This window comes from Podarcis liolepis, assembly GCF_965112155.1.
Source record: "Podarcis liolepis genome assembly, chromosome: 14".
Taxonomy (NCBI): Eukaryota; Metazoa; Chordata; class Lepidosauria; order Squamata; family Lacertidae; genus Podarcis; species Podarcis liolepis.
This window is the reverse complement of record NC_139569.1, coordinates 12,011,827-12,083,915: the sequence shown is the minus strand read 5'-3', so window position 1 is coordinate 12,083,915 and position 72,089 is coordinate 12,011,827. Positions and strand designations below refer to the sequence as shown.

The window sequence follows — 72,089 nt, the reverse complement described above, 5'->3', positions numbered from 1 at the left end:
GGGAGAGATGTGAATGTCTGATTATAGCATACTATGTGTATAAATTCCTGCCAACCTAGCAGTTCGAAAGCACGTCAAAGTGCAAGTAGATAAATAGGTACTACTCCAGCGGGAAGTTAAACGGCGTTTCCGTGCACTGCTCTGGTTCGCCAGAAGCAGCTCAGTCATGCTGGCCACATGACCTGGAAGCTGTACGCCGGCACCCTCGGCCAATAAAGCGAGATGAGCGCCGCAACCCCAGAGTCGGCCACAACTGGACCTAATGGTCAGGGGTCCCTTTACCTTTATGTGTATAAATAGTTAGTACTCTTTTTCTAGAAAAAGAGGTGCCAAAACTCACAATGAACACTGCCCTCGTTCTCTTAGAATGGCAACGGCCCATGCGAGAGGTGTCTGAACTGACTTCCAGCAAGTTCCAGCTGGGGGGAAACGCCCTGCAAATAATGCTGGGGAATTGGAGTTATAAGTGTGCAGAAAAATAAGTCGATGGCTGCAATCCAAACTCTGGCCAGGGAACAGTGGGGCTTAACAGAGCAGGGACACCATTTCCCCATCCACAGCTCTGCCACTCACTTCCTCAGCAGTTCTGCCCAAATAAGACGACTCAAAGAAACCGGTGGGTTTACCAGGGAGCAAGGATGAGAGTGTAGGGCCTTAAACCCCCCCCCCAAGGCCTTTCTGAGAAAGGAGAGGTCCATCAGGAGAACAAGGCTGGCATTGATGGAACAGGCTCAAATGTTTAGTATTCAAGGTTGTAAAGAGATAAGCAAACTCAGGAATGCACGTGGCCGTGGTGTTGGGGGGGCCATGGCAGGAAGGAGGGAGATTGCAGGAAGGAGGGAGGCCAAGGCCTTACATGGTAATAGGAACTTACTATAAGTTTCGATTTCCCAGAAATCAGGTGGTTTACAAGAAACCAGGTGGTACTGTATTCTGTAAATGTATAAAAAGCTGGCTCACTCAGAATTCGGGGGGCAGACATCGGGCAAATGCTTGTCTGTACCATTTTTGTCATGACAAAAGAAACGATTCTGTTACTGCTGTCATTTTGAATCTTTGAAGCAACTCCCTGATTGCTCCGAGGATCCCAGGAAAAACAAAACAAAACAAAACAAAACAAAACAAAACAAAGGAAGGGTCCTTCAAGAGAAACAGGCCTGGTCAATTTTTTAAATTTTATTTTAAACCTTCTCAAAAGAGTCCATTGCACAAAAATATTGCCCAGGAAAGTTTTCACCAGTTGCTGAAAAACAGTAAGAGGCCTGGAGGCTAAGGGATCTTAGAGGATAAAACAGAGGTGAAGAAGCTCAAGCCAGGATCAGTATGTGCCCCCCCCCGGCTCTCTATCTGGCCCACAGAATTTACCCTAGACCATGCCCAGCACCAGCCCTGCTCTCCACTGAACTCAAAGATTACCTCTTGCTAATCTGAATGGAGGCTGGAGAAAGGTGTGCATGTATGTGCAGAAATTAGCCTACTGCGCAAAAGTAAAATTTACAGGAACTGTTGCTCTCTCTTTTGCCTCTGGCCCCACCCACTATTGAGGTGTGGCCCTCGGAACCTTGCCTAGAAGGCAATATGGCCCTCAGGTTCCTTGCACAGAGGATAAACTATTATACAGACTGTCCAGCTCCACATAAAAAGTCTGTCTGTCTGTCTCTCTCTCTCTCTCTCCTCAGCCACAGACAGCACAGTGAGAAAGTGCCAGATCATAGGGAACTGACCTGCTTGGACAGGAGATGTATTCTCCACTGAGCTCACATTAAACCACAACACATAGGTGCCCACAAAACTATGCAGAATGCAGCACGCAAAGCGCCAGAGAATGAATGGATCATGAGAGCGCCAGGAGGAAAACCCTGGTGCTTCTGCCTTAATTGAAAGCCGGCTTGCGATCTGTGTTCTCCACTGACAGCTCTGCCATCTTGAATAAAACATGAATGGTAATTTATTTAGCGGGGAAGTCTCGGGGGGAGGGGGGAAACACTTTTTCACAGCTTTCATTAACGTATGTTACACACAATTAACCTTGCTTTCTGTTTGGCATGTCATGTGCTGGTGTTTTGAAGTGAAATGCCAAGTGAGGAGCCGTGTGTGTGTGTGTGTGTGTGTGTGTGTGTGTATACAGTATACATACACATACACATACACATACACATAAAAAGTCTCTTTTAATTAGATATATTAGATTATTAGATATTAGACACATATATATTAGAGATAGTTATAGATAGATATAGATGATAGATAGATAGATAGATAGATAGATAGATAGATAGATACAGATACACACATACATACACACACACACACACACACACACACACTGCAGTACATTTTTGCTCCTGTGTTCCCAGCTTCTGGTAAGCTCTAAAGAGGTTCTCGGATGTATGTTCTAATCAATGATTTATTCTGCAATCCATTTATATCTTGTCTCTCATCTTCCATCCTCTTTGCGCTTGTCGTTTCATAGGTAGCAAAGTGCTTGATACTATGTTAGCCAATGGAGGGGGCAGTCAAAATATAAAGGAGCTTATCCTTCCTTGACATCAGGGGTAGGGAACAGCAGCCAGCCCAGGGTCCCTTTCTGCTTGGCCCTGTGGACTCTCTCCAGGCCACACAACTCGCTGGACCTGCTCCGCACTATCTTGGGAGCACTCCATTGTCTCTTGAGACAGGTGGATGCCAACAACAGCAAGAAGTGTGGGGTGTGTTGCAACACAATACAAATACCTTTATTGGCATTACAAGTTAAGACATTTCGAACCACTGGGATAAATTTAAAAGGGACAGGAGTGAGGCTGTCGAGGGTCACAAGGCACTTGAATGTTCTGCTTCATCCTGTCTATTCCCTAGAGGGATGATTCATTAAGGACCCTTTCGGGTAAGATGGAGATTAAAAAGGAAGCCACTGAGGCAGCAACGTCCTTGTCCCTATCTGTTATGTACTGAAGTTCTCACCCTGGGCCAGCAGGGGGATACTGTCGATAGTTATGCAAATAAGGGATTGAAAGTGATGTTCAGTGATTGGATAGTTTTAGAAAATTGTTACAGTTACATAGTACTGGAGCTCTATATAAGCAGGCTGACTGAACCCTTCAGTTCAGTTCTGTCCTGGCCTGTGAATAAACAAGAGCTGTTTGAAGAATCGCTGTGTCGTCTGATATGTTCACCCACAACTTAACAATATCCACTAGGAAGAACCTCATTCGGCTTTCTCTCGGAGCCATGGGTCGCAGGTCCAACGTCGTGCTCTGCATCTGTTTGCAGAGTCTGCTGGGCAAAGGGCAGTCCAAAAGAATATGGTCCAGTGAGTCTGGTACTCCCTGATTGCAGCTGCCATAAAACTAAGGGAACAAGCTGTACTACCAAAACCATTAAGGTTTTAAATGATAATTTTAGGTTATATTTTAGTGATCAAGATTTAATATATTTTTTTAACTGCCACTATACCTGAATTGTCTCTGTTATACCCAGTTGCAATTCAATGTATTCCTGTTGTGTTTTATGATTTTCCTGATATTGTAAGTGAGGCAGAACTGGTCAGTGACCGTAATAATAAAATTCTATTCCCTGATTGCAGGCACACTGGCGGGCTTGATAAGGAATTCGCAAGTATCTACCTGTGGTCACTGCGGAGGGGAAAGCATTTAGTCTTGCGAGCATAAAAGCTCTCTGTTGGGAAAGAAGTAGTGGGTCTTTTAAGTAATTGGCACAAAATGTTACATGTGTCTGGGATGCCCCCCACCAAGGCATGGAGCCCATGAGAAAATGCAGTCTTTGGGTTACCGTAATTTCCTCCTCCCCCCTCCCCCAACACTGGGGTACTCTCTTTCTCTTCCCGCCCCCATTACTGTAACAACTTTGAGGACTTTCAAATGATCTAACAGCACTCTGCCTGCAGCCCTAATCCTGCAATATTTGTGCCCGCATGTAAACTTGATAAATCAATTGTGAGGAGGGGGGATACAACTCTCTTCCTGCCAAGTTAGCCAGATCACAGCTGATTGTCTGTCAACCCCTGGAGTGCAATCACACTTCCAAATCGGTCGTTCATCTCCCCTGACGCAAAGCATGCATGAACAGAGCTTATCCTCTCACAGTTCAATTGGGGTTACAGCATCGTTTTGCCACAGTTTCTACTGCACTGTATTTACAAGTCACGCAGCCAAATCTCCTCTCACCCGCGCAGTAAAAGCATGACCTCGTTCCAAATAACTGTGATCCACTCTTCTCCAAATAAGAACCTCTGCATTTCTAGCTTTGTCCAAATGTTACAACTCAAACGCGAACAACACCTGACATTGTATTCTTCCCTGTGTTGACTATTCTTTCCTCCTTTTATATACAGTGGTACCTCGGGTTAAGTACTTAATTTGTTCCAGAGATCCGTTCTTAACCTGAAACTGTTCTCAACCTGAAGCACCACTTTAGCTAATGGGGCCTCCTGCTGCCGCCACGCCGCCGGAGCACGATTTCTGTTCTCATCCTGAAGCAAAGTTCTTAACCTGAGGTACTATTTCTGGGTTAGTGGAGTCTGTAACCTGAAGCATATGTAACCTGAAGCGTATGTAACCTGAGGTACCACTGTACCTTTAAACAAACAAGTCCCCATTTTAAACCCTGAGGGCTAAGAGTGGGTTGCAACACTCATATAGGAATTGGTTGTAAAGGGAGGGGTGATTCAGACACAGGGATTATTACATTCGCTTTCCTGGTTATAATGATAGCATTTCTATCCTGGATTCTAACACTAACCATGACATTGCCGTGTTATGGAACTGAAACTTTTGAATCGATATACCATCTAATCGAGTTAAAGAAAATATTTAAAAATGCTTTTGTTAAAAAACCAGATGCCTTTTTATTGGGTATTGTGGGTGAAGAGGTACCAAGGGAAGATAAAAGACTGTTTATGTATACAACAACTGTGGCAAGAATGCTTTTAGCCCCAAAATGGAAACAACAAGAAGTGCCAACGAAAGAAGAGTGGCAGATGAAGATGATGGACTTTGCAGAACTGGCGAAGCTGACAGGAAAAATCTGAAACCAGCATGATCAAGTATTCCAAAAGGACTGGAGTAAATTTATACGACATCTGAAAGATTATTGTAAGCAATTAACATCAATAGCAGGGTTATCTGAAGACTTGTAATGAGAAGTTTTCTACCTTTCTATATCTAATTTTTGAGTTATTTTGTAATGAGCATAATTGGAATTGGAAAATGTACAAAATGCAATGATATAAAGGTTAATTTTGAAAGCCATGAGGTGGGAGTGAAGGAAGTTGATAGGCTCTAAAGAGCCAGGGAGGTAAAGTGGATAATAATGATGTGAATGTATATTATTAAATGGAAAATAAAGTGTGTGTGTGTGTGTGTGTGTGTGTGTAACCTGGGGTTTCTCTGAGCATGTTGATACCCCACTCCTGTTTCTAAGTTTTGGCTTTGTTTGGATAGACACTCAACACTGACATTCACTATTAGAGAGAATTATGTTGTCTGCTTTTTATGAAAGGAAAATGATGGGCATCCCAAATGAGTATGGGGTGACTCTGCAGCCATCAAATAGCAATTAAAAGTTTCCTTCTACTCATAAACCAAGTGGGTGTACATTTAAAAATACACACGCAAAACACTCATCCTCAGACGTTTTAAGGTGTGCAAGCAGACACAAGGCTTTTATACAGAGCTGGCTAACTTCTGCATCAAATAATTTCAAATCAGATAGCAAGGTGACCTAAATATTTTGGCTAGAATCCATGCATCATAACAAAACACTAGGCAAGTTAATGAGCATATGCAAATAGGCCCCTATTTGCATTAATCTACCTGCAGAAATTGTGTTATAGTGTCATGAAATATCTAACTTCTGGCAGAGATTGTGACAGAGAGAGAGAGGGTGGAAGACAAATTGCAAATTTAAGAGAAGCTACTACTACCGGAATTCTGCATAACGCTTAAAGGTGCTGGAACCCCCATTACATCGCTGCCCCTACAGGCCATTGGTCCACCTAGATCAGCGTTCTCTTCACCATGGGTAGTCAACATGGCACCCTCCAGATGTTGATGGAATTCAATTCCCATCATCCTTGACCACAGGCCACATGGTCTGGGGCTGATGGGACTTGTAGTCCAACATCTGGAGGGCATCACATTGGTCCCCTGGGGAGCAACAGCATGTGATCAAGACTAATCACTCCCAGAGTGGAAACTAACTTTGTTTCCAACATGTGCGAATGAAGGAACCTTTCATGCTAGCTAGCCACTGGAAGATGGTTGTGGAATTAATTTATAAAAATAAGCAAGAGAAGGACAATAATAACAATGACAAAAGGTAGTCCTGGCATGAGTGAGATCCGTGAGCTAAGTGGAGGATCCACTAGTGTATGGATTCCAGAGTGGCTGCCCAAGCCAAGCCTCACATAGGTTGGGGTGGTGCAGATCAGGCAATTCCACACCAGGTACAGTGGTACCTCGGGTTAAGTACTTAATTTGTTCTGGAGGTCTGTTCTTAGCCTGAAACTGTTCTTAACCTGAAGCACCACTTTAGCTAATGGGGCCGCCTGCTGCCACCGTGCCGCTGGAGCCCAATTTCTGTTCTCATCCTGAAGCAAAGTTCTTAACCTGAAGCACTATTTCTGGGTTAGTGGAGTCTGTAACCTGAAGCGTATGTAACCTGAAGCGTATGTAACCTGAGGTACCACTGTACTGCTTTCATCGAAACCTTTCCTCACCCCATGTGACCTCTCCTAAGCCCAACATGACCCCCCTGTCATTAGAACATAGGAAGATGCCTTATACAAAGTCAGCCTATTGGTCCATCTAGTTCAGTATTGTCTCAACCTGGTGTGCACAACCTTTGGCTCTCTGGGTGTTGCTAAACTACAGCTCCCATCATCCCTGCCCATTGACTATGCTTGCTAAGGCTGATAGCCGTTGCGGTTCAACAACATCTGGAGGGCAAAATGTTCCCCACATCTAGTCTGTATTTACTGCCAGTGGTTCTCCATGGGTTTCAGACAGTGGTTTCTCCCAGCCAGACTTGGAGGTGCTGCAAAGCAGATGCTCCAAGAGCTCCAGCACTTCCCCTCACATGTCCCTGTGTCCTGCCAGATGTGCCCAGCCACATCCTATTTCTGTAGCCCCAACCAAGTGTGAGCATCACAAGTTTTACAAAGAGACTAGCAGGCTGCTCTTTGGTAAAATGTAAAGAGGCAGAAAATCCGGATCCCAGCTCTGCATCATCTCATCTAGTTAGGCCTTGAGAATTAAGCCACCTGACAGACAGAAGGCAGCAAAGCAAAGGAAACTTGAAAAAGAAATATTGAATAGGTATTCAACAGAGGGGCCTAAGCTGCCTGCCAAAGTCTCCTTGGAACATCAATATGGAAAACTGCCACAGCAGAGAGAAAGGAGAATTGCTTTGAAAATGGGTTCCCGAAACTGGCATTCAACGTATTGTGGGGTAAAACAATAAAATGAGGCAAAATAATTTATAAAACTGTCATGTGTGTTCTTTGCACTGCTTTAAAACTGACGGTTGTTTGCAAAATTCATTTATTTGCCACTGCACATATCTCCTGAGAAAGGGGGAGTTGTGACAGAGTATAAAAACTAAACCTAGCCACTCAGCAGCAACTGGTGCCTAGTGGGAATGGTGGAGCAGAATGAAAGGTCTTCCAGAGTCTTCTGCAGCGGAGTCAGAGGGCAGAAGTACCACATCCTTGGGCTAAAGGCAGGGGGCGGCCTCATGGGTTCATCTGGCAGCAGCATCTCTGCACATCCTTTGTTGAGGTCTGGTCCTATGCCAGAACTCACAGGAGAAGGACCACGGACAGCTCCAAGTGAGCACCTTGCTCCAACAAAGGTAGGGAGCAGACAGACCTCCAGACAGCCTCCTCCAGGCTCCACCCCCTTGACAGAAATTCAGGGGCTTAAAGATGTGCACTCACCCTTCATTCCATAATCTTCCTCGTAGGTGTTTGCAGTGCTGCTAAACAGGCTCTGGTGAACTGGGAGGTTCCTCTGGGAGTTCTTGCCCAGCCACCTCAGCAGCAATGGTCTCCCTATCTTCTGTAGCCAGCTCCAAGCCCTGACTGCCAGGGACTGGCTGAATGATGAGGAACGGTGGAAAGGCACCAGCCGGGGAAACCCCAGAGCCAGGAGATTGGTGGTAGGACACTGAGGAGAGGTGAGATGAAGAAGAGTAGGGGAGTTAGTGGATGCTGAAGAAGCAACGGGATTTAGTGAGCAAGGAGAGCCTGTGACAGGGAGCAGTTAAGACTCAGAGACTGAAGCTGAGTGTCACGGTCCGGTTCACGGGGGTTGGGACGCTGGGACGTCGGGACCAGGGGCAAGATGGCGGGGTGGGAGCAGGAACGGGAGTCCAGAAGCCAGGAGTCAGGAAGCCAAGAGTCCGAGGGTCAGGAAGCAAGGAGTCACAAAGTCAAGGGACCGAGGGTCAAGAAGCAAGGAGTCAAGAAGTCAAGGTCCAAGGATCAGGGAGCAAGAAGCCAAACACAGGAAGGCAGAAAACATGCTGCTGTGGCAAAGAGCTGAAGGGAAATGCTAACATATCCCTTCCTGGTTCCTGCCACCAGGTGCTGTGAGTTGCCAATCGGCCTCACCTGTGCACCTTGCCTCTTCAGAACAAACTTAGGAAGGCCCCAGTCCTGCAAAGTCCTACTGGTCACAGGGCCTGGCTCCATCACGCACTCCTGACGCAGAGGGAGGGGTGGGCAAGAAGCTGCAGAACAATCCCAGGAGTTTGCCTCTCCTACTGTGACAAGCTCCCCTCCCCGCTTGGCTCCAAGGACACCCAAAGTGATGCGTAGAGCGGAACAGAGAGCACAGGTGCCCAGACACAGTTCAAAGCTGCTTGGGAGACACCTGGCCGAGGAGGACCCTTAGTGGAGGTGGAAGGTAGGGGGCCGTCAGTCCTGCAAACTGCTCTATAGGGGCAAGACCTGCCAGGAAGTGTTGCTGAATTGTATGCCATTTTATTGAATGGAGAATTAGCTGCACTGAGAGACTCTGTGTCTGAACCCAGCCTTGACACTGACCCAGACCCAGCTCTCCACCTGGTGCCCCTGCAGCCTTTGACTCTGAATCCACATCACTGCTAGAGACAGGGGTTATGGCACCCTTCCCTTTTGGGTTGGGAGTCTTCACCTCTGTCACCTGATAAAGAAGAATTCAACTCCTGGTCCCTGATTTCAGCAGTGAATTTGTCTCAGTTGCTGCACTGGAATTTCTTGGAATGATAATCTGCTCACAATGCAAGTAAAGAATTCATATTTTGCAACAGACACGGTATTCAGAGAACAGGAGGCAACCTGGTCTTCTTGGGAAAGCCACATGCTATTCCGAGTTCATTTGGCAGAAGCCAAAAGAAAACACTGACTAAAATACTTTCCCCTCCTCCCTTTCCCACTCATAACAGGGGGGTGAGATATGATGAATTTCTCCTGGTGGAAGCAGGCAATCGGGTTCCTGTCTCATAATCAGCTTAAAAGAGCTGCCATGGGTCCAGAGGGTCACACCAAAATAACTTGACCTACCTTGGTCCTGTAATCTTTAAATACTACTCAACATCTGCCGTTCCGCATTCGGTCATAATTAATGTGTCTTTTGAAAGTTTGAGAGCGGCAGCCTTCCAGGTTCAAATTAATTAGCACAACTTCATAGACGAGGAAAACCTGGGCAAAAGAAAAAAGGCTCATTCAGCTGGGGCAGATATGGAGAAACCAATCCACTTGTGACTGCAAATCCACTGGAGCCAATTCAGATCTTAGAATGCCACGCAGCAAGATGAAAGTCAAGTTCTGATTGCTAAAGCTTTGTCTATGCTGATTGATGGGCAGAGATGCAATTTTAGAAATAATGGCTGTAATTTAAACAGAGGAGGGGACCTCAGGACTGAGGTGCCAATTGCATCCCCCAGATGTCTCTGTCTGGCCCTCAGGAATCTCCTACACCAGTCTTTCTGGCCCTCACTCACCCTGCATCATGCCCCAAGTGCTTTGCCTACCTGGAATGTGATTTTGAACTATTCCTTGCCTGGATGCAAAAACTGACATACTGTACAAAGGTAATGTGTGCTGGTCCTGTGGGTTACCCGAGAGGCGAGGTCCAAGTCCAGTCCGTGGTCAAAGGTACAATGTGGAGGCAGTTCGTAATAGCTGAAGCTGGGTGCAGGGCAGGGAGTCGGGTGAAGTCAGGGACAGGCATGCAAGCAGGGAGCCTGGGCGGGTCAGGAGCTCAGGCAGGATAGCAGGACAGGGTTCAGGTAGGAACTAGCAACCAACAATGTTGCTCCCGCAACTTGGGACTGGGACTGGCCAGTTTTTATCTGGCCCGAGGCATAGGGCGGCCCAGATCCTCAGGTGACTCGCCTTTCCTGGCCTGGAGGCGAGCACTCCTCCTGCGGGAACTTAGTTCCCTCCACCTCTCTGCCCTGAGCCTCTGCAGCTCAGGAGAGGCTGGAGGGTTACTGGACCCAGAGGCAACCTCCTCTTCCCCTGACGGGGCTGAGAGTGGAGCACCTGCAGGCAATGGGTCCTCCATCACCTCAGAAGCCAGAGCAGACTCAGCTGGTGCCTACACCTGTGGATCCAGCACAGGTGAGGACCCTTCAGGCTCAAGCCACAGCCCCGGCTCAGCTGGTTCTGGAGGCGGGGAATCCTGTGCAGGCTGGGATTCCTCAGGTTCAGCATTCAAGTACAAATCCCAGGCCATCACATAATGTTTACATTAATTTGCTCTGCCCACTTTTGCCTCTGGCTCCGCCCACCACCAGCATGTGGCCCTCAGAAGGTAGCCCAGAAGGGAATATGGCCCTTAGGATGCAAAAGGTCCCCCACCCCTGCTTTTATATATTTCAAAATCCACTGGTGCTCCAAACTGCACCAGGTGGCTGGGTCAACCCTTCTTTTGAATTTCCCACAATGACCTGGGGCAGTATTACACCAGGAGAATTGAGGGAAATTTTAAATAGTCGCTAGAGCTGGCCACACAGCCCAGTCTGGAAAACCACTGCTGCTTTCTACCAGGTAAGCCTGCTAGGGCCTGCGGCTGACCGAGTGTGGGGTGAAATCAGTGGGCACTGTCGTGGGGGGAGGGGAGAGGGCATGGACTCCTGGTGAGATTGAACGTGGCAGCCTCATCCAACCCAGCAGAGTCCCCATAGAGCATTCTGCTCAGACTTATTTTAGCTTCTTCCCTCCTGGGACATCTTCCCTAGTCAAAAATTCACTCAGGCGCTCCAAGCATTTAAGGGAAAGGCTTTCCACCCCCCACCTCCCTCCTCTGTGTAGAAATAGCTGCAGAGATGAACAGAGTGGGAACAGAATTTGCGTCTTGATGTAAACCAACCCTCCTGTCCCCCCCAAAAGATGTCCAAGCAGTTTCTTCCCCCTCCCTCCCATAAAACCCCCAAAGCAGACATCCATGTGTTTTGACTTTGTTTTCCACTTCATGGTTTTTGTGAGACTACGGGGGTCATTCTGACATCTGGGAAAGTAGGTGGATTATGTTCTCAGTAATTATGAAGTTCTTCTGTTCCTCAATCTCGCCAGTGGGGGGGGGAGTTTATAATGAAAACGAATGTGTCTAGTGCAGGCAACACCTGCAATGCTCCTTTGCAAAATGCAGACTTGACCTTCAGGCAAAGAGGGTGGAAGACGGTTCTGTCTGCAGTCCCCAAGGTTCAGATGATGCAGATCTGTCCTGAAAGGCCACTCAGACTGACATTGTTTCTGACATCTGGTGTCGATGGAAAGAAACAAGGTTTCCCCCCACCCCCCAGACTGCCCTCATCACAGTTTTAATATTTTGTCACAGTGGACAATTCCCTCAACAAACAGTTCATTCTTCCTGCTCTGACAGACGATGTTGTTTTATTCAACCTTAACAATCCTTTTTCCCCTCAGCAGAAACTAATACTGCAGTAGCAATTACGGTGTCGTTTCATTCCTTGTTTTCAGCATCCAGGCATTAGGCATTCCTTTTTTGCTCCCCCATTGCTTTATTCGGTATATATATATTTTTCCTTCTGATGCATCACTGCAATAATTATCGCGTTCAAATAAACGTCCACCTTCCCTCCTGCGAAATAATGTAGCCCTGTTCTTTAGAGAAAGATAGCAGCTGCAGCATCTCCCCTGCCTTCCAAGTGACAAAAAGTTTGGGATCTAGTGAGTCAGACCCAAATAAAGATGCTGTGATTCAGGGTCTCATTCCAGCCTCTTTTCTTGCTATCCCCTAGTTGCAAAGAGGCATCATTTCCTACATTACAGACTCTTATTAGATTATCTAATTAAAGCCATGGTTTTCCCAGTAGTGATGTATGGAAGTGAGAGCTGGACCATAAAGAAGGCTGATTGCCGAATTGATGCTTTTGAATTATGGTGCTGGAGGAGACTCTTGAGAGTCCCATGCAGTGGTCTTGCTGCATCCTTTGTAGGTGCAGCTCTTGCAGCTGCCTCCTCCTCCTCCTCCCCCCAACTGGGTGCTGCCCTCCTCCTCCTCGTCCAGATCCTCCAGGCCTCCGCCAGGGCTGCCGGCGCTGTCGCCTCCGCCCCCGTCGCCACCCGCCACCGGGCCCAGGTCGTAGAAGACCATGAGGCCCGAGGGCGCCTCCGAGGTCCCCCGCGACGGTGGCTGCGGCTGCCGCACCACCTGGGGCTGCAGCAAGGCGTCCACTGCCTCCCTGTCCCCGCCGCAGGGCTGCATCGCCAGCCGCATGGCCCTCCAGATGTTTTTGGCCTACAACTCCCATGATCCCTAGTTAGCAGGACCAGTGGTCAGGAATGATGGGAATTGTAGACTCAAAACATCTGGAGGGCCAAGTTTGAGGAAGCCTGTTGTAGATTCTGAACCCCAGGAGATGTCTGATTCGAGGGAAGGTCCCAGCAGATGACAACCCACCCTCCCATGGTGGCCAATGGTCACGGATGACGGGATTTGTAGTCTTAGCAACATCAGAGTACCATAGGCTTCCCATCCTTGACTTTCACACAGTTTATTCAGTTTCTCTAACGTTAATTTCCACATTATATTTGAGCTTTCAGGTGATGTAAAAGCCACTTGCGGAAACCTTGCAGAACGTACTAGAAGAATAGCACTCATTTCTGTGTTAATTGCTTCCAGAAAAGAATCCATTCGCAGCCACCTTAACCCGCAAAATTATTGGAGTAGAGTGATTAAATTTGGAGCTGTATCCTGGCATACAGCCTGTTCCTGCCGTTCATGGATGAATCATGGGGTGAAAGAAGCACACATGTGGGAAAGGTTGGGGAGTAGTGGCATTGTCCCTTGACATTGATTTTTGAGTCACACCACTGCTAAGGGTGTGAATGAAATTGAGCATGACATGCTGGTATATTGGCCAAAAAGCCATAGTTCCATAATGCAACAGGGACTGCAGTGTGAAAGAAATTAGAAGCACTAGAATTGCAATCAGGAAAACAAATGCAATATCCCCCATGTCCGAATGCAGCTTAAGAGAAGTCTTAAATGACTCTGCCTTCTTGTAAGTGCAGGCTTTGTGTATGTTTTAACAGCACTTCCAAAACTGATTTCCATTTTCTCACCTGATAATTATCCCTGTAAGAGACATACCACTCCATCTTAATAAATATTCCACTTCTCATACTTTTTGAACAGTTGCCTATTAATATTTGCAAACACCTTAAGAGTAGCCAGAGGGATGAACTTGTGTGGACTGAACTCCAGGTAAGCAAATGTTTTCCTCCTGAAAAATATAAGTTCAGGTTCAGCAATGCCAGCCATGCCTCTTCATACTTCACGGCAAGTATTAATATTTTATTCTTTTTATCAGGCAGATGATTTTCTAATGACAGAAGAGCTTGGAAGTGATCCCCTGCTGTGATTGACTGACAACATCATCTGTGTGTACTTATCTATCATCAAGCAGCCATTCTCCGTTTCTGCAGAAATTGGCTGCCAGCTGTCCTGCACCCCAGAGGCAGTCGCAATTCAGTAAATAACTCTTAGCTAAGGAATTTATCATAAAGCCTCTTCAGTTTAAAGGCATTGTATTAACACAGCGGAGTACACAGGTTGTTGTCTTCCAAGCAAACTAGTCTCTTGCATTTTTGCCATCAAACTGGCTGTCATCTTCCACCTCAGAGATGTCTGCATTTCAAGAAACAAAGCTCAGCTATGGCTTGGCACTATGCAAGTTAAGTTGTTGTTGCTGCTGCTGTTTTCAAAACAACAAATTTAAAAGTACTCTATAAACCGAAGCAGATGCCTAAATTTTGGGGAAAGGCATGGCAATACAGAGAACTGATCAAAGGGGCTCTTCTCAGCCGCTGCCACCATCTAGAATCTCAGATCTGTAGAGCTGGAAAGTACCATGGGGTCATCTAGTCCAACCCCCTGCAATGCAGGAATCTTTCACCCAACATTGGACTCAAACCCATGACTATGAGTTTAAGAGTCTCATGCAATACCAACTGAGCTATTCTTCAGGGATATGCTGCAATTCATCTGACTGTACTCAGACCCAACCCTCTCAAAGGAGCACCCATTTGCTTGTCCACATGCAAAAGATGACTCTTGCTTGCTGTGCTAAAGCTATGCCCATCCTGCGCCTTAAAAGCTGTTGTTCCTTGGATCAGCATCTTAGCTAGCTCAGCCCTGCAGTCCACCTGCTGTGCCTTGTAACCCTTGCCTTGTCTATGTATCGTACTGATCTGAGTTCGAATTCTTCAACCAGCAAGAGCCAGGTCAGAATCCAAGGTCTGTACTTAACAGTAGATTGTGATATTCTAATTGCTGCTCTCAGCAATTGGCAGGAATGGGCGGCCAGGAAATTGGAGCAGGAGGTACTACCAGGGATGTAAGAAGATAGTGATTTCCGTTGCAGCCTGTACATGCAGTGATCAGCACTGTTTCTATTCCTCTGCAGTTCAGTTTCCACCAAATGCTATGTTATGTGCCCCACTGTCCACTGGTTAACGTAAGTTACATGACCTATGTAACTAATTTCAAGGACAGATGTAAGGTACATAACTTACATTCATTTCAATGTAAAGGAAATGTCACAACTGTTACTGGTCTGTTTGCCTGTGCTTGAGTCTGGACTAAGGATTCTGAGCTCCTGTGTTCTGATTTGATACATGGTGTCCAATCACAGAACGTTTCATGATTTGGGCCTCTGCCATTGGCCCTTGAACTCTGAGTCGTGATTCGCAGCCTGGAAGTTTAGACAGCCAATCACGTTGGGAGTAGGAGTGGCACAGGCTTTCAGGAATGTATATAAGCAGTTGCTTTGCCCCTGTTTCCCAGTTGTGCAGTTCAATAAAGGTTCTTGCTGTTATCACTGTGTCTTGCCTTGTGGGAAGCCACCTACACTTCCACAACAGGTTTTTGAAAAGCCATTAACCGTGTGTCATTCGTGGACTTAAAATGCCAACAACACTGTCACAGAATGAATGCCGCTTGCTTGATTCATTTCCCCTCCTGACCACAACTTCTGCTTCCTTTTCAGTTTCATCGGAATTCTCCATCGCCTTTCAGTGCCACTACTATGAACTGCCTCAAAGTTCTTAAATAAACGGGCAGAGTCTCCAGCCATACACATGGCCCTCTAAAATTTTGAATTTGTGCACATTCTTAAAAGGATGCATCACACATTGGACCAAAACCCACGTTCTTTTCAGCTGAGGAGCACTGGGGAGGTTTTGAGCAGGTCATTGTTATTAGCACTATCATTTTGCACAGGCAATAAAGGATGGAAAAAAGCTTCACAATACAGAAAGGTCTTTGTGTTGCCATTGCAAGGTCAACCTAATATCTTAAAGGACGGGCAGCCAGCTTAGAACCCTCCAGATTTTATGGACTCCAACTCCCACCAGCATGGTCAGTTGTCAAGGATCATGGGATTTGTACTCCAAAACACCTAGGAATGCATCGGGTTGGCTACCTTGCTTAAGGCACAATCCTGTTGCTGTCGTGCACCTTCCAGCTGCATTTATTTGGGGGAGATTTAGAAACCCATGCATAAAACAGAGTTTAAGGAGTTTTGAAAGAAGGAAGGCTTAGGTGCATTTATGTGACTAGCTCATGTTCTCAATCTTCCCCATTTGCAAAGATAAGATTGGAGACGAGTGAAAAACCAACATGCAAACCTCGTGGCAGTGGAATCAGCATTTCACAAAAGCACCAAGACATTTTAAATTTACAGTGCAAGTTTTTAATTTCCTCTTTTTTTAAAAAAAAGAAAAGAACATTGTACTACGTATTAATGGAAATATGTAACTTTCTCCTACAAATGATACAGTCACTACACGAGAGCTCCGTACAATCCAAACATTTGAAAAATAATATATGATTTTTGAAATATATAAATTTCCTTCCTTCCCCTCCCTTTAAAATCCCCCTAAAATCAGAAAAGGTTATCAGCTTTCTGTCCACCCCCTCCCCCCGCCCCTGCCCCAATATGTCATGTAAGTACTCTTAGTGATGCAAGCCAAACAGTCACCAAATGCAAAAAAAGGGGGGGAGCCACATCTACAAGGTATTGGGAAAAGAACACATTTGCTTTTTTTATAATAAAAAAAACACATTTAAAGACAGTTCAGTGCTTACAGATATCATGATGGCGAACAAGAACTAAAAAGCAACACAGCTGATTTTTGTTTTTTGTAAAGCACAAAGGACCATCACAGGAGATATTTCTTTTTAAAATAATAATAACAGAGAGTTGTTTTTTAATTGGGAGAGATAAAGAAAATAAGAAACATTGTCTAAGAGGGATATGGAACCTGTGGCCGTTCGGTTTTTTGTTGAACTACAGCTCCCATAATCCCTTGGCCACGTTGGCTGGGGCTGATGGGAACTGGGAGTCCAACAGCATATAGAGCACAGCAGGCTCCCCATCCCTGCAGTCAGGAAGTCCTCCTGCACAACTGCCATTGGAATGAATGGGCGGCATCTACTGAAGCACTACTGTGCCCATTCATTTCAATGGGACTTGCAGGTGAAACGCCCAGTGGAGAGCCAATGTTTCTTAGCAAGTGGGGGGGGGGGAGAGAGACTAAAACAACATCCTTAACTTTGGCACATGCTTATGAAAGGCAAAGCAAAAGTACAATCCCCTTTGGAAAGTCTCTTGGGTAGATATTTTAAAAGGAAATAAACAAATAAAAAATACCCAGAAGGTTAAGTATGGCTAAGAGTCAGTACCTAATAAAGATCAAGGGTCCTTACTCAGGTGTAGGGTATCGCCAAAAAAAAGAGGACAAGGAGGACACATATTTGCATAAGTTAATTCCAGTGTTCAGACAGAATTTAGAAATAATTAACTATAATCTGAATAAAAATATAACACATCTCAACATGGTGGGGTTAAGACATCTGCTCCCTCTGTGCTAACTGAGGATGGCCAACTTCAAAATCCCTCCTGTTCTTCTCTCTTAGGCTTTTTAATCTTTGGACCAGGCAGCCCTTCAAATAGAAGATGCCTTCAAACAGAGGACCACCCTCTGTAAAAGTAGGACACATGGTTTCCCAATAGCCAGAGGCCTCCCCTATCAATTGAATCATAGTGCCTTGGGGCTAATAAATGGGCAAGCAGCATCTCTGGGAACTTAGGCTTGGGAATAAGGTTTGGCTCAAACTGCCAACCTTCTGATTAACAGCCAGACGCACTGACCCATGCTGCAAAAAGCTTCCCCTTATGCAGTGCAAGAGCAGCCCAGAAACCATTTCTTCCAGTCAGTTGGCAACCCTGTTTAGAATCTCTGTGCATGGTACTCTGTGATGCGAGCGTGACGGATCAGGAACGAATGAAGGCCTGGGTTCACTTCCATGTAAATACCCAGCAAATGCCTTCCAGTACATTCATCAGCCAATGGAGGATGTGAATACAATCAGAAAACCTTAGCCCCAGCAACAACTGAACTGCCCTGGAGGAAAGGAAGACAGGGTTACACCCATTAAAATTAATGAGCCTGGGTTTGTCACATCCATTGTTTTCAACAGGTCTATACCATGTAGGGCTGCATACACACATTTATCCCCTCAAAGAATTCTGGGCAGTGTAGTTTATCCTTCAGAGTGTTACGATTCCCAGCAAACCTTAACAAACTACAGTGCCCAGAATTCTTTGCGGTGGTGGGAAATGTGCTTTGAATGAGCTTTAAAGGTACTGTATAGTGTGTACACAGCCTAGGACTAGTAGTGGATACGAGAGAGAGAGAGAGAGAGAGAGAGAGAGAGAGAGAATGAATGAGAGAGAGAGAGAGAGACCTTGGTCAGATCCCTTGCTGGCTAAACTGAACGCCATCAAAATTGCTAAAGTGACAACTTTTATGTTTTGTTTTTCGTAAAGTCCTATTTACAACCAAGCAGTATATAAATTTGGTCAGATAAAATGCACAAATAAAAACACATGGCACAATCCATTTGAACAGCTGTCCTGCACAAGCCCCCACTGAAATGAATGGGCGGAAGGGCACCACCAAGTTCTTGGCACAACTCCCAAATTCGGGGAGGGGGGAGGGACCCTCAAAAGTAATCTTATCCAACCCCCTGCCCGATGCACAAAATCCTCTGCTGCAGCATCCTTGAAGATGGCCATCCAGCCTCTGCTTAAAAACCCCCAAGGAAGGAGAGTCCACCACCTTCCAAGGTTCATTTCAGAGGGGCTTACTCAGGAGAAGACCCAGGGTAGATGGTGCTGCTAACACTTTCCTGCGAGGCGGGAGTGAAATGGCATGCCGCAAAACTGACTCCTATACATTGTACCACATCACAAACACACACAAGAACAAAACCAAGAAAGGTGTTGCTGTACAGCAACACTTTTTGCAATGTAAATAGTGCATATCTTTTGCTTTTTAAGGGCCTGAATGATGCAATATTAAGACAAAGTTACCATAGCGTTTAAAAAGTGCTTTTTTATTTAAAGGAAGGGCTACCAAAACACAGGGGCTGGGGTCTGAGGAAAGGGGAGGTCAGGATCCTATTAGCAAAGCTTTGGGCTCTCTCTGTGATGGGTTTACTTAGAGATCCTAACTATTGCCTAAGGACTTTAGAACAACTGCAAATGATATACTCTGAAGGGGAAGCGTGAAAGGAGGACTGCAATGTGCCTCAAGATTCACAACCTGTCATAGCCATATTTGGATTTACTTCTAACCAGGGAAGGTGGAGAAAGCCAATCCAGTTTTCATCTGAAGCCAAATCTATTAAATTCGCACTTCCCAAACAATATAACTGAAACCCATCCGTCCTTTGAAATTTGCAGCTATTCGAATGTTGCAATAGGGTTCTCCAACCAACGTTTACAAAAATGCATATATTAGGGGAAAGTGTGCACAGAAACAAATACATTCAAAATGCATTTTATTAGGAGGAATAGCTTGCAAAAAATGTGCACATTAATCAAAACTGCATACAAAAATGTGATTATTGGGAGAAATTTGCACTAAAATGCTGATGAATTTTCATGAGCATTTAAAAACACACACACACAATTTCACGAACTGCTGCAGAATTCTGGTTCTCTCACAGCCTCTCACTTCCGATCTTAAAGTAAGTTATCCACATTTTCAACAGCACTTCGCATTTTTTTTTAAAGTCCTCATGAAAATCCACCATATTCCTCTTAATATACATGTTTACATGCAACTATGTGCAACAGACATGTTTTTGCAAAACAATCCCCCCTAATATAATGCATTTAAATATTGTTTTCAGTGATATGAATATTTTTATGCATACTTTACCCTAGCAAATGCATTTTTGTACTTGGCTGGAGAATTTCACTGCAAAATTCAGAGAAGAGTAGATTTCAAAGGACGGCTGTGTTTCAATTTGTAGATCGTTTCTGAAAGTGTGAATTAGCTTGGTTCCCCTTTAAGTGCAAATGGAATCAAATCTCTTCCCCCATCCCTAGTCACAAAGGAGGACACCTGGCGTAAAGGTAGGATGAGCTCACAGGTCTGCTTCTTCCATTGGAAAAAAACAGGGAAACCTGTTGACAGAGCAGCTTATGCATCAAAGTCCCAGTCCCATTAAATCAGGGCAATAGACACATTTAATTTTACCCCTTCCTTGAGATGATTCAGAAGTGCAGAAAGAGAATAGCATATTGCCCTTTGTGCTACAGACCACTTCAGACTGCAGGCTGCATATGCCACCTGTTTGAATACTGCTAGTGTTTAAAAAAAACCAACAATTTGCATGTGGAAATCTAAAGTGAAAGGGAGATCAACAAAAACCCATAATCCTGATAAACTGGATTTCTATTAGCATAAGCAGAGCCACTGGCCCATCTAGTCCAGCCTCCTCTTCCCAAGGTGACAAACCAGATTACAAGAAGCCTCAAAATGGGACCTGAGTGCAACCTCTCTCCCCCCATTTAGGGTCCCCCAACGACCGACATTCGGAGTCATCCTGCATCTATGACAGTGGTGGACAATACAACCATTGTGGCTAGTAGCCATCGATAGCCTTTTTCTCCATGACACAGTTTCATTCTCACACGACGAGATCCTCTAGAAATATGGGACTCTGCCTACAGCCCGAAGTGGGCACGAAAAAGGAAAGATAGGGCCTTGTGCTATTTCCATAGGGCCATCTAGAGGGCCACAGGAAGTAATTCACCCCTGCTTTAAGGAACCTCCCCTTTCCCATTCCTCACTTCAGCCCCACAAGTGCTCCCAATTCCTCCATTTGGCTGTAAACACAGGGCTGGGCATTACAGGTTCAGTGGGAAACAGCATGAATCTATTGCGACGACCAAATTGCATGTAAGTCCTTACACTTAACCCCTACGACGTTTGTGCTTTATTTGACACCATGTGCTGTTAGGAGGGGACGCATTCTGTCATTAAGCAGGGACAAAGTATTTGCACGGGACATGGGGTTTCTGCCAGAGGGGTAGAAGTAAGCTTTGGACGTGGATCCATGGCACTATCTACTGCTTAAGTCTGAGAGCTTGATGGTTTTGGAAATTCGTGCCAGGAACCCATGCAGGTAACAGACAGAATTGGCCACGAACCTCTTCTGCGGGAGCTCCACTGAGCAGAATCAAAGATGGACAGGTTGAGGGCATAACAGTGTACAGGTGCTTCCCAAACTTCTCCCTCCCCCAATGGACCATCTGAAAATTGCTGAGGGTCCTGGTGAACCACTTAAGGATTTTTCTCCCTGCTCTAGCAATTGTAGTGCACTGAGCTAGATGCTGTGTGATTTTTAATGGTGTTATTGCAGACATGTCATGGACCACCTGAATGAAGCTCATGGACCACTGGTGGCCTGCAGACCAGTTTGGGAACCCTTGTCTTATACGCCACCTCCCGTTTAATTAAGGGAGGCTGATGCAAGCACTTGTGGAGAACTGTGCCTCTCATTGGTACCCTGGCAGTGAGTTTACTAAGGGGTAATTAAAATGAACGCTAATGAAAGGAAGCGGATAGGGGCATCAGAGCGTCAGACCTCACGAGAGATTGTCTTAAGAAAAACGGGGCACTTCAATGGGTTATGGTCATGGCTATAAATCGAGCAAACGCTCTTCGCACGTCTCTACGGGCCATTTCGCTGCACCTCCAAACACATCCACATTGTTGTCAACCCAGGGGATGATGTTGCCCGGCATGTTGGTGGAGCAGTTAGCAATATTCATGATGTCTTCAGGCTTCAAGACTCTGTCCCATATATTGAACTGGCTCATCTCCCCAACGAAAGCTTGAGTTGCATCAAACCTTCCTCCAACAGTGTCCTTAAAGTGAATGAAAACCAAAGCTTGGATTAGTTCAAGACCATCCTTTAAAAAGATGGCCAAATCAGTATCTTTACGTTTGCAAAAATGAGGGGGGAAAGAAACCAGTGCAGCTTACTTCTGCGTAGGCAGAAAGCTGCGGGCCTGGTTTTCTCGATTAGGAAGCTGTTCCGTGTCACGTCAAGCCACTGGTGCATCTAGAACAGTATGGACTATTTGACTGGTGGTGGAAGAACTGCAGGAGCCTTTCTCAGATTTACGTGGAGATGCTAGGAATTGAATCTAGGGCCATCTGCATGCAAATCCTGTGGCCTCCCATGACAAGGGACCTGTGGCCTTCCATGTATTGTTGGACTCCAACTCCCATCAGCCCCAGCTAGTATGGTCAAGGATGATGGGAGTTGTAGTCCAGCAACATCTTGAGGGACTCTGGTTTCTTACTTCTAATATCTCCTCCAGTTGATCCTTAGGTCACACGTAGAATCATAGAATTGTAGAGTTGGAAGGGACCCTCCTAAGGGACCCTAAGAATGCAACACAGCCTTTTGGAGGGGGACTGCACCCCAATAAACATAAATTGTTTTTGCAGATTTTCCTATGTAGAAGTGCCCCTCTATTGAGTTGAATAGTGATGCAATGAGCTTCATTACTACAATGGAATCAGCACCCTTGCAAGGGGTGGTGAGCTCAGGAATGTGCAGGATGGTTTATTCACTGTGTTCAGCTACAACCATGAATCTTTTATTTGTGCGCCGCATGCCATTTGCAACATACTGAGACTGATGTACTCATGTGTGAGGCCCTCAATAGCTCAGTCAGTAGAGCATGAGACTCTTAATATCAGGGTTGTGGGTTCAAGCCCCACACTGGGCAAAATATTGCTTTGTAACCATGACACCTTCCTGGTGGAAAGGTAAAATACACACGTAATAAAGAAATACGGTATGGCCAATAATACGTCATAGATGTGTTAGGTTTTTTATGTTATAATACATTAGCAGGAGGAGGGGAAGAGGTAGAGGAGAATTAACCCCAGAAACATGGGAAGCTGCCTTATACTGAGCCCATACTGCCTACACTGACTGGCAGCTGTTCCCTGGGATTTCAGACAGGGGTCTCTTCCTGGTGACACTAGGGATTTGAACCGGCAACTTTCTGCATACAATGCAGATGGCTCTACCCATGAGCTATGGATTTTCCCCGTAGAAGATGAAGAAGAGGGCCTTTCCTGTGGTGGCCCTGCATTCCTAGAATACCATCCCCAGGTTTGGTCCCTCCTCATTGGCCTTCAGGCAGGCCCCAAACACCTTGTTGAATGAACCATGGTGCAGTGTTTTAATAACTTTTCTCTACTGCCGCTATTTTAAAGCTCGGGAGACGCTTTTGAATTTCAAATTTTAATGTGGTGTTTTATTGATTTGTTGTAAGCTGCCCCAGGGTATGGGCTTCAAAAAGCAGGCCGGAAATAACAAGACGGATCATGTTCCTTCGTGTTCGGATGAGGCATGCAACTGAGTTGCAGTTGCTGGGCAGCAGCGTCACAAAGCGATACCCCTGTTATGCACTGCTTATGGGATGCCCAGAAACATTTGCCTGACAAGTGTGGGAAGCTAGATGCTAGACTATAGAAAGATAACCAGCAGGAAAAGAGGGAGGAGAGTCTCCAGGGCCACAGATCAATGGTACGGCATCTGCCTTTGCATGCAGGAAGTCCCTGTTTCAATCACTGACATCTCTAGGTCAGGCTGGGAAGGCAGAGAGCTGCTGCCAGTCCATGTAGACAATTCTGAGCTAGATGGGCCAATGATCTGACACAGTAGGGGACAGCTCCCTATGTGTTCTTCCTCTCTCCCTTCCCCACCAACCCTCTGCCTTTCTGCAGATGAAAATCACACCCTTTCGGGATGTTTCTTTCCCCTTCTATATTGGTCTCTCCCATAGTTGGGCTTGCAAGATTTTGGGCAGAACCTGTATTTTAAAACACTTATTGTGCATAGCACTTAGTTGAACTACTGTGGGGTTTTTTTTAAGACAGGTGCGTTCTTCTGCAACATGTCATTGAAGTAGTAACAGTGCATTGCTGCCTGGATAGCTCAGTTGGTTAGAGCTTGGTGCTGATAATGGCAAGGTTGCAGGTTCAATCCTTGCATGGGACAGCTGCATATTCCTGCATTTCAGGGGGTTGGACTAGATGATCCTTAGGGTCTCTTCCAGCTCTATAGTTCTACAATTTATACTGGTCACACCATTCTGCTTTATTCGTTATCATGCAATGCTTCTGCATTATTGCCACACAGAAGGGCACTCTTGCACTACAGAGCAACAAAAGCAGAACCAAAACACACCTCGGGGCATTTGTGGTACAGTGGTGCCTCGCAAGACGAAATTAATTCATTCTGCGAGTTTTTTCATCTTGCAAATTTTTCGTCTTGCGAAGCAATGCACCCTGGGTATTAACGGTTTTAAGAAAAAGGAAACAAACTTGCAAGACGTTTTCGTCTTGCGAAGCAAGCCCATTGGGAAATTCGTCTTGCGAAGCCACTCAAAAAACCAAAAACTCTTTCGTCTTGCGAGTTTTTCGTCTTGCGAGGCATTCGTCTTGCGAGGTACCACTGTATAAAAACTTACTGGATTCCAACAGGAAGTTGCAGGACACACACTGATGGGTGATGAAGCAGTGTGTCTGCCCCAAAGCTTTTATAGGTGCAAACAATATTGAAAGTGAGATCGTGTATAACCACCCCGATACCATCACAATGATACTTTACTCAGAGTAAACCCATTGAAAACCAATAGGTCTAAATTAGCCACGCCCATTGGATTCAATTAATCTACACTGAGCAAGACTAATATTGGATACAACTCCATGAATGCACAATAAAAAAGGATATCTGCAGGTACCTCTCAGGCCACATTCAAACCATATGATACCACTTTAAACAGTCATGGCTTCTCCCAAAGGATTCTGGGAGCTGTAGTTTCTTAAAGGCGATGAGAGTTGTTATGAGGTCTTCTATTCCCCTCACATAGGTAAAACTCTCAGATACCCTTTTGAAGACTGATTGATCGTTGAAATACTCTGGGAACTATAGCTCTGGGAGAGGAATGAAGATGACAATTTCCTGTTGTTTTAAATTCTTGGAAGGAGGAAAAGGAGGGAAATAAGCACCTTGCATGGCTTACCTGTTCCTGACCAAGGATCAGAACCCCTCCTGGCTTAATGGGGTGCCAAGGAGCTAAATTATCCCCCGTCCCAAGCTTCTCTCCGTCCTGGAAAGCTTCCCACATTCCGTCCCTCGTGGTCCACGTCACACAGATGTGGTGCCATTTTCCATCGCTAATGAAGAGCGGGAGCTGGGCGACCTGTTGAAGATAATAAAGGTTATTGTGGATGCCTGGAGTGTTACACCCAAAGGGTGAGTGCCTGTCCAGGGGAGGCTGGTCTGTGTGGCTGAATGGCATGTTGCATCACCAACCTCAGCATGTCTTCAGCCAAATCTCACTTGCCTGCCTTCTCACCTGCACCCAGTCCAAGCGAAGGCCCCGCCTATCAGCTCCCTCCTCTTTAGTCTCAGCGTTGCCCCTTGTAGAAGTGAGGAGGAAGAGGATGGGGACAAAACTAGAATGAATTGATTCTGCCAGTCACTGACTCTACCCACCATTGGCCTCTTTGCCTTCCTCCCTGGGAGTCCCAATGGGCACCAGCCGCCATTGGCACAGACCACACTGATCCTGAGCCAGTCAGTGGCTGAAGCACTCTACAAAGAACAGACGGTAAGGTTGGCTAGGGCAGGAACACGGCTTGCAATCTCTGGACTTTCCCATTTTACAGCCAACAGGATTTTGCTGCCGATTAAACTGGAATCTTGGTTCGTATTTTATGGCAAAGCTTGGCAAATCCTACATGTGTCCAATCAGCGAGGAGAGGCAGATGCTAAGCGGCAGGATCAAGCTGAACTGTAGAATTCAGCAGGGAGGAAGATGGGAACAAAACTAGAATGAGTCATTGACTCTGTCACCTCCTGTTGCTGGCTTCGCTGCCTTCTGCCCTGCTTATCCCAAAGTGTAACAGCATCCATTGGACCTGTTTGCTGAGCGGCAAGAGCCTAGTCCTCAGGAAACCCAAATCCTAAAGGAAAAGAGTTGTGAAGATTGGACACTAACACACTGCAGCGTTCTCAATGGGGGGGCGGAAGGAGGTGCATCCTTCCCAACAATCCTGCTGTCAGTTTGCATTTCTTAGTGCAGAAAGTATTGATCTTTCCTGTTCTAATTAATTCCAGAGGGTTCTGCAAGCTTCTCTGTGGGAAATAAACAAGCAGACGGTTCATAATGTTTGCGTTATTCCTTCAGAGAAGCCGAGTACTGTACAGCTGGTTTAAACTGGTTGTTTTATCTCTTTCTGTCCAGGTCATGCTGACTATAAAAGTAAGGCCAGAAGGAGCCTAGGTTTCACTTTCTCTTTCTATCTCTTTTCCATCTGGTGTGGTGTTCTGTACATAGTACAGTGGTACCTCTGGTTGTGAACAGGATCTGTTCTGGAGGCCCGATCGCAACATGAAAAGACCGCGACCCGCAGCGGCGCGTCTGCACACGCGCGGGTTGCGATTCGCTGCTTCTGCACATGCACGTGACGTCATTTTGTGCTTCTGCACATGCGCAAGCGGCGAAACCCGGAAGTAACCCTTTCCGGTACTTCCGGGTCGCTGCAAAACATAACCTGAAAGAACGTAACATGAGGTATGACTGTATGCTTAGTGTTAAACTTACTTACAATAACTCTAAACCTTAAGTTTAATCTGCTGCAACTGGATTTCCTATGGATAGTGCCAGTCCTGAATGTATGGGATTTGTGACCATTATGTTCCTTTGCCTTCAGTAGCAGTAAAGCTCTGCTGGATCCTGCATTTTAAGTTTTTACTCTGCTAACTATACATTGGAGTTCTGCTCTGGATCAATACTGATCGGGGTCATTCCATAAAGCTGAGTGTTGGAAGATTCGGGGCAGGGGAAATAAAGTGCTTCTTCACACAGTGCATAGCCCAGCTATGGAATTCTCCACCAGCAGCTGCAGCCAAGGGTCACCAACTAGGAAAGCTTTAAAGGGGAATTAGCCACATTCATAGAGAAGTCTGCCATAGCTACTAGTCATGATGGCTATGCGCTACATGCAGTATCAGAAGCAGAAAAGCCACAGCTCAGCGGCAGAAGGTCCCAGGTTCAATCCCTAATGGCATCTACGAGTGGGGCTGGGGGAATTGCCCCGCCTGAAACCCTGGAGAGCTGCTGCCAGTCTGTGTAGGCAATACTGAGCTAGATAGGCCAGTGGTCTGACGCAGTGTAACACAGCTTCCTAGGCCACTGAATGCTGGGGATCATGAGTGGATGGGAGTGCTGTTGCGGTCAATCCTGCTTGTAGGTTTCCCATAGGCATGTACTGGCCGCAGTGGGAACAGGATGCTAGACTAGATGAGCTGTTGGTCTGATGAAGAAATACAGTGGTACCTCAGGTTAAGAACTTAATTCGTTCTACAGGTCCATTCTTAACCTGAAACTGTTCTTAACCTGAAGCACCACTTTAGCTAATGGGGCCTCCCGCTGCCGCCACCCCCCCCCCGCGATTTCTGTTCTCATCCTGAAGCAAAGTTCTTAACCCGAGGTACTATTACTGGGTTAGCGGAGTCTGTAACCTGAAGCGTATGTAACCTGAAGTGTCTGTAACCCGAGGTACCACTGTAATCTTCTCAGCTATTTTGTGTTGGAAAGCGAAAAGGCCTGACATACAGTCTGTCACAAAAACTCTTGTCCTCGGTTCCATAAATACAGTGGTACCTCGGGTTACAGACGCTTCAGGTTACAGACTTCGCTAACCCAGAAATAGTACCTCATGTTAAGAACTTTGCTTCAGGATGAGAAAAGAAACGGTGGAGGGGCGGCAGGAGGCCCCATTAGCTAAAGTGGTACCTCAGGTTAAGAACAGTTTCAGGTTAAGAACGGACCTCCAGAATGAATTAAGTTCTTAACCTGAGGTACGACTGTATTTAGTTGGAGATTCCAACCAAACATCAGGAAGAACTTTCTGGCAGTAAGAGCTCTTTGCTAGTGGAACAGGCTTCCCTGGGAGATCGTGGACTCTCCTTCCTCAGAGATTTTTAAGCAGAGGTTGGATGGCCATCGGTCGTGGATGCTTTAGCTGAGATTCTTGCATTGCAGGGGGGTGGACTAGATGACACATGGGGTCCCTTCCAATGATTCTACAATTCCTTCTATCTATCTATCTGGAATCATTGCAGCTCCCCTGTGGTAACAGCAATATCCTCTGAACAGGCTTAAATACATTTTCCTTTAGAATTGCCTAGTAGAATTGATTTTTGTACCTGGATGCTGATGAAGCCCTGTGTGCATATATTATGAACTGTGGCAAATTCCGAATGATGCACATGTCTCTTAGCAACCTCTTATAACGCTCCCAGGGATTCGATGTTTATGAGACTACCACAATGCATCTGCACAGAACAACAGGCCTTTTCCCCTCCCCTCCCCAGCTACACACAAACACATTTCTCCTTCTGACAGAGCCTTATTTTGACCACATTTGTAATAGGTCAGTTGCTGACTTGATTAATTGTTACGTGACTTACAGTCTAATTTTAAAGCGGCCAAGCCAACAAGCCGCACTCTGGTGAAAGGAGCTTCTACCGGCAAAGTAATTCAAGAACTGCAGCTTTACAACCTGATCAATCAACTGGGAGAACTTGCAGCAGTGCAAGTCTGGGAGCCTCATCCTTCCCTTTGCAAGCAAGTAAACGTCATGTGGCCTCCCAAATCTTCACTTTGCAAAACAATATGCAGAATGAAACACAACAATCTTTCAAAATTCACCTTTCTTTGCAGTGCAGTTCTGCAGACAAGTAATGGGTACCCAAAGTACATTGGTGAAAATAACGTGCAAAAATGTGCTATGTTAGCAGAATTTGCTTTGCATAAATGTGTGCATTAGGCAAAACTGCATACAAATAATGTTCCTATCAGGAGATATTTGCTTTAAAATGCGAATGAATTTCCATGAGGATTTTTATTTTTATTTTATTTGATGTAAAGGTGTGGGGAACTTAAGATTGGGTAAAAAACGAGAAAGCGGTTGGCTCATCTCTACTTGGAACCAAGTCCCATTCAGTTCAATGGGACTTGCTAGGGAGCAGGTGTGCACAGAATTGCCGTCCCAGGGGCCAAGTGCCAAGACACTTCATATGCCTGTTTTTGGTTTTAACAAGAGTGGGGCTCAAATGCACTGACCCTCCAGACAGAATGAAGAATTGCCCTACTATTTTAGCAGGGCATGATAAAACTCTGCTACATCTTAGAGTGCAGCAGAGCTTAATCCTCGGACATTTCACTATTGCACAGCGGGAATTCTTTTTTTTTTCCCTGCCTTGGCTGATGGAAAGAAATGGGATTCTCAAAAGGAAGAAGAAGAACAGTTTGGATTTCATATTCCGCTTTATCACTACCCCAAGGAGTCTCAAAGCAGCTTTTTCCCCCTTTCTCCCCCACAACAAACACTCACAGTGAGGTGAGTGGGGCTGAGAGACTTCAAAGAAGTGTGACTAGCCCAAGGTCACCCAATAGCTGCATGCGGAGGAGCGGGGAATCGAACCTGGTTCACCAGATTATGAGTCCACCGCTCTCAACCACTACACCACACTGGCTCACTGGAAGGCAAGTCTTTCCTCACCTTGTCATTAATGAGCAGCTCAATGGGGTTGTTCCCCCACTCGATCAGCACCACTTCATTAGCTTGCCCAGGGACAGCGTAGGAGAAGGGTGTCCCTATTCCCGGAGAGGCACTCGACTTCAGCCACAAGCACACAGTGAAGGCATACAGCTCAGGCAACGTCTTCTTGATCTTCCCATACAAGTAGTTGGTGCGGAGAGGGAGGGAGACTTTAAATTCATCCGGCGATTTGAAGGCGCTGGTACCTACAGCCATATCCCAAAGGACACAAGGTTACCCATGTAAATTGCAGGGAGGTCACTCAAATAAAGAAGCTGATTCATTGCACAGGTTTTACCTGGTTTATCAATCAATCAATCAATCAATTTTGCATAAAAGTAACTTAAGAGCTCTGAAAGCAAACTAAGAAGCGTGCTTTCTTCATCCCTGCACAGAAAGTTTTCCCCCTGAAATATTAAGTGTCTAAAATTAAAACATAAAATATATCTATTTTATGGATCTTCATGATGTATGTGACAGGAGAAAGTGCCTTTTCAGTGGTGCCCCCTGTATTTTAAAGTTTGAATGGGATCGTTTTATTGTGTATTTTGATTGCGGATGTTTATACTTTAATGCTTGTGAAATTGCTTTTTGTACCTGAACATTGTTTAAGAAGTCTTTTTCTGGCAATAAGATTTATCTAAATTAATAACAGGATTAACAACAAGAAGTGCTGGATTTTAAAGGGACTCTGGAGTGGGGCAGCGGCACCATGCTAGCTCCTCAGCAGGTGGGTCACTGTTGCTTACCAGAAGAGGGGTGGGTGAGTCGGCGGGAAGGTTGGTGCAGTGAAACACAACAGCACAGCCAATCTAGCACTCCTGCAAGCGCGTTTGCACTGTAGCAACCTCTCCACTGCCTTGCCTCCATCCTCCTGGGTAAGCAACAGCAACCCACCTGCCAGGAAGCTAACACAATGGCTCAGTCTCACCCAGAGAGCAGCTTCTGGTGGACAGCAGCATTTACTGCAATCTCCTCTGGGGTATGTGGAGATTATTGAGCGTCATGCCACAGGTGCTGAAAAGATATCCCTTGCCCGAGTCCCTGAAGCAAGCATTGCAGACTGTAGGCTGTCTGGGTCAGGATTGGAAATATAGGAAGCTGCCTTGTACGAGTTCTGACAATTTTATCCATGTAACTGGGTGTTACATACTCTGACTGGCAGTGGCCCCTATGGTCTCAGGCAGCTTGCTCCTTTTAATTAGAAATACTGGGGATTGAACCCAAGACCCTCTGCAGAGTATGTGTATGGTATCTTCGTTTAATTAGACCAGTGTTCCCCAACCTTTTTTGGGCAAAGGCACACTTGTTTCATGAAAAAAATCTCGAGGCACACCACCATGCCAGATGGGGAAAGGTCACTTTTTACTTATTCACTTTTTGAATAATAAGAATTATACGTCATGGGGGGGCAGGATTTTAGAGATGTTTAGGTGGGGCATGGCCCAAAAAAAGGTTGGGAACCACTGTTCTAGAGCAAGTAAGAAAGCTACCCCAGAGGGGGAAGGGTGGATAGAAAAAGTGGAATGAGGACAAGAGCCTATTCTTGCCAGGCTGCTGCTACACCCACTGGTCTTCCAATTGATCCTAATTGGGTCGCAGTGCCAAGTGCAACCGTGCAAAATATATGGCCAAAGATTTAAGAAGCTGGTCCCCCAAGTGCAATGTGTTTGGGTTCAATGTGTAAAATGTTGACAGCGGCGGGTCTGCACTTGGAGGGCAGGAGCTCTGCAAGGTTTCCAAGGCAGGGATCGACGCCGGGAACTGATGTGCCTGGGATCCTTTTCGTGCAAAAACACACCTACACTCTGCCCGCTGAGTCACGACGCAGAAGCCTCTGTGGTTGTTTGATGCTTGTTCAGCATTTGGCGGTCATTCTGGGGGGTTGGGGGTGTCTGGAAGAGGGGCAGCCCCCCGCCAAGCCCCTCGAGGCCCCGTCTCGGCTGCCCCTCGCCTCCTTCCCACGGCTCCCGGGGCTCCTTCCAGAGAACAGGAAGGCCCGCGACCTGGGGCGTGTGCATCCCCCCCCCAGTCTCGGGCGCCTTCCTCACCCGTTCAGCGGGGGTCCCAGGGGCTCGCAGGTGTCGGTTTCCCCCTCCGGGACGAGGCGCAGGACTCCCGCCAGGTCCGCCCGGCACTCCCAGGAGCAGGCGGCCGGCGGGCGCAAAGGGGCCTCCAGCGGCGGGAGCTTTTGCGAGGCCAGCTACCGCCGCCAGGCTGCTGCCGCTCGCCATGGCAAGCAGGAAGCCCCCCGGGCTCTGGGCGCCGAGAGGATGCTACGCGGCGGGACCATACGCGGGCAGCGGAGGAGAAGAAGGGCGGCGGGAGAGGGGCGGTTCTCGAGGGGGGAACTCAGCTTCCCAAGATCGCAGGGCTCACCGGATGGTTCTTTCCCGCAGGAACTTCCGCCCTTCCGCAGCTTCAACCGTAGACGTATTAGCATATGATAGGATGAAAGCTGACCATAGAGAAAAGGCGAAGTTTGGCTGTCCGCAGCCTGGATTCCCGGGTTTCTTTCGACGTTACAGCCCCGTGACGTCAGCGCCACGCAGGCAGCCAGACGGCGAGAGCCCTGCGCTGGGCGGCCTCTCCTCGCCGCTGCTGCCCCGCCTCTCGCCGCCCGACTCGCCCGCCTCCCTCCCACGGCACACCAGGCAACGTCTCGCGGCACACTAGTGTGCCACGGAACACCGGTTGGGAAACACTGAATTAGACGTTCTGATTCTGTGCTTACCGGTGAATGGCTGCCTTCTTTTTAATTAAAAAACAACAACACTTTGTGTTTTATTTCTTCCTTCCTCTGTGTGGCATATATATATATATATATATATATATATATGAAAGAAATTGGCAAGCACATTCATTTGCAATGAAACAGAACACAAAGCCTTTGATTTCTATGGAGCAGACTTCACCGTAAATGTGTTTTTTACACTGAGGATATAGGTAACTTACATCAAGACTGCATGTGGCAATTTCCGGCAGATCTCGACACTACCTGTCCCAAATGGTTTGCTTTTAAAGAAATCTAGCAGGTCAGCTTTTTTAAAATAGCTTTTGACTGCTTTTAAAGACCTGGGGATTTGATTTGCAGCAGTGATCCTGAAGCTTTCTCAGACTCATTTTCCCTTTAAGTGTATTTGGTTGCAAGTCTGCTTGCCTCTGGAATCTCTTTCTATGAATGCATCGCCACCCTATTAAGAGGTTAAAACCCATCTGTGAACAGCACCTGCCCCTGGGGAGAAGATGAACAATTTCATTCCATGCTGCCTTTCACCATGGATGAAAGGTTCTGTTAATTTTTTATCAACGTGTCCATCTTTCAGCCTGATTCCAAACATGTTTACTCAGGTTCAAGCCGGATGCAGGTTTACTCAGGTTCAACACTGGTCCTGCACCTATATAAAGGGTCAGTGTGATTTAGAGGTTTAAGAAGGCATGGGAAATCCATGACTCTCCAGATGGTGCTGGACTCCAGTTCCCATGAGTCCCTGTCACCATGGCCAATGGTCATAGATGATGGGAGCTGTAGTTACACAGGAGGACCTCCTGTGTACAGAGATAGAGAGCCTGCAGAACTCCAGATGTGGCTGGACTCCAGTTCCCATCAGCCCCAGCCACCATGACCAATGGTCCAGCTACCATCTTCCAGGCTAGCCTACCGAACCAGATTGTTGTGAGGATAAATGGGGCAAGTGGGAAAGAACCACGTATAATGACTTAAGCTTTGAGGAGCAAAGGTGGAGTATTTAAACATAATGCAATGTAAATATTAACCATTGCAATTATATGCGATATATAATTATCATTTATTGCATATATCAGTTGCTCATACAAAAAAATGGCTAAAAGCTATTTGACAAAACACAGCACCTAAAAATGTTTTTAAACCGGGGGGGGGGGGGAGAGAATGAGCACTACAAAATACACAAAGCACTCGTCCAGTAACATTTTAATAAGGACAATTCCACTAAAATATGACCACTACCATAGGACACAAGTTAATTACCAAAGGCCTAAGCAAAATAAGTCTTGGTGCCTAAAGATGGACAAGGATGGTGCCAGGTACATCTTCCAGATGAAAGCATTCCAGAAATGGGATGGAGCACCACTTAAAAAGCCAATTTTTGTGTGGCCACCCTCTGTCCCTCCCTCGGGGGGGGGCACATGGAAAAGGGGCTCTGCCGAAGGCTACAGAGTCTGGGCTGGTTCATATGATGGCAAAAGGGCAAAAGGTTCCCCTCACTTGCTTTATACCAGGCATCCCCAAACTCGGCCCTCCAGATGTTTTGGGACTACAATTCCCATCATCCCTGACCACTAATCCTGTTAGCTAGGGATGATGGGAGTTGTAGTCCTAAAAACATCTGGAGGGCCAAGTTTGGGGGTGCCTGCTTTATACAACCTGGGGACACAATCCAAATCCCTGGCCTGCCTTAGATATTGTTCCGTTTGCTCTTACAATGGAACCTTGCACACACAAAGAAACACACTGTATTAGAATCCAAGCCAACACACATTTGGTTCCCAAGTGATCACCCATCAGACCAGACCTGCTGAGCTTCAGCAAGCTTGTGGGACTGACAGGTCATCAGACCATACCTTGGGACCAAATCTGAGACAGAACCAGGCTGAACCACATTAGTCTGTCGCCGCCACATCTAATTTCAGTCTCAGGAGTTGAGTCTTTTTTCATTCCACAGACACTCATTTCCAACAGTGTGTGTTTGGGACTTCATCCTGAGAAGATGCCTCCCGTTCCCCATGACCATAAGAGGAGCTGAGCTGAGTCTCACAAAAGGCCCATCCATCTATTCCACCATTCTATTCCCTCGGTGGCCAACCAAATTTATTTGTTTGATTTACATTTCTTCCAGTGGGAGGACACAGCATGAATTAAAACAAATACAATGAGTGTATTAAAGCACACAAGTGTCAATACTTCTTTTTTTAAAAAAACTTGTAAGTAACCATTCAGTGGTACCTTGGTTTGCGAACAGCCTAGTTTACGACCATTTTGGATTATGACCAATTCAAACCCGGAAGCGCACATCCCGGTTTGTGATTTATTTATTTTTTGATTACGACCCAGTTTTTTGGGAGGCCCCATTGGTGAAAGCGCACCTTGGGTTACAACCTGTTTTGGTTTATGAACGGACCTGCGGAACAGATTATGGTCGTAAACCAAGGTACCACTGTATTAAAAAAGAGCACTGCAAACCCTTAAAAACATTGAAAAACACACACACACACACACACACACACAAAGTAGAATATCCAGCCATAAAAGACCCTGCCAAAACAGTCAGCTAGTGGCCAAAGACCTGTCTGAACAAACAAATCTTTTGTCTACCAGTGAAAGGGAAGCACAGAGGGGGCCGGCCTAGCTTCTTGTGGAATGGAGTTCCACAATCTGGGAGCAGCCACCAAGAAGGCCCTGTCTCATGTCCTCACGAAACATGCCTGCGAAGGTGGTGGGACCAAAAGAATGGCCTTTAGGGAAGCATTGATTAGCATTTGGGAAGGTTGCAAAGCAGAACAGGAGCACAGCAGCCTTCTCTCTTCCTATCACTAGACTTCGTATATCTCCAAAACATCCCTGTAACTAGCGCATCATGGCAAAAAAAACTAAGTGACCCAAAATTAAGATTCGCCTGCTTTTGTTCAACAACAATAACGAACAACAAAAAAGAGAAACCAGAGGTGCTTATGTGGTCTGGAGATTTATTTTAAGGAATGTTTGCACCCTTTCGCCATAAGAGTAATGGCATGCCCACATATGTGCAACCTGGCTCCTGCAAAGGCTGGGGCTTAACCTTCACAAAATGCATCCGTTGGCACAATTCGGAGGTGCAATCATTAATTTGCCTGAACAAGCCTTGATCCAGACTTGCTTAGTACTATAAATATCATTTAAAGTGAATCTATATTTAAACAATTCACACACTCTTGATCTGTAAAAACAGGGGAAAAGGGAAAGGAAAAATGATTATGCAGACAGTTTCGTGTTATTCCTCCCTTGCCATGTGTGCTTGAAATTTAAATACACAAACTCTAGCCAAGCGTGCTGTTTCCCAGTAATTAAATCTAAGGATCTGATTAAATGATTAGGATTAAGAGTGTCCCCCAGTGGCTCCAGGAGTAATCCACAGTAAAGGTTGCGCATTTGAGACAGGACATGCTTGCCCCAAGGTCTGTGGAGTGAACAGAAGTGACATTCAGCAATTAATTAAAAGCAAAAAAGAAAAGGGAAGTTTGTCTCGTTTCACAGCTTGCTCAAAGGCAAAGAAGACGTCTTTACAGGTAGGGTAAGTACCTCTCTCTTCCTCTGTCTACCAATTAAACTAACTGATAGGAGGTTCAGGACAAACAAAATGCAGTACTCCTTCACACAACACTTAAAGTTAGACTGCAATGCTGCAAACAATAAGCCCTGCTGAATCCAATGGGACTTGCTTCTGTGCATTACATGGACAGACTTGTGCTATAGCTTATGGAACTCATTGCTACAGGATGGTGGTGATGGCCACCTGCTGATATGGCTCTGAAAGGGAATTAGACAAATTCACGGAGGAGGAGAGGTCTACCAGTGGCTATTAGTCATGATATTTATATGCATTCTCCTGGTTCAGAGACTGTAAACCACTGAATACCACCTGCTGGGGAGCCAAAATGGCAGAGGGCTATTGTCCTCATGCCCTGATTTTGGGTTTCCTTGGAGGTATCTGGTTGGCCACTATGGGAAACAGACTGTTAAACAGTAGACGCTGGTCCACTACGGTGAATGGGACAATGCCCAGTCTACCTCAGCCTGACCTGAGCACCAGCCACCAGCCACCACCATTACACCCAGCAGTTCTCAAACTTGGGTCCCCAGCTGTTGTTGGACTACAACTCCCATAATCCCTAGCTAGCAGGGCCAGGGATGGTGGGAGCTGTAGTCCAACAACAGATGGGGATCCAAGTTTGAGAAATGCTGGACTAGAGGGATCCACAAGGCCTCTTCTTGCTTTGCAAATGAAAAGTGTGCTGGGGGACCGCAGGAATTCCATTGCCAGAAATGGATCGTGCAGGATTGAAGCCACTTCTTCCTTGCTCAACATCATCCCTTTGAGATCGTGAGAATGGATTCCATGTAGTGATGGAGACATGGCAGCAGCCTCCAAATAGCTACAGGACCGCCATGCAAAGATGGAACAGGCTTCTTATCTGTTGCTCTGGAGAGCAGGGCTAGAACCAAGTGGTAGCTGTCAATTGCAGGGAAGGAAGCAGGTTTAAGCCGAACATCAGGAGATGCTTCCTAATAGCCAGAGCTTTTTGACAGCAGGAGGTGGTGGGCTGTACAACCATCCGTCAGGAATACATCAGCTGCATCCCGCATTGCAGATTCTGCACTGAACAAGAGGGGGTGCTACATAAACATAGGAATATAGTGGTACATCGGGTTAAGTACTTAAGTCTGTAACCTGAAGCGTATGTAACCCGAGGTACCACTGTATAAGAAAAGCCCTATCTGATCAGGCCATTGGCCAACTAACCCAGCATCCTGTTCTAACCAGTGCTGGATTTACGTATAAGCTAAACAAGCTATAGCTTAGGGCCCCACTCGCTTGGGGCCCCCCAAAAGAATTAAAAGGGGGGGAACTGGTTGTACATTTCCAAAATATAAGACAAAAAACAAATAAAACAAAACCTACATACAGCAACAGTGTTTTGTGTTGTGTAGGCTCCTATGATGCAAGTAATGGGCTCCGCCTGCTAGCCTGCTCCCTAAAATATCACTGGTTTGCTCATTTCTATATATAGGGTGCCTACATTCTGCATAGATTGGTTGCATGGCAATATGTGCAAATGGCTTTAGATGCCTATTAGGTCCATAAATTACCATACAGCATATATTCAACATGAAAAACAGAGACAATTTGTTGTTGACAAAGGACAGCTGGACATATAAAGGGCCCCATTACCTTCAGTAGCTTAGGGCCTCATCAAACCTAAATCTGGCCCTGGTTCTAACAGTGGCCAACTACAGTGGAGGTACTGCACATCCATCGTCCAAATGTGTGTAGAAGTCTGCACTCAGGATGCCCTTATTCTGTTATTTATTTATTCAGCTTAGATTCATACCAATGCAGTAACTCCTGTCCCCATCCACTACCAGAAATACAAGTTGCTCCAGGCATCACTGCACCCTAAATCAATACACAGGACTGGAGTGTTGCAGGACATCTGAGCTCCTGCTGAGTCAACAAGTCAAACAAAAATAAACCCACGCCGGAATATACAAAGGAGGATGTAAATTAGGCATCATCATTACCTCTTTCTAGTTCAGAAACCCTTTCAAGAAGTGCGTTCAGTGCTGCCTCTGTCCTTTGCCGATGGGTGGAAGTCTCGTTATGAAGCAGGGATTTCTCATTCTCCAGGTCTGCCACTTTGCTTAAAAGCTGGCGCTCTAAATCTCCCAGCCTCCTCTGAAGCATCTCTCGGAGATCGTGAGGCAGGGCTGTATAGGACACGTTCGCTCGGAGCTGATGCTATAAAGGAGAGGGGACAAGGGGGAAACAAAACAAAACGCCACAGTTCTCATTCATTAAACTTAATGAGACACTAATACTATATTATCTTCTCATATGCCCCAGGGCAGCTGGAAGTCAAGCATATGCAGCAAAAATTGAGCTTCTGAGTTCATATATCTCACTGTATGGAAAACCATGTGTGCAGATGGGAGATGTGTGTACATTTCTCCTCTGTGATCTAACAGCCGGGGATATATATGCAGAACCCGGTAAACCACCCTCTCTTTAAAAAGCTGGATTTCCACAGATCAGCCTTTCAGGGCAAGAAGGAAGAGAGCAGCAGGATTCAATTCATCTAATAGCTGATTAACAGTATCCCAAGGGAGTAATTCCCATTAATTTCAAGGAGTCTACTATGAGTAGGAATAGCATTGGATACAACACTGTTAATATTCAAATAAGCATGATTAGGAACACAGCCTTATTTTAAATTCCAATTTATAATGCAGTAATAGTTCACGTTTGAAAAATACATCTCCTTTTAAAAAAAACTAGCAGTGAGGGTGGGGAGATGAGCTATGTCATAAATAAAACAGGCATTGCAAAACAATGAATTAAAGCAGTCCACACAATCCCCAACAGCCAGACCTTACAGATCTCATTCTAACAACTGTAGAGGGTTGCTGGAATAAACAAAGTTTTAGCCTTCTTTTAGGAAAGCAGAAATGGAGGGTCTTGGCAAGTCAACGATACCCTGCAAAGATGGAGCAATGCTAGAAATGACCTGGCTTCATGCTCTACAAGAGCAATTCAGCAATCAATACGGAGATCAGCTGTGGGAAAAGGACTTCTGGAAGTATAGAGGTCTCCATGCTGGCTGCAGCTGCTGGAAGCTGAAAACATCTGGAGGCAGTGTTAAAAACTCAGATATATAAGCTAGGAGCCAATTGGCTCCTTAAACCTGGGTTACAGTCACTAAAACAGAATGCCTAGTTGCCATTTTGGAGCCAGATGGCTCGAAAGTCATATTTTTCAAAACAACTTCTTGGTTCCTAAAATTCATTCCGATTTTGCAGATAAAATATAATGGATTGACTTCTACAGGCTGTGTTGCTAGTGTGTGCCAACAGGCGAGATCCAATGATCCCCAGGCATGCAGCTCCAGAGAGTAGAGACATCAGGTGCTGTCCTGGTGCCCCAATAATCTTCACATGGTCGCAAGTGGCCGATAGCCAGGTACAAAATGCACCCAGCGCCTGGCTAATTTCGAATGCTATCTGGAGGGTATCCTATTGGCTACCACTGGGTCAAACCAACACTTTCAGTTATGACCAGAAGTCAACTTTTTTTACTTACAAATGGACGGTTGATAACTCTTAAGCCGCTCCATTCTACAGAAAGTGACGTCACTTCTATGCAGGCATGTTTGGGGGGGGGAGAAATGTGTGACTTTGGTGGCATGCAATAGCTCCTACAGGGGCATTAGCTGCCAGATTTAACATTTCTTTGCATGAACAATTGTTAAATGCTTATGGCACATGCGACAGAGATCTCACGCCAATCTAGACATGTGATTTTGGGGAATGCGGATAAATTTGTGTAAATCGTCACTGAATGGCTAACTCTTTGAATCCTTTTACTGGAGCGTTCATGAGGGTGCCTTTGAACTGTGCAATAAAAGCATTGCTGCTAGCCATTTTATTTACATTTTTATAGGCCTGATGTTACTGAGTTCATCCATCCTTATGTTTATTCAATGTCATAGTCAAGAAGAAGAAATGAAATGAAACAGGGGGATACCTGTGACCTCTGGGCCACAGGTTGCCTCACTGTGTCCCACAGGTAATCAAACAAAGCATCTAGCATTTCCAAAGGTGCTGCACCTTACTGATAATGTTCCTTTCCAAAGAGGAAGGGGGAAAACTTGTCCTTAACAGCTGTATCCTTGATATTTGATTACTATGAGACTTCCTCATTATACATTGACAGCACTTCAAGCAAATGTAAGAGCAGCTTCAAACACCGAATTCTGCATTGATTACAAAAAGCTTTCAACCATGTCCTTCAAAATGACAGCTGGATTGGGAGAGGAGATATACCCTGCATTAATATTTAAGCATCAGTGACCACTGGGCTGAAAAATAATATCTAAAATATAATCTATCTAATAATAAAAATAATAATATCTAAAGTACTGTATCATTCATTCCAATTGTCTTTGTAGCAGGTTGTATAGTTAAACTGTTGAGAAGATGGACCGGCACTAACACTTAAAACAAAATAAAAACCCTCATGTTCTTACATGGCACCATATGCCAAGGACACATTATCTAGGATGTCAACGTTACACTGCAACCTCTTAAGCAACTATGTTCTTAGCCGAGGCTGAGATTAAGAAAAAGAAATGAAAAGCACCAGGGCAGGGAAATAAAACCCACAAATCTCCTCTCAATCCATTTTATTGGTAAACACACATAGAACATCTATACCTTCTTGTGCTTCCATTGGGGGAAATAACACCTCATAAACACCAGTTCTGTAGTTTGTACTTGTTGCAATCAGTTTTCACAAAATCTGCACCAGGGCTCAGAACAAGCATCGCCTTGCCAGGAGCCGGTGAATATTTTATTTCTTTGGATTTCTAATAAATTGACCAATTCCGGATCTCACGTCCCCTTCATATTCTCCCTCTTATGCCTGGATTAAAGTATAGCTTCTCTGCTTAATGTGACAATAAAGTTCCCCTTTTATAAAAGAGAAGTTCAAGAAAGTGATTTACATAAAACCTGAGCAGCCTTTCTTTTTAAAAAGAATCCCATTAAAGATGAGACGATGACTAAGAGTTTCTGGGAAATGAAGCCTGTTTATTGCAGTGTCCCAGAAGGTTGAAACTTCACTAATTGCTCCCCTGATAATCTACGACGTATATATTTAGCGGGTGACAACAATCCCCTAAGGAGAGACGCACCTTCAGCTGCCTAGAAGATGAAACTATAGGTTACAAATCTTGAATGGCTAAGAAAATGGCAAAAAAGAAGACAGGCGGGCCCAAATATGGAGTTCTTCCCCCCAAAATGACCTAGTATTTCAACTTGGAACAGCACCATACTATAGAATGGACCAGAGGCATAGACTAGGAATGAAGATGTTTCACACAGTTCTTTAGATATGGACAGCAATAGACTATTTTTAAGAAAATGAAGGTTGCAAAGCTGCTATAATGGGATCTGGGCACTTCTTGATGGGGGATAATATCAAATCCTGTTCCTCGACACTACAACTACTCAGAAGAATGTGTAGGTTATTTATGCAGCAGTATAAGAATAGTACTGCTGGATCAAGCTCAACATTTTGCACTGGCCAACTAGCCGTCTCTGGCAAGCCTGCAAACAGGGCAAAAGGGCTGCTGCCGTGCTCAGCTGTTGCCTCCTTCAGCAACTGGTATTCAGAGGTACAGTCCCCCTACACATGGAGGCTCCATTTAGCCATCATGCTAGTATAGTATAGTGGATAGAGTCTGGGGTATAGATTGAGGAGATTTGGGTTCAAATCTCAGCCCCAAGGCTTTGTGGATGACCTTGGGGCCAGTTAATGTATTTCAGCCTGTGACTGTCACACAGGGATAAAGAAAGGAGGCGGCATGAAGACGAGCAGTAGCAAAGTGAAAGAGCATCTGTTTTGCATGCACAATTTCCAGCTTCTCCAGACAGGTCTGAGAGAGACTCCCTCCTTGTGAAACCCTGGAAAGCCACTGCCAGTCAGTGCAGGCAGACTGAACTAGCTAGACTAATGGTCTGCCTCAGTATAGGGCAGCTTCCCGTGTTCCTATATACATATCGCCTTCAACGCTGTGGAAGAAGGGTTAGAGCTGAACTCAGTGATACTTACAATGCAATGCCTACTTTAAAAAAGTAAATTCCAGTGTGCCCTGAAGTGCTTGCTCCCTAGTAAGGCTAACTTTTAGGATTGCAGCATAAGTCTAGCTTGTCTCCTTTCCACACCAGTAGCCAATTTTCAGCATCCTGGACACACAAAAGGTTGTTTTATCCCTATTAGGACTCCCTAAGAGTCAAGTTTCAAAGGCAAAGTGACTTTCTCACCTTCAAACCAAACACAAGCTACCTGGCATCAGTCACCCACAAGGATGCCGCTCTCTTTTCCAAAAAGAGATGGAAGCACCACAAACAGCTCCCACCCCGCACCTAGCTACCACCTGTCAGTCACCCCCAACGGGGTGCGCTCTTTTCCCAGGACCAGAGGCCAAATTGCAGCACCACAGACAGCTCCCGCTCGGCACAGAGCCCTCCCCCGCTATCCATTACCGCCAACTGGCTGCCGTCCCTGCTGGGCGAAGTCGGCGGCTAACTTTCAGCACCGCGGACAGCTCCGCCCGCGTTCCCCCGTCCTCACCTCCAGATTCTCCAGGCGATCCTTGAGCGTCTGCATGGTGCGGCTGAGCTGGTCGATGATCTTGGCGGGGTCGCGGGGCAAGTCGCCCATGGTGTCCTTGCCTTTGCCGAACTCCTTCCTCCACGTGCCCGCTTTGCCGTCGGGGGTCTCGCAGCGGCCGAGCTTGGCGGTCAGCTCGCGGATGGCCTCCCTCTGGTTCCCGATGGTCTCCTTCTGCTGCAGGATCGTCTCCCGCAGCTGCAGCACGGTGGCCTTCAGCTCCTCCTCGGGGGGCAGCCCGCCCCCTTGCATGGGGATGGGGGGCAGCGGGCAGCCCGGGTTGGCGGCGTCCAGAGGCAGCGAGGTGCACACGAAGCGGCTCCCCGGGGGGCTCTCCTGGGCGCCCGCTGCCCCCCACGCGGAGAAAGCCAGCCCCGCTAAGACAGGCAGCAGCATGCCGGCCGGTGGGGTGGGGTGGGTGGGGGGCGCTAACTTACTGCGGGAGGGACCGGCTCAGCATGGGGTTGCGGGGAAGAGGCTGCCAGACCCGGGAAAGCCCCTGCGGTGGTGGTTTCCAAACGGCTTGCCGTCGGGAAGCGCCCAGCGAGCGTCTCTCCGCGCGGGGAAGCACTTTTCTTCGCAGGGGAAGAAAGTGCGGAGCGGGAAAAAGCTTGCAACGCCCAGCAGCAACTCGTTGCAAGAGACAGCAAAACTAGGATTGCGCCGGCGAAGCGGCTCGCGCGCTCTTAAAAGGCTGAGCCGGGTAAGCTGCGAGGAGGGGGGGGGGCGTGGGAGAGCCGGGCAAAGGGAGCGCGCGCCGTGGCGGCCTCTCGCTCTGATTGGTCGGTCGGTTCGGAAGCCCGCGTGACGCCTTCTCAGCTCTTGGCCGGCGGGGCGGGTCGAAGAGTGGAGAGAGAGAGAGAGAGAGAGAAGGCGGGAAGCTTCCTCATTCGTTTCCCGCTTGGGAGAGAACGAGGGAAGCGCGCGAGGAGGATGGGGAAAGGCGCGTGCTCGCTGGGGGGCGGGGGCGCGCGGTTTTTTGGCGCGAAGCAAAGCGCGGGAGAAAAGGCGCGAAGGCTCATTTCGCTTTTATTCCCTGAGGAGAAGCTTTCGCTTGTTCATATAACCTGAAGGAGAGGTGTCTGGGCTCAAAGCCCGTCGCAGCTCTTCTCTCGCATGTGGGTTGAATCCGTGAAATTAATAATAATAATAATAATAATAATAATAATAATAATAATAATGTGTGGTGGGCAGTGTCCTGTAGTGGCTACAGTCACTTACGGGTTCAAATCCCCTCACTTATCCCTGGAGCTCACCAGCCTCTCCTCTTAGCCTACCTCACAAGATTGTTGTGAGGATGAAATGGGGAGGAGGAGAGCCAAGTGTGCCACCTCGAGCTCTTTGGAGGATAGGTGGAATAGCAATGTAATAAATAAAACTGGGAAAACCTGGGCGCAAGTCACTCCTCAGCGCCACAGCACTTGTACATTATCTTGTGCTAGTCTAACTCATCTTCTTAACCTGCCTCACAAGGCTGTTGTGAGAATAAAAGTGAGAGAATGTGTGCTTTTTTAATAAAAAAGGAAGGGTAGGATTGAAATGTAAAAGCAAGCACTCTGCACATTGCTCAGAGGCACTTTCTTTGTTATAATGCAATACTATGAGCTGTGGTAAGTCTGGGCACATTTAAAGCACCCTTCAGGGACAATGACCCAAGAGATGTGCTGTGCAGTGATTTGTGAGAAGAAACTACACCTTTTGTATTTCATATTTATTACTTTATACAACATGACTTTCCTCTGTGGTGCTCAAGATAGCATAAATAGATTCCCCACCAATACTTCACCCCAACGCTGTAAAGCAGACTGGGCTGAGAAGTAGTGACTCGCCATGGTCCTGCAGTTTTTGCAAGTGATTGTTATTCATTTGATTTATTTATTTAAAGCCTTCATGTATCTCTGAACTGCAGTTGTCTCAAAATAGTTTACAAAGATACAGTGCCCTAAAAGTAAACATCAGTTATAACGACAAAAACAAACATAAAACAAGTGTCAGCTTGGCCCTGCGATCGTGGGTGCCTGGGGCCATGCGTGTCACGCAGTGTGCATGGCCCTGGCACCGAAATTTGTGGGTGCCCTGTCCCTTCATGGGGAATTTTGTTCCCCAGGAAGTTGGCAGCTATGCCCACTGGAATAAAAAAGTCTTCAACAGGTGACATAAGGGAGGAAGGCCTGTCAGACATCAACTGGAAAGGAGTTCCATAAAATTGGGTGCACAATGTAGCTGGAGCCTCCAGACCAGGCTCAAGGGTAGCCACGCATAGAGCACATTGCAATAATCAAGTTGTGTTGCCATGTTGCTTTGCACTGTGAGAGGAATGGCGATGTAGCAATTAAATAATAATAATTTATCATTTGCACTTTTTTAAATTCCGCAAATGCTTTGTACAAACTTTTTCTATAGCTTCAAATGTAATGGTGATAAGAAATCTCCACCCTCCTACTCCCAAATTAATGCCCTGCCTTTGTTTTTGTTTTGTTTTTCAAATTCAAAGCCTTTATATTGCTAACCAGATACATTATTAACCACCCAGTGCCAAAGTCTTATTCATATCAACACCTCCTTTATAACATTCCCAATATTCTTCAAGGCTGAATCCTAATTATTCCAATATGTTATAAAAATTGACCGTTTTTTCTCACTGCCTTCCTTATCGAAACATAATAATGCTTGTTAATCATTTTTTAATATTGCTTTTTAAAAATGTATTTAATCAAAACCATACAATTCAAAACCATATAAAAATGAAGCAGGGGTTCCCACACTCCCATTTCCATCCCCACAGATCACTTTACAATTGCTCTCGGTGGACCACTTAATGATGTTTCTGCTTGTTGTATCAATGGTAAAGCACTTCAGTAGATGCTGTATAATTTTTAATGGTATTTTCACCAACACTGCATGAACCACCTGAATGAAGCTCATGGACCAACTGGTGGTCTATGAGTCACACAGTATGGGAATCCCTGAAACAAGGAAATAGAGAAAGAAGGAAGGAAATACAGAGAATAAAAATGTAAATTAAACTTCTCCCACACACACAAAAAGAGAGGTACAGATTTGGGTCATAATTCTTGGGAAGAATAATAGCATGTTGGTTAATTGTTCCCTCTTTTTCCAATGTCCAGGCTGTGAATGTCATTACTTACACAGCCAGATTGGCAACATCTGTCCATTAGAGGGAGGCAGCAGGAGAAGTACTAGAAGTTTGCAGAAGTATCAAAAAAAAGTTTGTCCTATAGAACGAACCCTCAAAATAGCCCAGTGTAAATTGTGACTGGTTGTTATGTGCGGGGTAGAAAATCAGGGGTGGGGCCATCCTGCCTAGCCCTGAGCTGGTGCCAAACAGAGTCCTTGGAGGACAAACCAGACGCTTCACAGGGCAAGAACCTTGAGCAACAGGCAGGGCCTCCTAGCACCAGTGCTGAGAATCTTCCTGTGGAACTGTCTAGGTTGAGACCTGCTGAAGAACTTTGTCAGAGGAGAAGGAGGAGGAAAAGCCACCGCTCAGTCTCTGAGAAGATTGGTGCCAAAAGGCCCAGAGTCCAATCCAAAGAGCCATGACACAACATATGTCTACAGACTTTGAGTCATCATGTGGCTCATGAGTAAGGGGTCTACTTGTGAATGTGCAGTCCCTAAAACATATTTACTACCAAACAGCTGCAGCTAGAACAGGCATCTCCAAACTCGGCCCTCCAGATGTTTTGGGGCTACAACTCCCATCATCCCTAGCTAACAGGACCAGTGGTCAGGGATGATGGGAGTTGTAGTCCCAAAACATCTGGAGGGCTGAGTTTGGTGATGCCTGAGCTAGAATGTGGTTTAGGAGGCCACAGAATTTAAGGTGATAGGGCTTGGCTTAACTGAGACTATGCTGTACCTTGGACTGTACTTTCTTGGACAAGTGTTTTGGTAAGAGGCTTTTACCTCATTGGACTGAGACCCCAGGCTTTGAGAGAATCTTCAGGAGCACAAGAGGGAAGGGAACAGCTGGAATTTTGGGCAGCAGTGCTCCACAATGCAACATTTTGTTGCAGGCCCCACTTGTATACTCAGTTCAAGGCAGGGGACAGAGCTGAATGAGGGACTACCTGATTAATTACTCATTTTCATTTTTTAAAATCCATATCCCACTTCTCCCTCCGCAAAGAAGCTCCTTGCAGCAGCCGACAAAAATATATGCAAAAATGATCCAACCATTAAAACCCAAATTACCAAACTAGAAACAGCAGCACATAAAGAGCAGAACTAACAATATATACATTAAGCTGCAACAGAATTAAAAAGCTTGTTTAAAAATGAGTGTCTTCAGTTGCTGGCGGAACACGAATGAAGAGAAAGGTTGTTTTTATTCTTCTGTTAGAATCTTTTTAACAGGATTTATATGCAGCTTAATCATCAAATTCTCTAAGCAGCTTACCTAAAATATATTTAATAAAATTACCAATAAAGTCAGCAGTTTAAAAAATATGCGTTGTAAAATAATATGTACATATTAAAATCCATGTCAAATGTAGGTGTCTGGGTAGGCTCACTTAAACAAAGGAAATCTTCAGCAGCTCCCCCAAAAAAGTACAGCACTTGCCTGATATCAAAGGGCAGAAGTTCCAAAGTTTAAGTGCTGATCTTTGGTATTGATCCTGGGGCTGAGATTCAGCTAAGGTTAACTCTGCCTGCCCTCTAGTGGCTAACGGTAACAAGCCCACACCCATTCATAGTCGAGTCTTCTTGTTTCCAGTTCCATCTGCACCATACATTTAAAGCACCTATGTCACTTTAGCAGTCATGGAGAATTCTGGGAACTGCAGTTTGCTCAAGGTGCTGAACTTGCAAAGCTACGATTCTCAGTACCCTTAAGAATCTGCAGTTCTCAGGAATCTCCACGACTACTGAAGTGGTATAATACTACTTAAAATGTAAGGTATTAATGTTTCCTTTGTTAGGAGAGCTTTACACAGCTCTTCCTATAAGGAATTTTTTAAAAGCAAATCTATGTTGGCAAGATCCAAACATGAGTTGAACCACATTTTGTTAGGGCAGAACCTGATTCTGACACTCACCAAAAACATTGTGGACTATCTGCAAGCCTCAAAGTGAATTCCTCCCTTTGATGTGACTTTTTGCAGGCCTCAAGTACTAAGGCTGAAATAATGGCACCATTGGCGCAGACTACACTGATTCGAAGCCAGTCTCTGTCTGTGGCTGAAGCACCCTGCAAGGACTGGATGATAAGGTTAGCTTGTGCAGAAACATTGCTTACAATCCCTGGACTTTCACATTTACAGCCAATGGGGATTTTGCTGCTGATTACACCAAGATTGTGGCTTATAGTTTATGACCGAGCTTTGAAGTTCTGACATGTGTCAGCCAGCCAGTGAGGAGAGCTAAGTGCTAAACAGCAGGATCGAGTTCAACTTTCCTGGCTATTGAGCACTAGTGTGCAGTACGTGCAACAGAGCTTTGTTATGAGAACGAAGTGTTGTTCGGTATTAAAGCCATATGTCTTTTGCTTTGACAGGCAAGGTCAATACAATTGCGGAGAAGTCTAACATGGGCAATATGAGATATGGCACATCCTTTTTGCTTGGTGAGGCCAAGCGCATGGTGGAGATGGACGGATTGTCTAATATTAGCACCATCAGCCTTCGCTGTTGCCCACATCTTGCTTTGTCATCTTAGTGCTAAGCAAAGATAAAACTTCAATTTAATACGCATTAAACACACTGCTTGAAAAATACAGCTGATGTTTATATGTTTATGAGCATATAACTCTTAATTTTGTGCAAACAGCATGCATCAGTTGTTTATTGGATTGAGGGAGGAAAAATCCTTTAAAAAAACACCGCACACACCAGCCTGCTGCTTTTGATGCCCATCAATAATTAGGCAGTAAAGGAACCAGATTTTTTTCCACAGGTTTCATTATTACTCATCCAAGCTGTTTTCACATAGATGCTGCCAAAGAAAACGATACCCATGCAACATATTCATGCAAGTCAGCTATATATTTCGTGACGCGATAAATATATTACGAAAGAGAGCTTTATAGCTGTAGTGGAAAGATTTTTATTTTTTTAAACTTCATTGCCCTAAGGGCTGTCTGGCAGACTCACCATCTCTCTTCAGCCCACGGATTGGATTTTTAATTTTTAATTTAGCATTGACAATTTCAGCTGCCTTCAAAAGAGCTTTGTTCTTTTTGGAAAAGGCCTTTGTGTTCTAGTTTGTGTCATTTGCTGCGTTTGAGGCACTGTTTTGAAATGTCTAACCCTGAAATTTAGGAAGAAAGATTTAGGGCACAGATGGGCTAATAAAGCTGGATTTTTGCTCAGATGCCTGCTGAAGGCTACAGCCTGCTACTAGCAAATACTAGGGAACCCCAAGCAAAAAATTTATTTACCTTCTAGCATAGAGCCGAGAAAGCTCCAGTATGTGGAGACCAATCATGGCCTGCTAAGAAGTCCAATTTGGCCCTCCAAGCCATTTCCCCCCCTAAAACCACACCCACCTGACATCACTGATGACATTGACTGATAGGTAGGGCAGGGTGTAATCCTCCAATGGCTGTGCTGAGGGAACAGGACCACACAGCTTAGGCAGCAAGGTTTAATCTTCATTCATCAGCTGATGAGGACACTCAACTCTCACTCTCCCCTCCTCACACTCCCAGTTTTCCTTTTTCCTTTTCCTACTGACCCTTAGGACACATCAGTACCATACATCTAATTCACACAGTTTCCCCCAAGGGATCCTGGAAACTGTTGCAATGTTTTAAGGGTGCTGGGAATTGCAGCTCTGCGATGGCAAGCTATACTTCTCAGGATTTTGGGGGGGAAACCATGTGCTTTAAATGTATGGTGTGGGTGTGACCCCAGTGTCCCATGGTTTCCGAACAGGGGCAATTCTCACTGGGCTGGTTTGGTGAAAGGGCTGCCACCTGGGGAGTGGGGGTGATTTTTATTTTTTAAAAAGCTGAGACCCTCTAGTTTTTCAAAAGAATTTGAAAGCCTTGCTATCACTTCATCATTGCTCCTGCTCTGAAAAAAGTCCTGGAACTATGCTCGCCTACATTCCCCTCAAGGCAGATCCATCCATGAGGCCAAGGTGAGGTGGCCACCTCAGGTGGCAGGATCCACAGGGACAGCAGTTGATCTTTCTTCCCCCACCACCTTTGTTCCTGATCTTCCCTCACCTCTTCTTCCCTGGCAGGGAACAAGCACCATTTTGGGGGTCCACCTCAGGTGGCAAAATGTCTTGGGCCGGCCCTGATTCCTCTTCACTATGCCAGGGCTTTCATCATGAATTCATCGTGTCCATGCTATACTTTTCATAGGCTATTCCTATTAATTCTTCTTCTATATACGGTATTTTGTTATCTTGGATTGAGTATGGATTTTTTTTCTTCAGAATGAAAGCCTGTTTCTTTTCATTAGTAAACCTTTTAGAGGATACTTCATTTCTGTTTTTGCCAATAGCAGGTTTGAAGAATAATTATGAAGAACATGGGCATTAAGGCAGCTGATGGACTTATTCTGTAGGAGTGTTCGCTGGCGCTGTGTGTACCCTGAATTACAATGTGAGTTGGGCTGATTCATGGAAGGTTCTCCACCCCCTCCCCAACGCTGTCAGCTTGGTCTCATTTCTCTGGAAAAACTTTCCCGAAGACTCTCTGCCTGGGAAAGAAAATCACATCCCCATGGCTCCATTTTAGAAAAGTCTACAGCCCTACTTGGGAACCTCTGGCCCTCCAGATATTTTTGGAATCCCATCATCCCTGAGCTCTGACAACACTGGCTGGGGTTGATGGGTTCAACAACTTAAATTTTAAAAATGCTCAAAATGTGTAATATAGCCTTGAATTCTGCCTCCATCCTTACATCCCACTTTCCTTCTATCTTTCTTCCTGTACTGCTTTTGTTAGTGACTGATGATGAGAGAATTATTTCTTCACCCCCGTTACATTCACAATGCCAGAACGTCAGGTGTTTGGCCATGATGTGTCGTCTGCTTCCTCTTGCATTCTAATGGGCATTACAAGGAAAATGAATGTTGGCAGCTCTTCAGGGATGCTTGAATTTTGTTTTCATGGACTAGTGCTCTCTTTGTCAGATGTGTGAGAAGTGTTCTGCTCCCAGCCAGTAGAAAAATGGGGCATGGCCACAGATGGAAAAGGGTGGTACTTAATGGGTATGTTTAAGAAGCACAGAATAACAGTACCAATAGTAAGAAGGCATTGTTGTCAGATATTTCGGTTTTTAAGCCTTTGTGCTTTTTATGTTTGTACATATTTTATGGGCTAATAGCCGTAAATAAATAAATGAATGAAATGAAGAAGGCATTGTTTTCCTTTCTGCTCCGTATCCGTCGTATACAGCACTGTTTCTGTTCCACAGCAGTTTACCTCCTGCCAAAAATTAATCTATTCATCCCACTGCATGCTATGGCAAAATTATTTCGCTTACACAGTTAATTAAATAAATTACATTGTGTGCTACCGACCAACAATAACAGACAAGACAGTGTATTCGGATCAAATAAGGCCACAACTTTTTTGATTGACAGGTGTCAGAGGTTTGGCATAGGCATTGGGTAACACCATGAACTTCCAGGCCCACTGGCTGGAAGTAAAACCTAGGTCAACCTGACAGCAGGAGGGGGGACCTATGACTTACATCAGCTAGAAGCACCCACTGTGGGATCGCCATTTTGAGGTGTGCTGTGGCTCCAGCCGCTGCCTGGGCACCTGGACAGAAGCAACTTCCAGATTCCTTTAACTGGATACCCATGATTTGGAGGGGCAGGTAGAGGCTACAACCTCCCCTCCAACCAATACTAAGGCTTTCCCAATGCCAAAGTTGTGACGATTGCTATGAAGTAGGCGAACCCACAAGGCGTAAGCCAGTTTGCCTGCCCCTGATTGGATGAATTTGAGTAGGTCTGAATACAAGGCCTGACTGGCAAGACAAGGCTAGGCTGCCTTGCTGGCCAGGGAGCCACGCAAGAAACAGGGCTTCGTCTGGACTGCAATGCAGCACACTGGGACCCAGCCACAATTTTGCTGCACCAAAAGGTTTAGCGGACTTGTCATTATGTTATTTCCTCTCAGTTCAATGGAAGGATATTCAATGTGAATGGGTGGGGGGGAGGCATTATCAATTACATGTCATTGCAGACTGAAAGCAGTAACAACAACAAATACCAATTTTATTCACAGGTATTTGATTGATTTCTGTTCTGGACATGGAATGAAATAGCAAACGTCAGTAATTTCTACTTCCACTTGCATTTTTGTCGGGATTCTCTGACATCCCTCTACACCAGTACATACAACCTCCTTTTCCAGCTTAAGGAAACGGACTAGTTTGCAGTTGGCAATTTTCATCTTTGTATGTCAAAAACAAAGACACTGCAGCAATGGGTTGATGGCAGCATTGTTGTTTGCACTAGAAATGTATTGCTGGCGATGAATGCTTTAGTTAGGGCTTTCAGTACAAAAGAGGTGGAGGAGTAGCAAGGACAGTCCCAAATGCAGATTCAGCATGAGGCAGAAAACGCAGGGACCAAATAGGCTTTCAAAAGCAATTAATGAGGTCCATGGAACAGTCAGATCCTTTCTGCAGCCTCTGCTGACCCTTCCACGTCTTAGCATCATCAGCCCATTCAGAATGCTGCTCTGAGATTGCAGAGAGTGGTTCAAAAGAGTGTTTTGATCCATATTGCTTATTGTAAGTAAAAGACAACTTCACACAACCAGGAAAGGCTGGGGGGAATTTCCTGAGGTTTAATGAGCAGTAATAGTTTGCTGGCAACAGGCTCAGCCTGCCTCAGTGCTTGCCAACTCTCCATGGGGTTTCAAGTGGATTCTTTGCTTTCTCTATGGCATATCATATTGATGGAGCCTGGAAAGGCCATCAAAGCCTGCCTTGTCTTTTGACTTTCAGATAGGGATGACAACTAAATTCAATTCCGTTTGTATTTAAAAGTGAACTCAACCTAATCTGCACTGCCCAAAACAATGTTGTTGTTGTTATGTACTGAAGTTCTCACCCTGGGCCAGCAGGGGGATAGTTATGTAAATAAGGGATCGAAAGTGATGTTCAGTGATTGGATAGTTTTAGAAAATTGTTACAGTTATGCTGTACTGGAGCTCTATATAAGCAGGCTGACTGAATCCTTCAGTTCAGTTCTGTTCTGGCCTGTGAATAAACAAGAGCTGTTTGAAGAATCGCTGTGTCGTCTGATATGCTCACCCACAACTTAACAGTTGTTGTTGTTGTTGTTTAGCCGTTTAGTCGTGTCCAACTCTTTGTGACGCCATGGACCAGAGCATGCCAGGCACTCCTGTCTTCCGCTGCCTCCCACAGTTTGGTCAAACTCATGCTGGTAGCTTCGAGAACACTGTCCAACTATCTTGTCCTCTGTCGTCCCCTTCTCCTTGTGCCCTCATTCTTTCCCAACATCAGGATCTTTTCTAGGGAGTCTTCTCTTCTCATGATGTGGCCAAAATATTGAAGCCTCAGCTTCAGGATCTGTCCTTCCAGTGAGCACTCAGGGCTTATTTCCTTAAGAATGGATAGGTTTGAATCAAAACACAGCCATCCTTCAAAATTTTCTAAATTTTGCGACACAGTTCACCAGCCAAGTAATGTGTACAAAATGCATATACTAGGAGAAAGCAAGCACACACATGCATAAAACAAAACAAAAGTGCATTATATTAGGGGAAATTTATTTGCAAAGAAAATCTGTATGTTAGGCAAAATTGTATACACAAATGTGTTATAGTGGGGGGGGGGGGAATCACACCAAAATGCTGATGAATATTCACTAGCACTTTCTGGAGTGGGGCGGGATCACAAACTGATAGGGAATGTGGAGAACTGAATTTAAGATTAGATTAATGAGAAATGGAGAGAACCTGGCTCACCCATCCCTACTGTCAGAAATTTAAAAGCATAGGATAATATCATGGTGACAAGCAACCACAAACCTTCGTAAGATTTTATTTGCCCGCATTTAATTATTTATATAAAAATAAAGGGCAACTTTTCAATTCTTTCAATGATAATGAAATAATAAACAAAAGCATTGCAAGAAAAACAGATCAAAAAATAAATCAAACAAAACCATTACAAAGCAAAACGGCATTAAAACCCAAGGAGAAAGCATAAGCACAGTAGAAATCTGTCTTAAAATACCTGGTTTGTGACTGGGTGAGGTTTTTGTAGTATCTGTCTAAGAACAAGAAGAGAAAGTACTTAAGTGGACCTAGCTAAGGAGGGAATTCCACAACTGCGGTGTCAACCGCCTTGGACAACAAAGGTGTCTCTGTTCCTTGTACCCATCACTTGGACTTGGACCTTAACTAATGAGAGGCCAGAGCACTTAGCCTGTGATGCTTCTCTTAAAGCCACACAGGCTCATATGAGAACATGTCTAGTGTTAACCCTGCATTCCCTTTGCCTCTGGCTTCAAGATACCTCATACACTGAAGATGAGGATTCTGACTCCAGGATCATGACAGCTACCTGCTAGAAATAACAGAAATGAAGGGTGTTAAGCACCCAAATAGATGAAAGTTGATGTACAGAGCTTTGACCTTCATGCTTATGATAATTGTTTGTGTCTGTGCACAGCTGCAGTATCAAATGATGATGTTTACAGTTGGGATGGGGCAGGACTTGTAAGCTATCTTCTCCAATCCCTGGGTCCATGCAAGAAAGCCAGAGTTGAACCTCCCCAGCAGAAATCTGGAATCTCCAGATCTGCCTCAAATGCTGTAGGCAAATGTTTGGTTGTAACCAAAATTGCTTTGAATACTTCCGGCATTGGGGGACGGGGGGAGACAGCCTGCCTTTTCCAAACTCCACCAGAACTTAGCCAAGTCACTCATCAGAAAATTTTATTATATATTCAGTCAGCGTAATATTTTCCCTCTGATCCAGTTCCCACGATCGGTTCCACATCAATCATAATAACAGTTCAGATGGCTGAAAACCCACACAGCCTTCTGTGCTGTGGTTCCTGTTTCATTTTGAACAGAGGGGTTTTTTCTCCCCTACTTATCAGCCGAAACACTGGCATCTGTTGAATATCACATTTCGTTGCAGCAGGAGAGCTCTCTGTGTAAAGCGTTGCAAAAAGAAAAAGGTGCCCCTAACGAAGATCTTCAGTTCTTTCAGTGTCACTGCCACCACCATTTATCATATCAAAAACCAAGCTGTGAACTGGTGTTGGCTCAATGAATTGTTCCTCTAGCTTCCCACTCTTGCCCAATTCAATTGCAGGGTGATCAGCTTACAGTGCAATGCTCTGCATAGATACTCAGAAAGAAGTCCCATTGGGTTTAATGGGACCAACTTCCAAGCATGTACAGGATTTCAGCCTTATACTCTGCTCCTAGCTTTATTATTGCTTCAATTGCTCAGCTACAAGTGTAGAAATCTGCTACTGTATATTTAAGGTGCATCCTATGCTAAGAAAATTACTTTCCCTGGAATAATTACAAGGTAGTTTACAAAAACATGAGCAACACATGAGCAATCAGGGCCGTCTTACCCATAGGCACCAGGGGTGCGGGGAACCTGGGTGCTGGGCTCTCAGGGGCACCAGGCTGAGAGTCCAGTGCCCGAGAGTTGAGTTTGGGGAAGAGCCTGTCCATCGGTTAGAGTGCCACAGCAGGCTCTTCTGCTGCGGGCAGCTCTGCGCCGCAAGCTCGGGGGTGACCGAGCCAGCAAGACGCTGAGGCCTCCGCCCTCCTGCACTCCTAGGACTGGGCAACCGGGGGGGGGGGCACCAGGTGGATCTTTGCACCCTGGCGCCACATATGCAGCCCTGGGAGCAATACAGACATACAATAATGCAACAATATGTCCAGCTGCTATAAATTCAGATAAACAAAAAGGTATCCAGAGGTTCATTAAGAGCTGGAACTAAGAATTAATGAGCTGGAACAGCATGAGTAAATAGATGTATTTTTAACAAGCAGCAAAAGACCAATCCTATATTGTTGTCATACCTCACCCTTTAGTCAAAAAAAGGCAGTCAGTGGTAAGATGGCCCTTGCCCTCAGGCTCACAGTCTAAAAGGACATGGCACATGAGGAAAAAAGAGTGGGAGGGAAGAGTGAAAAGCAAGCTCCAGCACAAGGTCTTAAAGTTACAACCAATGTCGTTGGTGGTTCTGCTACACCTCCAAAGGGAGATGATTCCATCAATAGCTCTACTCTGCTCACTATTTATACAGTGATCACATTTTTGCTTTCATCAGTTGCTAAGAGTAGAGCAGGCCGGCTTACTTTTGGCAGATGGAGCTAAGGAAAGGGATAGTGTTCAGGAGGAGAGTGGGTAGGGCTTGTAGCACCACTGATCTTTTTGAAAAGAAAAATCAGTGATCCGTATTAAAAAAACCTGTTATGATTCATGCTCTGATACCATACATATTAAGGCCTCGTGTGCACTATACATTTAAAGCAGTGTCATACCACTTTAAACTGCCATGGGTTCTTCTTCCAAAGAATCCTGGGCAGTGGCGTAGCGTGGGTTGTCAGCACCCGGGGCAAGGCAAGTAATTTGCGCCCCCTAACCCGTGGATTTGCACCCCCAAACCCGTGGATTTGCGCCCCCTAACCCCCAGATGTTGCGCCCGGTGCGGCCGGCCCCCCCTGCACCCCCCACGCTACGCCACTGATCCTGGGAACTGTAGCTAGTTAAGGATGCACTAAATATGTTCAGGTAACAGAAGCAATCAGGAAATTCATCTGTAGATCAGGCAGGAACCTGGACAATAGTCAAAGAAGAAAGAGTGAGGCAATTGGAGAGAGAGAGCCAAGGGAAGTCTGACGTAGCAGCAGTCAGAATTTCCAGGACTGTGCGCTAATTTTGCACGCACCAGGATTTTATATATAGCTTTCCCTATGGAGCCCTCTAGCCCATCAGAGGACTAGGCTGAAAGCCAGCCAAGAGCTGAAGAATGTAAACATCCATCAATTATGCCAGTTACATAGAATGAGAGAGTGTGCTGTGAACTTCATGGGTTGACTATAGATGGAAAACGTCCAAACACAATCCTGGAAAACTCAGGGCATAATCTGGCTCTTTCCACCCAAATAACAGGAGGGTGGGGATGCACTCTCTACATTAACTTACCATAACTGGGAATGAGAGACCATTTTGATTCAGTTGTCATTTAAAGGAGAAGCTACCTAATGACCACATTCTGAAACAAAACACAGCCATCTTTTGGAATTAGCACTTCTCTGAATTTTGCAATGCAGTTCTCCAGTCAAGTAGGGTAAAATGTAAAAAGTAGAGTAAATGCATACATTAGTGAAAATAACATCCAAAATATTTGAGGGACTGCCCCTCCCCCCAAAGTCGATGGGCATTGCCATTCACATGGTGTGTGTGCACCGCAGCATGTGTTCTATTATGCAGAGAGGAGCTTGCCTGCCCCCCCCTCCAATATTTTATCCAAGTTAGCACCCCTGCTCTGTGGCCAGGTAAACTGCAATGCACCTGGAACAGGACATGAACACCAAGCATGTGGCTGACATCATAGTGGTGGTCAGAGGGTTTACCATTAACGCCTAGCAGAAACCTGCTACACTCTGTGTGCAGCTTATTCCCTCCTATTTGAGGTCTTGGCTAGGATGCAGATGGGCTGTGGGCAGCCAGCTATGCCACAATCTAGGGTTGGGAAAGCAGCTGGATCATGAAGTGCTACCAGCAGAAGGACCCGCTCCGTCGACCAGGCATAGGGCCAGGCTCCTGAACCAATGTAGTCAGCAGTTGCAAGAATGAGTTTTTCTATATGTATCAGAATCTGGAGGCCTCCCAAATGAGTTGATGCTTTTGTATGCACAGTCCATGACTTCTGCAATCCATCCATTCTGTTCTTGCAGCACTCTTGGTCTGAATAGCTTTAGCTGTTCTACAGGAGAGATGATTAAGAAGGAGGGTCTGGGAGGGGGGGATTCAGAAACTGGAAGGTAAATTCCAGCAATGCCAGGGAGTTTCAATAGTGTGTGTACTAGGACTCAATCTGAGGACTCCCTTTACACACACTTTACTTGAAGCTTGCAAAGCAAATCCAAATGCAGCCCTTATTAGGAAGAATTGATTGCATTTTCATGAATGGAACAGTGCATGTTATATGAAGAGATGTGTGTCTATCCAAGGGATGGAAAACCTGTGGAAACTCCAGATATTGCTAGACTACAACTCCCATCATCCCTGATCACTGGCCAAGCTGAATGGGACTGATGGGAGTTGGAGTCCGACAGCATCTGTTTCCACATACCTGGCCTATCCTCACCACAAATCACTGCTCTGCAAATCATCTAGAGTAACTTTAACTTGATTTGAGTATGGCTAGGGTCCCTAAATGCAGGTGAACAAAAATTATATTGTTACATCACAATGTGGGGCATGAGCCTGAAAATGCAAGCCTATGCACACTTAACCTGGAACCAAACCCCACTGAACACAGTGCAACCTTGTAAGTAAACATCCTTGGGATTTTGCATTCAGTGAAGTTTTCATACTGCAGATGGAACCCTCCCTGGGTCAGCTCCCAGTTTGAGGCGGCTTTGGTAAAAGTGTCCCGTGGGGGGTTCTTTCCTCTGTTGTGGGGTCCTGGTGGGCATTGCCTGATAGTTGTGGCAAGTAGCAGCACTGCTGTGAGCATTGGGCAATTGTGGGAACATAGGAAGCTCCCTTATACTGAATCAGACCGTTGGTCTGTCTTGTTCAGTATTACTGAGACTGACTGGCAGCAGCTCTCTAGGTTTTGAGGCAGAAGTCTCTCCCAACCCTACCTTGAGATGTGTTGGATCAAACTTTGGACCTTCTGCATACAAAGCAGATGCTCTGTCACTGACCTACAGCCCTTCCCCTTGGAAGCAGGTGTGCTCTAAAAGGCAATTTTAAAATCTACTGTGTATCTTGGGAGACCAGGATCCATGGGAACCTCACCTCCCATGGTCCCTTCTGCACTGTGCAGCAGGCAGGATCTATTATTTTGATACCATAAATGGACTTTCCCAGTTGCCTCTGACCCACACACTTATTCATCATTAATGAATAGATTGCTTTTGAACAGTCTGTAGTCCATTCCAAATGGATCCATATTGGGCAGATTTGCAAAATCTGGGTAAAAAATTCAGGTCTGGAGGTCTCTGATAATAAAGAGTATAATGTCACTATAATAGTCTTTTCTTTCTTTCTTTTTTAAGTGCTATAGCAGCTAAGGTAAAGGTAAAGGACCCCTCACAATTAAGTCCAGTCATGAACGACTCTGGGGTTGCGGCACTCATCTCGTTTTACTGGCTGAGGGAGCCGACATTTGTCTGCAGACAGTTTTTCCGGGTCATGTGGCCAGCATGACTAAGCCACTTCTGGTGAAACCAGAGCAGCGCATGGAAATGCTGTTTACCTTCCCGCCAGTATTTATCTACTTGCACTTTGACGTGCTTTTGAACTACTGGTGGGCAGGAGCTGGGACCAAGCAACTGGAGCTCACCCTGTTGCGGGGATTCAAACCACCGATCTTCCGATCGGCAAGCCCTAGACTCAGTGGTTCAGACCACAGCGCCACCCGCGTTTAACTAGTAGTAAATGAACCAGTTATACAAGGCCAGGAAATTAGCTGTTGCTAAAGCCATATTCCCCCCATTTCTTTTTTAAAATAAAAGCCATCTTTTATTACATTTACTGTTGAGTTCCTTCAACGCTGAAAGGAATTTAACCAACAATACTGCAATTGCTCTTTGATTATGTGAGGTCAGGTTCCATCCACAGGCAATAAACATACAAATGTGAAAGAATGAGGTAGCTGACATTTTTGTAAAAAAAAAAAAAAGACATAACATTTAGAGTCAATGCGAGAATTTATTGTTTTTATGAATTATCTCACAGGCAATAAAAATATATACTGAATGGCATTTCAGTTTTCATATCTCTCCCACTCTGTCTTTTAAATGTGAGGCTTGCTATGGAGTTAGCCACAAATGCCACACTAAACTAATTCCCAGGTTCTGCTGTCAGAAAACTGGATTCTGCAAGAATTGACAACAACAATTTAAAACTCAAAAAATTAAAACCAACAACAAACTAATAAAACTCTTAGCAGCTGGCCAGAGATGAAGCTAGTGGCTACTTTTCCAAGTTTTGCATCCAATGACTTTAACATTCAAAGTGGAGGCTTGACAGATGGAACCTGGTTTCCTCTGTTAATGCTGGGCTCTCCAGTGGTTCCAGTTGAGCTTCACTGGGCTCATGCCTGTTCTAGTGACTGCTTCCATTCCTTCTCAGCCTAAATAGGTTCTAAATGATCCTATTTCTCAAAGACTTCCACTCTTCCCAAAGGCAATCCTAGACATCAGAGTTGGAACAACTCGACAGGAATTCTTTTTATACACCAGCTCACACGTTCCAGTTTTCATCCACCCGGCATCGACTTCATATTACGCTTGCCATATATTTTTGCAATACTGGTTCGTGTTTGACTCTGACACAGAAGCTACATATTTTTCTTTTGCAGCAGAAGAGGTGAAGTACTTGGAGGCTGCGGTCGAGAGAGGTTACATTCCAGAATTCAGTAGCCAGTTTTCCAAATCAAGCCATATGTCATGGGAGGGGATGTCAGAAAACACACTTGGGCAGGTTTGTGTTTATAGAAGGCCGTCCAATCTCTGCAGGCATCATAATGGGTTCTTTGACTCTTATGGTCGTAATGAATATAGGAAACCAGGTTCTGCCCTCTCACTTACACTGATGGGGTCAACAGCTGCTGCCAAGAACTAATGGAAGGCTGGAAATCGATTCTGGAATGAGACATGACTTGTATTAAATGCTGGCTCAGGATGAATGTGATCTCTTAATCAGGGTTGCATATTTAGGGCTTGTCCACATGCTACGTAGTACAATTGTACAAGCTGGGTTGTGTCCTCCTCAGGAAAATTCATCAGCATTTTACCGAGAATTTAACCTAACACAAACATTTTTAGCAAAGCAATTTGTCAAACATAATGCATTTTTAATATGTCATTTTCACCAATAGATGTGTTTTTGTCCATACTTCACACTAGTTTTCCTGAGAGAATGCCTTACCCCATTTGCCCAGTCAACTGTTTTGCTCTGCGAAACTGACCCTGTTACAGGTGCTACATAACACTCATTTCCCATTTGTACAAAATGACAATTTTGTGTGGCAGCATCCAAACGTCAGAACTCCCTACCTATGGACACCTGGCAGGGGCCTTCAATGTACTTCAGTGTGGTATAGTGGTTAAGAGCGGTGGACTCGTAATCTGGTGAACTGGGTTCACTTCCCCGCTCCTCCACATGCAGCTGCTGGGTGACCTTGGGCTAGTCACACTTCTCTGAAGTCTCTCAGCCTCACTCACCTCACAGTGTGTTTGTTGTGGGGGAGGAAGGGAAAGGAGATTCTTAGCTGCTTTGAGACTCCTTAGAGTAATGATAAAGTGGAATATCAAATCCAAACTTCTTCTTCTTCTTCTTCTTCTTCTTCTTCTTCTTCTTCTACTACTACTACTACTACTACCCTTTTCAGTACCTGCTAAAAGCATTTCTGTATAGGAAAGTCTATCCAAACATGCAGGATGTCAACACATGTTTCAATCTGTTTTTCATCTTACCAGTGGTGTTAATTATTAGTATTTGAATATTTTAAATAGTTGATTTTAACTGGTGTTGTGGTTTTTTTTTACAGATAATTTTATAAACTTGTGTTTTTTTGTAAACCACTTTGAGGTTTCATTACGACCAAGCAGTATATAAAGCATGTGAAATAAATATATAATCCCCCCACAAGGGGCGGGGGTGGGCCAGGGAGTAGAGCCTTGGCACAGAATGGGAGTGAGATCAAACCCCTTAATGTTCCATTATCAAATTCACTGCCATTTGCAGATGCTCTTTCATAAGGAAACATACTTCCTCACCACACAGCCAGGAAATGAGAGCAGCGTCTGTCTGAGTGGAAGTTCATTTTGGTTTAAAAGCACAGTTGGCACAGAGAAACATGGGCTGAGCAATTGAATCAGCGACGTTAAAGGGACGAGGCTACACAAAGACCACTTACCGTCATTTGACAAAGGTTTTGGGGAGGTTTTTTATTTTTATTATTGCTATTAAGGGAAAAGCTATGAGATGTCATCAAAGGCCAAAGGATTTGTTCCATCTCATTATCTCTTTGCACTCTGTCTATGGAACAAACAAGAATGGCTTAAATTAACAGAGACTTAGCCCTGTCCTGTTGCACGTTGCTTGGAGCTGTTGTGCTTCGTGGTGGGTCTGTACGAGGGATGGGCAAATGTGTCCAGCTAGGTTTCTCTCAGTTTCTCTTTTTTGCCAATCTTAAATTCAGTTCTCCACATTTTTGCAGCCATTCTCTATGGAACACATAGGAAAGCATTTGTGTTTCTGTATTAAAGGCAGCAGATACCGTGTACCAAGGGTTCAGAGCCAAACTGTACCTGATGCAAGAGATCTGAGATAGTTCAGTATAAATCTAACCTTTGCATCCAGACATTGTTAGGGTTCAGGGACACATCCCAGCCAAGCAAAAATATTTGGGGTGTTGTTAAGGGTGTTCCGAGTTGCTAAACGACCCCCTACTCCCCTCGCAGAGCGACAATTCTACAATCCTTCCCAGGGAACTCTGGGAATGGAAGCTCTTTGAGGGGAATTAGGTCCACCTTAACAAACTACAGTTCCCAGGATTCTTTGCAGGAAGCCATGGTATGATGATGCTTTAAATGTATGGTGTGGATGGAGCCCTGGTTCTCTTCCCATCTCTGGTACACTAATTTGCAGATTGTTTGGATTATTAAACCACGGAGAAAAAAGATGCCTGACCATTATCATACTTTGAAAATCCCCTTAAGACAGATCGCTTCCCCTCATATCTCAGGGTCTCTGACCCAGCCTTTGTCTTGGGAAGTTGCCATCTGGCATTTCAGGGACTGGTGAGCAATAAATATGGATGTATGCAAATAGTAACAGAGCTAATCAGGGTGATTTTCCTTTTAAAGAAACCTACACTAACCTTGGGCGATGATAGATTGCTCATGAAATAAGTACCAAATTGTGAGGCTGTCTAAGGAGTAACTTTGCTAGTGACTTTTACTCCTCTCTAAATTCCAGCATTCATTCTTTCAATTTGTTGAATTTATTTCAGTGTATTTATTCTATCATCATCATACACAAATCATACATTATACCATAAAACAACCCAATCAGCAATAATTAGCAAGCCACATTTTAAAAAAACTTAAAATGTCATTTGCAATATTATCCTAAATCCTTATACATTGGTACCTTGGTTCCTGAACGGCTTGGCTCACGAACGGCTTGGCTCCAGAATGCCGCAAACCCGGAAGTAAGTGTTCCAGTTTGCGAACTTGTTTTGGAAGCCGAACATCCGTTTCAGCTGTTGGCATTGTTTCCGGGGCCAATCAGCCAATCAAAAGCCGCACCTTGTTTTGCGAACGTTTTGGAAGTCGAATGGACTTCCAGAATGGATTGAGTTCAAGAACCAAGGTACCACTGTATTCCAGTATGGAAATCTGAGTTCCAACTAGACACAATTGGTTGCATCTACTACACTAACCATTGAATTAATCCATATAACTACCCTAGGTCTAAACCACTAAGATTTTATTATATTTTTATATGTTCCGGAAGCTGCCCAGAGTGGCTGGGAAAACTCAGCCAGATGGGTGAGGTATAAATAATAAAATTGTTGTTGTTGTTGTCATATAGCAGCAAATAAATAAATAAATATATTTCAGTGGGTCTGCTGTGTAAATAGATATACAAAGATTCTCTCCTTTTTTTGGAATCATTCTTAATGTGTAAGTTTTACTATGTACATCAGGAATAGGGAATATTTTTTGGCTTGAGTACCACATTCCTTCATGGGTAGTCATCCAAGGGCCGTATATCGGTGCTGAGCAGGGCCAGATGCAAAAGTGGGGTGAGCAATGGATGTGGATCTTAAGAGTACATTCCAGCCTTGCAAACATGAGAGGTTTCAATACACACATCCTCCTTCCAGGCAAGCAAGAGGAATGATCACAATTCACAGACACATCCCACTCGGGCAAAAGCTCTCAAGGAGGATCTTGGCTGGGAAGAGGTGTGTGACCTGGGGAGAATATCAAGTGTTAAATCTCGGGGGCCCTAAGGTTCTCCAACTCTGATGTGCAATGAGCCCCAAACTTTGTTCAACCACTCTTTTGCCAGTGGGCCTTCTGCACAGGCAAGAGCCTTAACTGAATGATAGGACATCTCCTGCAGAATGCTCCAGCTTCAATCCCTGGCATCTTCAGGTAGGACCAGAAGAGACTCCTGCCTCAAACCCTAGAAGGCTGCTGATGGTCAGTGTGAACAATAGCAAATTAGGTGGACCAACAGTCCAATTCAGTATAAGGCGGCTTCCTGTGTTCTCTTTCCATTAATAATTATCATTTCCATGATTATTTACTCCAATTTTTGTTTCCTCTTATAAAACAAGTCTTCATTACATCCAAATTATAGCCTTAATGATGTTAATGCTGGTTTGAGGAACCTTTCAACCTCAATATATTGTTGGATTCCAACTCCCATCAGCCCCAGCCAGCATGTTCAGTGGCCAGGGATGATGGGAGTCTATCAACATTAGAAGGGCTACAGATTCCCTGTCCCTGTATTAGTGGGTAACTCGCACACAGTAATTCTCTTGATAGCTTCAGTGGTTTCCTTGCAATACCTTCCCGTATTCATTTTTGACCCTTTGCTTCCAGGCAGCCTGTTTAAGCATGGCCCCTTTTACAGTGGTACCTCGGGTTAAGAACTTAATTCGTTCCGGAGGTCCGTTCTTAACCTGAAACTGTTCTTATCCTGAGGTACCACTTTAGCTAATGGGGCCTCCCGCTGCTGTGGCACTGCCATGGCGCAATTTCTGATCTCATCCTGAAGTAAAGTTCTTAACCCGAGGTACTATTTCTGGATTAGCGAAGTCTGTAACCTGAAGCGTCTGTAACCCGAGGTACCACTGCATTATTAACATGGATGTAACAATACTCTAATAGCTGCTTTTGTTATAGAAAAACTGCATTGGGAGAAAGCAATTTTTATGCTTCTGTTCTGTTCTGAAGAAATTTCTGCAAGTTTTGATTAACACTAATGAGCCTGGACAATGTTTTATTCCAAAAGGAGTCAGGTTTTATGCATCCAGTTGCTTCAGGCGGCATAATATTAATATCTGCAATAATGAGTGCATTGGCTGCCACCTGCAATAATGACTTACTATTACTTTAGCAAAACACATCCATCTGTTCCAGCCAAGTTCTACAGTGGACCAACTTACTTTATACTTGGAGCCACCTGGTATGTTTAAATGCTTCCATAATGCTCCCGGTGTTATGAAACCACCCTGTGTGTGGGTGTGCATCTTTCCTGCATGTGGGAATATCATACACAGCAGGTACAGTTCATGGCACACTGGTTAGCAAAGTGATAAATTACAACTGTCAGTTGACGAAGAGTAACTTGTTGCCTGGGTTTTAAGGGGATGCTATTTTTACAGCAGTAATGATGTGGTGTTGATTGTTTGTTTCTCTTCACATTTGTTTTCGAGGTAAAGCTGGACAAAGGGTCCTTCCAGAGCTACTCACTTTTTCTGTCATACTTCTTCTGTTTGTTTGTTTTTTCCGTTTGTTTTGAAATACACACTTATTCTGCTTTCGAGCCCATCGCTGTCACATTCCCTGTGTCATACAGGAATGCGACAGTGATGGGCTCATAAGTGTGCTCTTGAAACGAAACAAAAAACCCGTTCAGCACACCAGGCTCTCAGCATGAGGGAACAAAAAGGAAAGGTGAGGTTAGGGGGCGAAAATTTACAACGATGTTTCAGTCGCTTTGCCAATAGCTGGAAAATAATTCAGATGCTTTCAGCACTGAGCTGAACAAAAGATGAAGATTAAATTTTTGTATTAAAAAAAAACCCCACAACGCGATTAGTTGCCTCAGGGATTTTAGATCAGGGACAGACAGAACACAATGTAAACATTGTGAAGAACAGGAATTGCTGTTAATGATGGGAAAGAGGGAGGGGAATCAGACAAATTTCTTGGTGATGGGAGAAAGCTTTGCGCTTTATTTATTTTATTTTATTTTACTTTACTTTTACTTCTTTATATATCCCACCTTTCCTCCGAGGAGCTCAAGGTGGTGTAAATAACTCTCTCCCTCTCCATATCCTCCTCATGACAACCCTGTTGAGGCAGGTTAAGCTGAGAGATGGTCACCCAGTGAGCTTCATATTAGCTCAGTGCAGATTTTAACCCAGTTTCTCAGATTCTAGTCTGGCACCCTAACCACTATCATTATGCATGGTGTAGAGAAGGGGTGGTGGTAAAAAGCTTTTCCCTGTTTCTCATGTCACTAGAACTTGCGGCAATCCAACGAAGCTGAATGTTGGCACATGACAAAAAGTACTTCTACACACATGACATAGTTAAACTGCAGAATTTGATCCCATAAGTAGTTGTGATGGCCACCAACCTGGATGGCTTTTTTAAAAAAAGAGGATAAGGGTATCAGTGTCTGGAGTTCAGCTTACACTCAAGTAGAACCCTGACAGAGACACATGCCCGACTGGCCTGTTCTCTCCCTCCTGGTCGATCGTTCAGGAGCTTCATAAGCTTTCTTCAGCCCGAACATCACAGCGACCAATGCCAACCGACACCGGCACACTTAGGGATCCACAGTTTGCACAACAGACCTCAGCAACTCAGCATTTTGGCTAATCTACTTTATTTACATATAAACACACACAGAGCACTGCAACATGGCTCCCTCTCTCTCTAGCATCCGACAGCAAAGAGAAAAAGAACAAAGGACAATAGTCCCACTTCACGGAACACAGTACAGTGGTACCTCGGGTTACATATGCTTCAGGTTACATACGCTTCAGGTTACAGACTCCGCTAACCCAGAAATAGTACCTCAGGTTAAGAACTTTGCTTCAGGATGAGAACAGAAATCGTGCTCCGGCGGCATTGCAGCAGCAGGAGGCCCCATTAGCTAAAGTGGTCTTCAGGTTAAGAACAGTTTCAGGTTAAGAACGGACCTCCGGAACGAATTAAGTACTTAACCCGAGGTACCACTGTAACACAAACATCCTGTCTCTGTCACTTCCCACTCTGTGGAGTCAAAACATATACCGACATGTGATAGACAACAATCCCATGACTGCAATCATGGAGCAGGAATTCTAACAATCAGTGGCTACTAGCCACAATGGTTATGTTCTCCCTCCACACTTGGAGGCAATATGCCTCTGAATGCCCATTGCTAGGAATCACAAGTGGGGAGAATGCTGCTGTGCTTGGGACCTGATTTTTTAGCTTCCCACGGGTACCTAGTTGGCCACTCTGAGAAGAGGATGCTGGACTAAATGGGCCAAATGCATCTTCTTAAAGAGATTCATTTGAAACATAGTTTGGCCCCTAGTTGCTCAGTTCTTCGGATTCCACCCACTGGCAGCAATCTCAATCAAACCATCTGCAAGCATCTCAAAACACATCCAAAATTGGACCCAGGCACTTCCACTCCCCATAGCATCACAATGACAACCTAAGGCTAACTATTCTGGGTAGACCGAAGAAGTAACTCCCCCCATGATAAAGTATTCCTTTTAAAATCTTCTTGATTATGTTAAATCATTATGGCTTGCAGGTGCCATACAATAATAGCACTGACTGTTCTTTGCTGCCACAATGGATAACTATATAATGTATTCCAATGCAAATGATGAAGACAGATTTCAAAGCAGCATTGAGTACCTTTTAAATAAATTATTTTTCAGGACTGAGAATGCTGAAGAACTTTTCATCACAGGGCATTGCAAAGCGCTGTTCCTGGTTCTGTGACCTTGGGCCACATTTATAACTGATGTGCCTTTCTTTGAAATTTATGGCTGTCATTACGACGGCAGGTAGCGGAGGATATTCAAATGGCAGTGTGTAGAAATGCAGCTGTTATGAATTATTTTGAGGGAGGAAATCAATGCAGGCTGCAATGGGGCTTATTCCCAGATGAGCATGTTTAGGGTTGCAGTTATGTCTGCTGGCCAAATACTAGAGATGGATACATCCATTTCTCATTTTTCCAATTTTAAGCTGAGTTCTCCACTTTTTCACATCAGTTTGTGAATGGGGGTGGGGGTGTTAAGTCCTCATGAAAGTTCATCAGCATTTGCATGTGAATTTCTCTGAATGTAAAATTTTGGTATGCGCTTTTGCCTAATAAATGCATTTTTGCAAAGCGATTTTCCCTAACAGAATGCATTTTTGTATGTTGTTTGCAGCAACGCACACATTTTTGTTCATATTTTACCCCACCATGTGCATTCTTGTGCACATGACTTGACTGGAGATTGGCCGCATTGCAAAATTCTAAGAATTGCAAATGGTCAGCAGTCATGGCACCCACCTTTCTCTAAATCCTGCTTCACAGTGGAAGGCAGTTCAGTATAAGAAGCTTGTAAGTATGTTGCAACTGTCGGTTTTAAAAAAATGATATGTTATCTTTCTTCTTTTAACCGTTTTTTTTTTTTTTACTTTGTCTTTTATTCCTTTTTTGCATTTTGTTGAATTATTGCACGTTATTGCCATTAACTGCCTTGAGCATGATTTTGTGGGAAGGTAGGATATAAATTTAAACAGTGGCAGCAGCAGCTCTTTTCAAGTTGGTAGTCATGACATCTTGTGGCACTGAATTCCATAAGTTAATTAGGCACTGTGAGAAGATGTGACATATAGTATCATAAGTCCATTCCAAACCTGTGATCCTGTATCTGTGATGTTAGAATCAAATCAGCCAAACTAATTCCTTTAGTAAAGGCCTAAACCAGCCACTTAAGTTCTCCCATTTACATGTTCAAATAGGTTGCTTTGTTGCCATAGAGACAAGTGGGTGGGCCTTTTCCCACCTTAGCTAGATGATTGCAAAGGGGGAGCTGTGCATGTGAGAGTTTGGCTGATACCAGAAACTGGAGACAGAGAGGCTTATCATGCTCTGTGCTGGACCCAAAGCTATGGCTTCAGGGCCTACCTGGAAACATCATGGGGAGACAAGATATGTTGGAATGTTAATGCTGTGAGACCCTCCATCCTATGCTCAGGTTGTATACATGTGTAAATAAAACTATATATCCTAAAGACCACGGCAGCACTGCCTGTCTTGCCGCCTGAGGTGAAACAGGAATTGTCACCTCCTGGGGACTTCCGGGTTGACGCGATCTGGAAATGGCGGATTCCCTCCGAGCTCCGGAGGGAATCGGCTCCACTGAGGATGGGTCTTTGCCGCGCCGGCGACGCGGGGACCCTTAAAAACCGCAGGCGCGGAAGCCTGCGGACTGAAGACTCGGCGGGTGCCTTAAGCGCCCCCCCCCTGATTCGCAAAGAGCCTTTTTAAAGGCTGCGGAGGGGATACGGGGGTGGCGTGGCACTGAGAGTCGATCGCTACCTCGGTGGAGCGAAGCCGCGAGCCATGACCGGAGAGCGCTGACTTCCTTCCTTGAAAATTTGGACTGAAAGAATCACCCGTGAGTAAGACGGATTGGGACTTTATAAAAATTCTACCTTCAATTGGAGACGACCGGGGGGTGTGCTAAAAGGAAGTCCGCACCCCCCCCTTGCAGACCATCTAAGCAACGACACAAGAGATAAGCTGGAGAGCCTACCCTTGGCGGGGTGAGTTAAAAAGGACACTAACTTTCAAGATTTTACTAAAGGAAATTTTGTGCAGGAGAGTGGAGTTTTGGAAACCTTCCTTTTGTTTTAAACAACCCCCCCCTCCCGGGCTCGGGAACGTCCTGCCTCTGTGCCTGCGTTAGAGCTGCGGAGTTTGACAGCTGTCAAAGCTGCCAAACGGGCGGTTTAAAGTGAGAAATTGCCATTTAAGATTCCTATGGACTAAGACGAGTTATAATTGAGCTGAAACTGTTGGAAACAAAGTAATAATAATCAGTTAAAGGATTGTTGGTGAAAAGGCAAATAAGTAACAAGATTCCCCCTAGGGGGAACTCTGTGAAACTACAATGGATACAATGGCTGTGGAAGGAAAGTTACTAGTGGAAATCGAAAGGATGTTTCAATTGGTGGGAATCTTACAGGAGCAGAGCTTGGCCATGAACAAACAACTTGAGACTATGACCTTGGGAACAGGCAACTCTGCTCTTTGTATTGAGGACCTTAATGAGAAAGAATCCACAGCTGATTGGGAAACAATATTTACAGAGCTGGAAGAGACTAAACAACAAGAAAAAGAAGAAGTAATCCTGGGAAGCAACAACCAAAAGTTGACATCTGTGGAATACAAGCAAGGAGACGCTGGGAACATATCCACCACAAGTCTGCGAGAGATACAGAAGAAGAAGGAGGAGGCCCCAAGACAAAATGGAGTACAGGAATTTAAAATAAAGAAATATGATTGGGGCCTCCGTTTGGACTTAGACTTGGAAGAGATAGACTTTGTGGAAATACTTCAGCAGCTACCTTTGAATCTTCTTGTCGGAAGAGGACATACTTTGATGGTGAAAGAACTTTTCCCAGATCTGACGACTGCTATAAAGGACTACCAACAGGACAGGCGGAGAGGAACGGAAATAGATTTGAAAGCCTCGGACGTGAGGAACCCAGGCTGAGAACTTCGAATTTGGATTTTTATTGGGAAGGGACAAAAACCGGGGATGGGAGGGAGGGAAGAAGAGACTCTTAAAAACTCTCAAGACTTTTAGGTTTGGTTAAGATGACTCTTAATTAAGATAAAATGAAAATCGATGGAAGAGAACTTAAGTCCAACTTATGAAAATTAATTTTTATTATAAAAAAGGAAACAAGATGAATAAGATTGTTAAGAGGAGAAATATCAACTTGCTGACATAATCTTGAAACTGGGATGCATGAGGGGAGGTGGGGGGAAGTCAGGGAACAAGGTTATGAAATGGGGATTTGCTGATTTTATACATGTTTTTGTCTTTTGTTTTTTTTTGTGTATGTTTTGTCTTTATAAAAGCAGAAAACCAAATAAAAATTTTATAAAAAAAAAAAAAAGGAATTGTCACCTCCTGGCCTGCTGTGCTGCACCCCACTTCTGCTGCCACTGCTGTGCCCTATTTCTGTGCCCAAATTTGGTGGGAGCCAGGGAGCTATTCAGATTGTTGTCACTCAGCTTCTCTGCCTGGGGTGGGGAAGACAAGTGGTGACACCACATGCTTGAATGCCTCCCAGCATTCCAGCAGTGGGCCAGGCACTTCTTCCACCTGAGGCCAGTGCTTTGCCCCATGTCATGGGTGGCTGACTCTGCTGAAGACATTGCAACCCCCATTGACCTCCATTCCAATGACACTGAACCCTGGATAACTATAGGAAGCTGCCTTATACGGGGTTAAACCTCTGGTCCATCTAGCTACAATCTGCGGCAGCAGGTGGAAGGTTAAATGTAACCCTCCATGCCTTCCTATCTCGCCCTTGGGACTCTCTCAAGGTCATACCCTCTCCCCGTCCACATTGCTCACTGGCCGTGCTCCACGTCCATCACCAGCACTTTTGCTTGGCTGACTGTTCTGATACAGCTGTCCTAAGGTGATCACCGCTAACTTGTCAGGTGCAATCTATCACTTGGGGTCATAACGATACTCCCAAGCAGTAAACATAGCAACCGTCTAGACAAGTGTGTCGTGTCATAGGCTAAATATTTTAAAAATATTTTCTCAGGGTCTCTAATCTCTGACGCAAACCAGTCATTCCCTGTTTTCTTGTTCAAAATGGTTAATGTTTAACACTGCCCTGTGTCTTTTGAGTTATACACATTTTAAAATGAATTGATAAGGTTTGATTGCTAAGTAGACAGGCAGCTTATTGAGAAAAGTGTCTTGGGCTGTGCCAGTTCTTTTCCTTCAAATTGCCACACTTTGCTCCAGGTGTTGCTGAACTAAAACTCCCATAATCTCTTGTTATCTGGCTATCTAGCACTCTCCCTAGCTATCTAGCTCTTTCTCTAGCCCTCTGCAGAATTTGGGGGAGTACGAATTCCAAAGGATGACTATGTTTCGGTTCACAATCTGTTTCAGAAACTGTGGATTTTGTAGGCTTGTCTTTGAAGGTGAAATTAATTCTCTGCCATCTCTAGATGCAGCTTATAAAAGCTTGTTTTATAACAGATTCTGAGACGTTTGTGAATCTGCATCAGTGTACTACTAATGTAGAGCAGTTTGTTTTTGAACTAGAATGATAGGATGGTGGCTTCTGGAAGCTTGTAGTCAATTGATGATTCTGATGAATCAAAATAGAATCTGACCAAAGGAAATACTAACCACAGTGGGGCAAACAAAGTGGGGGGGGGGAGTAATAACAACAGAGCCCCATCTACTTAAAATGCCAATGTTAATTTCATGAATAGATATTAAATTATAGATTTTTATTATCCTGCTCAAATTTATGCTCCCATAACCTCACACCCACACGTGTGGTAGCATAGTAGCAACATAATTTTCTCTCTGCAGGGGATTTCATA

The 72,089-nt window shown here is 45.1% G+C and overlaps 1 protein-coding gene across 1 annotated transcript; it reads right to left on the bottom strand.

Moving 5' to 3' along the window:
* Positions 1-16,605: 16,605 nt before the first annotated feature.
* On the bottom strand, positions 16,606-43,185 carry NPTX2 (neuronal pentraxin 2). The gene is made up of 5 exons (XM_083474448.1): positions 42,460-43,185; positions 37,851-38,067; positions 29,495-29,739; positions 24,943-25,122; positions 16,606-21,759 (listed from the first exon to the last, which is right to left on the bottom strand). The coding sequence occupies exons 1-5, from the start codon at positions 42,892-42,894 to the stop codon at positions 21,532-21,534; spliced, it is 1,305 nt and encodes a 434-aa protein (XP_083330574.1). The 5' UTR covers positions 42,895-43,185; the 3' UTR covers positions 16,606-21,531.
* Positions 43,186-72,089: the final 28,904 nt, after the last annotated feature.

What these genes read in the sequence shown, in the direction of transcription:
- NPTX2 (XM_083474448.1), bottom strand. Translation starts at nt 42,894, where the DNA reads ATGCTGCTGCCTGTCTTAGCGGGGCTGGCTTTCTCCGCGTGGGGGGCA. An exon ending in GGTTTCTGAACTAGAAAGAG is followed by an intron (nt 29,740 to 37,850) that starts GTAATGATGATG and finishes ATATGGCTGTAG; the next exon opens with GTACCAGCGCCTTCAAATCG. An exon ending in AGCTGCTCATTAATGACAAG is followed by an intron (nt 25,123 to 29,494) that starts GTGAGGAAAGAC and finishes TATCTTCAACAG; the next exon opens with GTCGCCCAGCTCCCGCTCTT.